Genomic DNA, 69,910 nt, shown 5'->3' with positions numbered 1-69,910 from the left:
TGGGGAGAAGTGGCTTCTTTGCTGCCCTTCTTGACACCAGGCCAACGTCCAAAAGTCTTTGCCTCACTGTGCGTGCAGATGCACTCACACCTGCCTGCTGCCATTCCTGAGCAAGCTCTGCACTGGTGGTGCCCCGATCCCGCAGCTGAATCAACTTTAGGAGACGGTCCTGGCGCTTGCTGGACTTTCTTGGGCGCCCTGACGCCTTCTTCACAACAATGAAACCTCTCTCCTTGAAGTTCTTGATGATCCGATAAATGGTTGATTTAGGTGCAATCTTACTAGCAGCAATATCCTTGCCTGTGAAGCCCTTTTTGTGCAAAGCAATGATGACGGCATGTGTTTCCTTGCAGGTAACCATGGTTAAAAGAGGAAGAACAATGATTTCAAGCACCACCCTCCTTTTAAAGCTTCCGGTCTATTATTCTAACTCAATCAGCATGACAGAGTGATCTCCAGCCTTGTCCTCATCAACACTCTCACCTGTGTTAACGAGAGAATTACTGACATGATGTCAGCTGGTCCTTTTGTGGCAGGGCTGAAATGCAGTGGAAATGTTTTTTGGGGATTAAGTTCATTTTCATGGCAAAGAGGGACTTTGCAATTAATTGCAATTCATCTGATCACACTTCATGACATTCTGGAGTATATGCAAATAGCCATCACCAAAACTGAGGCAGCAGACTTTGTGAAAATTAGTATTTGTGTCATTCTCAAAACATTTGACCACGACTGTATACTTCTCAACTGTACTGTGATGTTTCACAAACGTTCTGAACCCTTCTATTCTCATTGTTTCTACAGATTGTGAATTGAAAATAAACATTTTTGCTAAAAGTATTATTGTATTATTGATCGATTGACTATGACTTTTCAGATCACCCAGTAGTGCTATCTGCAGGGTTAGCTCCAGGTAAATATTGCAATCCTTCAGCCATTCCTGGACCTGTGACCAAAAACAAGCTACAAATGGACAGTACCAAAACAAATGATCTAATGATTCTGTCTCTTCGCAGCAAGATCTGCAGAGCTGGGAAGATTGTATCCCCCATATAAATAACATTCTATTGTTTGCAAGAATTTTGAATAATAATTTAATTTGAAAAATTCTAAGTTTTGCATCTGGCGTCATTTTGCGTATCAGTTCATAAACCATTTGCAATGGAATCGATACGTCAAAAATCTCTTCCCAACTATTTTGCAATCTAAATGGGACAGCTGTCAATCGTTTGGTCCTTAAATGAAACTGGTACACCTTTTTATTTATCACAATTTTCTTTGACCAATTATGGTCTTTAATGCAGGGCCGACAGACAAGTTCCTTACTTTTTCCCCCTTCCACTTTCCTCTTCCATTTTTGAGATAATGCTGCAATTATTTGGTTGTAATTTTGGGTAGAGCAGACATTTCCATATGTTTTTGTTAGCTGCATGTGCGACATACCTCCACCAGTTCTACCTATGATATAATTTACGAAGATAATACATTTTTTAAACATGATTTCAAAAAATAATATTTTTTATATCAATTATTATGTTTGAGTTTAACCACAATATGTATTGCATTATTTGTTCTGTCGTTTCTGGGGGATTAAATTGAAATTGCAACCAACTTTCTATGGCTTGTTTTAGAAATATTGATATTTGGGAGATAATTTCCTTTTCAAATAACTGAAAGTGAGAGGTTGTAATCTGAATAAAGGGAAAAAGGCCATTCTTGAACATTGGGTGAGACAATCTTACAGTGCTAGAGAACCAGTTCGGATTTAAGTATAACTTTTGTATGACTGAAGCTTTTAGTGGTAGGTCTAATGCTTTAATATTTAATCATTTCTGTCCTCCGAATTCATTACATAAATAGGCCCGTTTAATTTTGTCAGGCTTGCCATTCCAAATAAAATTGAATATTATTTTCTCATTTAATTTAAAAAACTGTTCGCTAGGCGTAGGCAAGACCATATGCAAATAGGTAAACTGGGATAATACTAAAGAGTTAATCAGGGTGATTTTTCCACAAATAGACAGGTATTTACCTTTCCATGGTAGCAAGATATTATCTACTTTTGCTAACTTTCTATTAAAATGTATTGGAGTGAGATCATTTATTTCATTTGGGATATGTATTCCGAGTATATCCACATCACCATCAGACCATTTTATTGGTAAACTACACGGTAATGTAAAAATTCTATTTTTTAGTGATCCAATACGTAATACAGTACATTTATCATAATTTGGTTGTAATCCAGAGAGGTTAGAAAATGTATCTAGATCCTCTATGAGGCTGTGGAGGGATTCAAGTTGTGGATTTAAAAGAACATGAATCATCAGCGTACAATGACACCTTTGTTTTTAAGCCCTGGATTTCTAATCCCTTGATATTATTGTTGGATCTGATTTTAATAGCTAACATTTCGATGGCCATAATAAATAGATATGCCAATAGTGGACAACCTTGTTTTACTCCTTTTGACAGTTTAAAACTTTCGGAGAAATAGCCATTATGCACTATTTTACACCCGGGAGTAACTATACATGATTTTAATCCATTTTATAAGAGATTCTCCAAAATTGAAATTTTATCAAAAGCATTTTACCAGTCGCACTTTATCAAAAGTCAGCTATGAACAGCAAGCCCAGATTTTTCATAGTGTTGTTTCCAGTACTTGCCTTATCTTATCTCCAATGTATCGTCCATATAAAAAACCTGTCTGATTAGAATGAAAAATGTCCCACAATTCCTTTTTAATTCTATGCGCTATACATTTTGCTAGAATTTATGCATCACAACACTGAAGTGTAAGGGGCCTCCAATTTTTTTAATGGACAGGATCTTTATATTTCCCACTTGTATCCTGTTTCAGTAATAATGAAATCAGACCTTCTTCTTGAGTGTCTGATAATCTACCATTCGATGTTAATGGGGGCCTGTTCGGCCCTCCTTTTCCTATAGTCCACGATCAGCTCCTTTATCTTGGTCACGTTGAGGGAGAGGTTGTTATCCTGGCACCACATGGCCAGGTCTCTGACCTCCTCCCTATAGGCTGTCTCATCGTTGTCGGTGAACAGGCCTACAACTGTTGTGTCGTCAGCAAACTTAATGATGGTGTTGGAGTCGTGCTTGGCCACGCAGTCGTGGGTGATCAGGGAGTACAGGAGGGGACTAAGCACGCACCCCTGAGGGGCCCCAGTGTTGAGGATCAGCGTGGCAGATGTGTTGTTGCCTACCCTTACCACCTGGGGGTGGCCTGTCAGGAAGTTCAGGATCCAGTTGCAGAGGGAGGTGTTTAGTCCCAGGGTCCTTAGCTTAGTGATGACCTTTGTGGGCACTATGGTGTTGAACGCTGAGCTGTCGTCAATGAACAGCATAGGTGTTCCTTTTGTCCAGGTGGGAAAGGGCAGTGTGGAGTGCGATTGAGATTGCATCATTTGTGGATCTGTTGGGACGGTATGCGAATTGGAGTGGGTCTAGGGTTTCTGGGATGATGGTGTTGATGTGCGCCATGACCAGCCTTTCAAAGCACTTCATGGCTACCGACGTGAGTGCTACGGTCGGTAGTCATTTAGGCAGGTTACCTTCGCTTTCTTGGGCACAGGGACTATGGTGGTCTGCTTGAAACATGTAGGTATTACAGACTCGGTCAGGGAGAGGTTGAAAATGTCAGTGAAGACACTTGCCAGTTGAAACATCTGAAGAATGGATGCTGTTTAGTCATACTCAGTGTATGATAGCAGGCCAGAGATGTCCATTCTGCAAATAAGGAGGGCTTTAGTTTATAAGGTACTCTCTCTGAGTCTCTGGGAGAGAGAGAGAGAGAGAGAGAGAGAGAGAGAGAGAGAGAGAGATAGAGAGAGAGAGAGCCTTGCTAAATATTGTAATGGAAATGTAACAAATTCTGGGGACAGTTCCCACTACCCTAAAAATGGCAATTTTGCCGCTGGACTCGCATGAACGTGTTAAAGCAAATTACGTAAGGAAGACAAGGAACAAATTCACATTTTGCAATGTGATGTCACCCCCTACCGACAAACTCCTGCGTAGCATGTGAAATGTGGCGACGTCCATGCCGGTGATAGGAAGGGAAAAATTAAGAAACATTTACATTTTAGTAGACACTCTTATCCAGAGAAACTAGGGTTAAGTTGCTTGCTCAGGGGCACAACGACAGACTTTTAAACTAGTATTTTGAAACAGAAACCTTTCGGTTACTGGACCAACGCTCTTAACTACTAGGCTACCTTTATTAGTTTGGCTACGAAGTGGTTTTCAGAGTATGCAGCGATGGAGGCTATGGAGAGAAGGTTGGAGAAGCTACAGCTGCGCTGGAATGCGATCAATATGGATGATAGTTCTGATGATATGGGTCGGGAGGATGAGGATCAAGGATCTGAATGGTCTGTAGTGGAAAGTAATAGGAAAAAGAGAGACCATGCTACTGAAAGCAGTGGTGCTTCTAGTGCAGAGAGCGTTGAGAGGGTGAAAGTAGGGAACCAGAGTAATGATGTCTCGGAGTAGAAAGTTGTGATGGTGTTTGATGTGACCACAGGGCCGCATCTACACCCTATCCCATTAACCAATGACATAAAGAAAGAGATATGTGAAGTCAAGCTAGCCCGGTTCATTGGAAAGGGTAGACTGCTATTATCATGTGGTAGCCATGTTCAGCAAGGGAAAATTCTTAAAATGGAAACTCTCAATAGGAAGAAGATCAAAGGTCCCTGGAGCTTATGCTAAGTTGAGGTTGGCAGGGTTTTGGGAGAGGGGGAGGGTTTGTTAGAAGTTAGTAGGGATTTATTTTTTTAGTAGTTGTGCAGAATTAGCCAAACCGTGATTGATCGCACGCTCCAGCACAGTAGGTGGCGGCCTGCACCAGCGGACCGCCATTATACCATAGAAGAAGACGACTCTCGTCCTCCGGCGGATACTTAAAAATGTAACACCAAAATATGTAGACTGCTGCAAAATCAACTGCTCATTGTTTAATGTTTTTAAATGCCGTTATTTTGTAGGGTCAGTCTGTTAAACTTTCAGGGAAGACATGCATAAAGAACACGTTTCATCAAAGTATGTCAACATCACTCCATCCAGGGACGAATGCGTGTACACAAGCTGTTACTGGTAATTGTCAGCAATGCATGCATGCTCAGAATGACGCTAGGTGGCTAGCTAAATACATATAATGGTAGCGGACTAAACTCCACTCTATGGTGAAGTTGACCATAAACTTCATTCACCATGGAGTGGAGTTTAGTCCGCTAATATAATGGGTGCATGAATTACATTTCAAAATCTTGCTTTTTCAGTGAGGAAAATGTATGGAAACTATGTGAACACATCAAGACTCAAACGCAAATACCTTTGGACGAGGTGTATGCAGTCTTTATATCAAATGAAAGAAAAATGGTGAGTTGTAGGTCGTTAAAAAGTGATTGTGAAGTTATGTGAATCTTTGTTAACCCTTCACTCTGTTATAAATTATTAATTTCCATTCCTCTCAGATCCCTATATGGAAACAGAAGTCCGGTCGTGGAGATGAACCTGTTGTTTGGGTAGGCAGTGTCCCTTGGCTTTCAGACAGACAGAGGATGGAGGAATCCAGAACGAGGAAATATGAAGCCACACCCTTGCCTTTTCTTTAGCATTATGTGAAAATATATATATATATATTTTTTAGATTAATCAAAAGTATTACAACGGGTCGCTATATAACATTTATCATTCTGTTTGTAGGATTATCACGTTGTTCTACTTCATCAGAATCAGCAGGGACAGAGCTTTATTTATGACCTGGATACTGTCCTGCCTTTCTCCTGTCCTTTCAATGTTTACACTACAGAAGCCTTCCATACAGATCAGGTCCTTAAACCAGCTTTCTGGAGGTAAGCCAGTATTCATATTCAGTTATTTTTATTTATTTTATTCTAAGCAAGTATGTGTGTCAAGGTGATCGGTTCTCCTCATTGATAAACACTGTTGGACGCTTGTCTATTCAACGCTTTCCAGGAAGTTGCGAGTTATTCCTGCAGATACCTACCTGAAGAAGTTTGCCTCAGACCGGTCACACATGAAAGATGCAGATGGGACATGGCGCATGCCTCCACCGCTGTATCCTTGTATTGAAACAACAGGTACATCTCAGTCCTATTACATATTTATTGCTTGCAACACTCAATATTTGAATGGAAATCACACACAATTTGTCTGTGTGAGAAGGATATCAGGATTTTCTAACAGAAGAATGGGTTTCTTTCTATCGTTCCAGACTCTAAAATGAACTTGGATGACTTCATTAGTATGGATTCCAAAGTGGGATTTGGACATGTATACAGTCTCTCTGAATTTGTGAAACACTTTGCAGAAAAATTATGATTGCTGGTTTGAAGTTAATATACTTCATACAGAGATTGGTGGTTGCCTGCTGGGTATTTCTGCTTTTCTCAGCTCTAGACTACTACAGGGTCATAAGCCAGGAAACAACAATCCTCAATGTTACGCTTCTTATCCTGGTGGCAGAATATTTCTAAGCCATAGGAATAACCAGGAATATGTCTAAGCCATAAATACAGATGCCACTAAAACTAAATTATTACACATTGTATAGTTAAATTGCCTATGAAGCAAACAACTGTACAGGGATGACAGTTGTACAATGTATCTTAAGGTCATTTAAAGCAGTTAATGTATTTGTGTGGACATGTTTACCTTTATTTTGTGAGATAAGCACAAGTTACAAGAGAAAAACATGGGAGCTTTAGTTTCTGGCATTTATTGATAGTTACTGAACTTGTCAGAGGGGAAGGAGAAACTGGAATACAAAGAAAAAATAAATGCTGTTATGTTGAAAATACAGGAGTCTAAATTATTTCAGTAATATCCAAATACGAAAAATCAAGTCACACCAACACGAGTCACTTTTTTTTAAGCAATGGCCGCCAAGTAGTCTTTCACTTCTGCGGGTGAGAGTCGCCTGAAGCCCGCTTCATTGCAGATCCCCACTTCAATATTGTCTTCGGTCATCTGACCCTCGAAGCTTTCCTGTGAATAAAAGTTATAGCATTCAGGATTCTGCTAATAACCCAAATGTCAAAAGATCACAAGAGAGTCTGTGGTCTGTTAAGACGTATCTGACGACAGGAATTGGTACAATTGGCCCAGCGTCGTCTGGGTTTGGCCGGTGTAGGCCGTCATTGTAAATAACAATTTGTTCTTAACTGACTTGCCTAGTTAAATAAAGGTAAAATAAAAGAAAAGGAGAGCATAGAAGAGGACATTTCATGTATAGCCCTTTCCACATAGAAGCCCAGCAGGATAGGCTTACAATTGATTAACTCACCTTCAATGTCAAGATAGCTGTGTGGATGGCGTCTTCCAGTTCCAGGTCCTCGTTGTATCTGAGTGAGGAGACACACAAATGACTTTACCCCACATTTATCAAAGGGTTACTAAGCACTGCAGTTGAACCATAACTGCCACACGACATGCTGATGCTGGGAATATGGTGCCAATTGGGAGGACGGGAGAATTGATCGAAATACCTTTTCTCAAGGAATGTTTTCCCATTGACGTAGTTCTTCCCCATAGCAGTTGCTTTCCAGGCAAAATATGCTCCCTGGGTAGAGAAATCAAAACATGATTATCATCATGATCTCGCAACAAATACAGAAGACAAACATGTTCAGATAGCAAATGGTGGTAACCAGCCCTTACAGACGGATCAGACTGGAAAAGGTATGGTCGATCCTCATCCCAACCGGCGATCAGCAAGGACACTCCGAAAGGACGGACACCCCTGCAATAGAAGACAAAACATTTCAAAATATACATTTTAAAACATTTAAGCCTACATGAAGCAAATTGACTCCATCATGAATGCATTCATTGTTCAAATCTAATTAACTACATTCATTGAATTACATAACTATTTCCCCCCCCCCCAGTCATTTCATTGCATCCTATGATTCTTACTTGATAGTCTGAAAAGGAACATTGAAGAACGATCTGGCTATGTACTTTTATAATCTCCACCCGGCACAGCCAGAAGAGGACTGGCCACCTCTCGAAGCCTGATTCCTCTCTAGGTTTCTTACTAGGTTCCTGCCTTTCTAGAGTTTTCCATAGCCACTCTGCTTCTACATCTGCATTGCTTGCTCTTTGTGGTTTTAGGCTGGGTATCTGTATAAGCACTTTGTGACATCTGTTTACAGTGCATTCGGAGAGTATTCAGACCCCTTGACTTTTTCCACATATTGTTACATTACAGCCTTATTCTAAAATTGTTCTACACACAATACCCCATAGTGAAAAAGCAAAAAAAAGTTTAGAAATGTTTGCAAATTTAAGAAGAATAAAAAACGTTAATATCACATTTACATAAGTATTCAGACCCTTTACACTACTCAGTACTTTGTTGAAGCACCTTTGGCAGCGATTACAGCATCGAGTCTTCCTGGGTATGACGCTACAAGCTTGGCACACCTGTATTTGGAGAGTTTCTCCCATTCTTCTCTGCAGATCCTCTTAAGCTCTGTCAGGTTGGATGGGGAGCGTTGCTGCACAGCTATTTTCAGGCCTCTCTAGAGATGTTCGATCGGCTTCAAGTCCGGGCACTGGCTGGGCCACTCAAGGACATTCAGAGACTTGTCCCGAAGCCACTCCTGCGTTGTCTTGGCTGTGTGCTTAGGGTCGTTGTCCTGTTGGAAGGGGAACCTTAGTCTGAGGTCCTGAGCACTCTGGATCAAGTTTTCATCAAGGATCTCTCTGAAACTTTGCTCCGTTCATCTTTCCCTCGGTCATGACTTGTCTCCCAGTCCCTGCCTCATGGCTTGGTTTTTGCTCTGACATGCAATGTCAACTGTGGGACCTTATATAGACAGGTGTGTGCCTTTCTAAATCATGTCCAATCAATTTAATTTACCACAGGTGGACTGCAATCAAGTTGTAGAAACATCTCAAGGATGATCAATGGAAACAGGATGCACCTGAGCTCAATTTCGAGTATCAGAGCAAAGGGTCTGAATACTTATGTAAATAAAAAAAAGCCTGTTTTCGCATTGTCATTATGGGGTATTGTGTGTAGATTGATGAGGGATTTTTTAAAATCCATTTTAGAATAAGGCTGTAACGTAACAAAATGTGGAAAAATTCAAGGGGTCTGAATACTTTCCGAATGCACTGTATGTAAAAAGGGTTTTAAAAAATAAACAGTTGACTTTTGGACTTCTCCACATTTATATTCTGGTTATTTAAACTAAGCGAGAACTGGTAATCACTGTCATGGTAAGCAAAAAATAAATCCTCAATAGGTAGCTACAGTATCATACTCCATACCCTGACTGTGTGTACTCCTGCATGACGGAGGCCACTCTCTGAACAAGCTGAGCTGTGGGTATGGGCTCCTGGTACACCAGGAAATACTGCTGGGCCAACTTCCTGGCTCTCCGGAGCAGCACCCTGTCAACACAACAAAGAGCATCTCGTCTCGTTACACTCAAGGTCTGTAACTTTAGTTTACTTGTTTATTGACTTTGTTTAAATCATGTATGCTAAGAAATCATAGACCGTAGCAATATTCTATAAACAACTACATCATGTTTCTATGAAGCAGTCAATATACTAGAGTGCATAGGGAGTGGAATATGTATAATACTATATGCTGAAGTTGATTTTCAGTAAGAATGAGTTCCCCATTCCCTCATTACCTGTAGTCAGGTCCCATGCCACTGTACACCATACCAATGTGTTTGGTTATAGGCTCAACTTTGTGAACACTGGTCTCGTCGTACAGGATGGACTTCTGTTTCTTCTCCGTTGCCAAGACAACTCCATTTGAGGCTGTAGGAAGGGGAGGAAAATGAAGTGACAACGCTTGGAATCAGCTCTCCTTACTTGAGGTGATAATGAAAGTCAATGTTTAGTTGTGTATAAGTCTGTTGAGATGTTGAATTGGATGGGCACTGATTAATTAAATAAATAAAAACACCGAATAAATAGACAAGGTGGATGTAAACTACCTGCATCAAAATGTTTTAATTTAACTACTCACCTTTAATTCCTACAGCGGGTGCACCTGCGGCCACTGCTGCCAGGGCATATTCAATTTGGACCAGCTTCCCAGAGGGGCTGTTAGGAACAAGGAAGATATGTAACTAGGTAACGTTAGTTATAGCACTAACCTACACCTGTTAATAGAAATGTTGTAAGTTAATCAGTTACATCTAGCTAACTGTGTAGCCTGTAGCCAAAACTAGAGGGTGGGGGGGGGTGTAAAACAAATTGCTAGCCACTGCAGTAGCTACAAATATTTAGACATTAGCCTAAATCACAGAACTATCAATTGGCTTACGCTAGCTAGCTCGCTTCAACAGCTACCGGTAGGAAGCTAGCTAGTTAGCATCGGCGTGACACTGCATCTCTTGCAGAGTTGCCTCAAGTGTATTTAATGGCCATTGAGCAAGAACAAGATCACAATTATAGCAGAATATGGCCTCACGGTAAGGTGTTAATTGACTACGTTTTGTTTTGCGATGCAGAAATTTATTTTTCTTTTACTTTACCTGAAGGTAGTGAGGGAGAAACTGTATCCTCGTTCAGCCATTGTTAAACTGTCTTGAGGAAGGTTTTGCTGGACGGACCAGATAGCGGAAATGAACTACATGAAGTTCCGGTTCTGCCCATTTCTCTGTGAAACCGAAGGTCATATGCATATGAAACATGCACATAACTTTAACAGGACCCTCGGAATTCATGAATACGTTTTTTTACAAGTATTATCACAATACAATTGATAATAGAAAGGCATTGTTTTGTTATTCTTTGTAGGGGTGTGGTCAGAGTGGATGTTAACAACCGGTCCCGCGTCAGAAGTAATTTGCATAAGTGCAAATGGCTTAAAATACATACATGTAATTCTATTACTTTCATCTTAAACACTTTTGTATTCAAAATACACATTTAACACTGGTTTGCTGGCGCTTGCTCCGGCGACTATTGTATGAAAAATGTATGCACTCACTAACTGTAAGTCGCTCTGGATAAGAGTGTCTACTAAATGACTAAAATGTCAATGTATTGTATTTCAGATGGAACACGGACATGGCATTGTGGAGATGCACTACAGTCACTCTCAGACAGGAGGAATTTAGTTATTTGAGCATCTTTATTATGAAGATAAAACCAACAATACATGAAGCTAGCAAGATGAACAGAACTTTACATACAGCTGAGAAAATGTGCGTTTCTTTGAGCAAAGAAGGCCACAGAGTTAACAAATGGAGTATTGTATTGGCATTGTGTGTGGATATCTTAAACATGGGGTTCCCCCCCCCCACCCCCAACCGTGATTGCGCTTTTCTTTTTACACAGATTTCTAGAATCATTCAATATTTAAATATGTATTTGCCTGTAAGAACTATAGCAAATGTGAAATAGTGAAAGTTTAAAGTACACACAAAACAGTCAAGTTTGCACATTTCTCTTAAGTTTACAGTAGGTTTCAGTTTATTATTGTCACGTATAGTATTTATGAGCAAAAGGAGAGTCCTGTTGAAACTTCATATAAATGATCACTGCAAAAGCCTAAATTCTGATCATACATAAAATAGTTGGCATTGGATAGATATGTGCTTAATAGGAACGGATGGCAGGAGGGATAGCAGCACAGTCCTCTGCATCCAGTGAGTTATCAATAACCGGTCTGTATTTCAGAGTTACCTGTAACAAAAGCACAAAAATGTAGAAATGAGTGAGTGATGGCAAATGTACATTGGCATGTACCTAGACTGCTATTATTGTGCCATTAAGCATGAACGTATGTTACAATTAGGCTTGGGCATTATACCGTGTACCGGGGTATTTGGAAATACCAACAGTATGCTACGCCACTGCTTATAACTAACTATAAGTTAAGTATAACTACAGTGGCATGTATTCACGGATGCCAAGGGAAGCCAGGCTATAATGGTTTCCGAGCTGGTCATGGGTGCACCTCAGCCACGCTCAAGGTCCTAAACGATATTATGACTGCCTCGCCTGGTTCACCAACTACTTCTCAGATAGAGTTCAATGTGTCAAATCGGAGGGCCTGTTGTCTGGACCTCTGGCAGTCTCTATGGGGGTGCCACTGGGTTCAATTCTCGGGCCGACTCTATTCTCTGTGTATATCAATGATGTCGCTCTTGCTGCTGGTGACTCTCAGATCCACCTCTACGCAGACGACACCATTTTGTATACATCTGGCCCTTCATTGGACACTGTGCTAACAAACCTCCAAACGAGCTTCAATGCCATACAACACTCCTTCCATAGCCTCCAACTGCTCTTAAACGTTAGTAAAACTAAATGCATGCTCTTCAATTGAACGCTGCTTGAACCCGCCCACCCGACTAGAATCACTACTCTCGGCGGGTCTGACTTAGAATATGTGGACAACTACAAATACCTAGGTGTCCGGTTAGACCGTAAACTCTTCTTCAAGACTCACATTAAGCATCTCCAATCCAAAGTTAAATCTAGAATCGGCTTCCTATTTTGCACTATGGCCTATTTATTGCCTTACCTCCATAACTTACTACATTTGCACACACTGTATATAGATTTTCTATTGTGTTATTGACTGTACGTTTTGTTTACCCCATATGTAACTCTGTGTTGTTGTTGTTTTTAAAATCGCACTGCTTTGCTTTATCTTGGCCAGGTCGCAGTTGTAAATGAGAACTTGTTCTCAACTGGCTTACCTGGTTAAATAAAGGTGAAATAAATATAAATAAACCCCCCCCAAAAAAAAATGTATCAAGAAAAAAAATACTAAATAAAATAATGTATCGTTCGTCTCTGTGTTTCGTAATGTTCCTTCAATTGGCAAAGGGCTGAATGTATCTCACCGACCCGGTCTCTGTACGTGAAGCCCATCTATGGTCAATAAGAGTATTCTACTGTTGCCGCCCGTAGCATTGAATGCTAGCGAAGCCAGCGAGCATTTGGCCTCCCTTGATATACATTTTTTTTAATACAATAATAACCAAATCAGCGTTGAGCTAAACTGAGAGAGCTCAGCTGTGAATGGTCCTGGTGCACAAAAAAGTGTCAAGGGAAGCCAGTTTGGATTTGGCTTCAGACCAAATCACATCAGACGCCAAACGTCACTGACAGAAAAAAAACTTGAATTGTTGCGTTGTTGTCCTCAGGTGGGCTAAAATTGGCCCTGGATGGAGATAGGGATTTGGACCTGTGGTTTTCCTTAATTATCCGTACTGGCCAACGATTATAACGGCGATTCTGATCCAACCCTAAATTCATACATTGTGCCTCTGGCCTGAGAGGATGGAAGTTCAATATGTAGCTAGATGTAGTAGGCTAATGTTAACTAGCTGGCTAGTGATTGCCCATGAAAGGAAGTTGGGCTAGCGAGCCAGCATTTTAGCCAGGTAGCCGAGGACAACAAAAACTAAAAGGGTGTACTGTATGACAGAGTCATAGACCGTTTAGGCAACATGAAAGAGGATGATGATGTCATTGGCATTTCTCTACAAGTAGGGTGAGTCAACATGTTTTTTCTACTTACGCAAACACACAGAAATCAGCATCATGGACAGCCATATGATATATAGCTTACGTTGATTGGACTAAATTGTTTTTGGAATCTTTTAGTTGTCACTATTAGATTAAGCAGAGGTGATTTGATGATGTTGAAATGTTGAAGTTGAAATGGTGCTGGAGTAGTGGAGGCAGCTCCTGTTTTCTTTGCGACTTGCGGTAACTCTCTGTGGTTCTAAATCAATAGTTGTTTAGTAGTTGGAAAATGTCGGAAACATTAACTTGATTGACCGTGCTGTAGGTCATTTATCTGTTTGTTACATGTAATGTGCTTTGTGGACTCCACCGGACAGAGGTTGCTCTCCGGTTTTGCGATGAAACAAAGGTGTGGTTGAATTTATTCTGCCACTGTGTCTTCTTTTTGTCTTGGACTTAGGCCTATATATCACGGTGGCAAGGCATACGAACTAACAGGTTATAGAGCAAACAACGCAATTATCACAACACAGGTTGTAATATGGCCCCCTGGCTTGGCTTCCCCAGTTATACCAACCCTAGTTACAATTAATCCTGTCATTTATATTTAGAAAAATAAAATACATCTGAAGTTAACACAATTAGACATGGACTTGGTTTTGTGAGCGTACTTACCTTCCCTGTCTTATGATCCACAGTGGACAGGGTGTGTTTCCTCCAGTGCTCTTCCATGGGCTTCCTCACCTGTCCCGCCAGAGGCTTGGCGTAGTCAAGCTCATCCATACGGTCCTGCAATGTTACATAGGCCTCTTTCAGAATGACATCAGTCTACATATTGTTACAACTACTGCTGGAGAGAGCTCCTATAGTTGTTTTATGGTGGATGTTTACAGCATTAAAAGCATTGTCTGTCAATATCCCAAAAAAAATGTCCACATCAAGACCCCTACTGTGAAACAAAATGAAACCACTGAATGCATAGAAGAAGTAATCTCACTTTGCCAGAAAACAAATTCTCATTGCGGACCAGGCTAATATAGGAGTGGTTTGTTCTTACCTTGAAGTCCTCTCTGGAGTGGGCTCCCCTGCTCTCCTGGCGCTGCTCGGCGGAGTTGATGGTCTGCACAGCGTTCAGCATAAGGTTCTGCAGCTCTAGGGTCTCTACCAGGTCAGTGTTCCACACAATACCTGAGGGGAAGAGAGAGTGAATACCTGAGGGGGAATACCTGAGGGGAATACCTGAGGGGAATACCTGAGGGGAATACCTGAGGGGAAGAGAGAGTGAATACCTGAGGGGAATACCTGAGGGGAATACCTGAGGGGAATACCTGAGGGGAGGACACAGAGTGAACGACAGAACTTGAACACTGCTACAGAACATCTTTACGTGTATGTTTGATGTTTTTACAACCAAGCCCAACAATGGGACAACAAAGGTCTGCCTCTGCTAGAAGGGGCAATTGAAAGACAATTCCTATCACATCAGCAGAGGGAATGAGATGCTGACCTCTGTCGAAGGTCTTGATGTCGTCCAGGGTCTGGTAGATGGCGTCCATCTTGTCACATCCCTCCTTCAGGACCTTGCCGGTACGGAACACAGCGGCGTGGTTCTGCATGGTCTGACAGCAGAGAGAGAGGGGAACACAGGCTTAGAGAAGATGTGATGGTACTGTACAAGTCCTCATTAAAGCCCGTTACCAGTAAATTTGACAAACATCCAAGGTCAATTCCCTAATATGGATGTTAGACATCCGTTCCATTTGTATTTTTAGGATCCATACCTTCTGCATGTTCACTCTGATCTCAGAGGTCCTCATGCTACCGTCAGCAAACCTCAGCTTGTCCAGGTTGGCAACAGACTCCTCTCCTGCGTTGGGCTTCAGGGGGGAGAGCTTCTCTCCTGCAGAACCATCACATTGTCAGGATTGTAAAAACGTATTTAACTATTTAAAATCTGTTATTCGTCCAGGTTAGTGCCATTGCGATACTAAGTCTTGCCCTGGCCTTTACACTGAAAAGTTGTGGGACAATGCATTAATGCATGTGCTTTTTGTCTTGATGAGGGTTGAAAAACAGAGAGTATTGAGTTGTTACCTGGAGTGCAGATGTCAGCGATTGTGTGAGCACAGGCGCGTCCAAACACCACCAGGTCCAACAGGGAGTTGGCTCCCAGACGGTTGGCACCATGGACACTGGCACAGGCAGCCTCGCCACAGGCAAACAGCCCTGGCACCACCTTGTCACCATCCTCAGGCGTGTGGGTGATGACCTGTGGAGAACAGGACAGTATATCATTATTATATAATATAGGTTTAATGTAATCAAACTAGTGGAGGTCCAGTTCTCATTGCATCTGTCTACTTATTTAAGGGTTCTTCAACAGGACTTAAAAAAATAAATAATATGCAGACAGTTTTTAAAAACATTTTTAGTCATTTTGCAGATGCTCTTATCCAGAGTGACTTACAGTTAAGTGAGTGCATACATTTTCATACTGGCCCCCCGTGGGAATCGAACCCACAACCCTGGCGTTGCAAGTGCCATGCTCTACCAACTGAGCTACACGGGGGGCTTTTCTATGGGTCCTACTAGTTACCTGTCCCCTGTAGTTGGTGGGGACTCCTCCCATGTTGTAGTGGACGGTGGGCAGGACAGGGATGGGCTCTTTGGTGACATCCACGCCGGCGAAGATCATGGCGGTCTCAGAGATGCCGGGCAGACGGGTGGCCAGCTGCTGTGGGGGGAGATGGTGCAGCTGCAGGTACGCATGGTCCTTCTCTGGGCCACATCCCCTAGGGACACAGATACAGGGCTGTTAGCATGACCGGTACACATGGGGTTTCTCTCACAGATACAGGGCTGTTAGCATGACCGGTACACATGGGGTTTCTCTGGGTCACACAGATACAGGGCTGTTAGCATGACCGGTACACATGGGGTTTCTCTGGGTCACACAGATACAGGGCTGTTAGCATGACCGGTACACATGGGGTTTCTCTGGGTCACACAGATACAGGGCTGTTAGCATGACCGGTACACATGGGGTTTCTCTGGGTCTCACAGATACAGGGCTGTTAGCATGACCGGTACACATGGGGTTTCTCTGGGTCACACAGATACAGGGCTGTTAGCATGACCGTAGTCTTTCACAACTGAAACTCATAGCAAGGTGGGGTCATCCCCATTGGAATTTGGAAGTTGTGGGTAGATTCCAAATTAATTCAATTTCCCATCATTCAAATTCAAGTGCATTTCTTGAGGTCGATTTTAGTTTACCAAAGCATTCTAGATTGAATATCTATTTGAAGCCATTTTACACGTTGTTTTAAAACCGTGTATGCCAATATCAAATCACTGGTCTGACAACCATGGAGCATGCAGCATCCCACATACAGTGCCTTCAGAAAGTATTCATACCCCTTGACTTATTCCACATTTTTTTGATACAGCCTGAATTCAAGATGGATTTTTTATTTATTTTTATCTGACCCATCTACACACAATACCCCATTATGACAACGTGAACACGTGTTTTTTGCGAATTTATTGAAATGAAATACAGAAATCTAATTTACATACTGTAAGTATTAACACCCTATACATGTTAGAATCATCTTTGGCAGCAATTACAGCTGTGAGTCTTTCTGGGTAAGTACAATATTTGCACATTCTTTTTTTTCTTTTTTTTCAAGCTCTGTCAAATTGGTTGTTGATCATTGCTAAACAGCCATTTTCAAGTCTTGCCATAGATTTTCAAGCTGATTTAAGTCAGAACAGTAATTAGGCCACTCAGGAGCATTCAATGTCGTCTTGGTAAGCAGCTTCAGTGTATATTTGGCCTTGTGTTTTAGGTTATTGTCCTGCTGAAAGGTGAATTTGTCTACCAGTATCCTGTTGGAAAGCAGACAACCAGGTTTTCCTCTAGGATTTTGCCTGTGCTTAGCTCTATTCCGTTTATTTTTATCATTTAAAAAAACGCCCTAGTCCTTGCCGATGACAAGCATACCCATAACATGATGCAGCCACCACCATGCTTCAAAATATGAAGAGTGGTACTCAGTGATGTGTTGTGTTGGATTTGCCCCAAACATAATGCTTTGTATTCAGGACATAACGTTCATTTCTTTGACACATTTTTGTGCAGTTTTACTTTAGTGCCTTATTGCAAACAGGATGCATGCTTTGGAATATATTTATTCTGTACAGTCTTCCTTCTTTTAACTCTGTCATTTAGGTTAGTGTTGTGGAGTAAATACAATGTTGTTTATCCATCCTCAGTTCTTTCCTATCACAGCTATTCAACTGTAACTGTTTTAAAGTCACCATTGGCCTCATGGTGAAATCCCTGAGCGGTTTCCTTCCTCTCTGGCAACTGAGTTAGGAAGGATGCCTTTATCTTTGTAGTGACTGGGTGTATTGATACACCATCCAAAGTGTAATTAATAACTGCACCATGCTCAAAGATAAATTAAATAGTACATTTTAGTCATTTAGCAGACGCTCTTATCCAGAGCGACTTACAGTTAGTGAGTGCATACATTTTTTTTTTTTTTTTCATACTGGCCCCCCGTGGGAATCGAACCCACAACCCTGGTGTTGCAAGCGCCATGCTCTACCAACTGAGCTACACGGGACCTGTCTGCTTTTTCATTTTTTTTACCCATCTACCAATAGGTGCCCTTCTTTGCGTGGCATTGGAAAATCTCCCTGGTCTTTGTGGAATCTGTGTGTGAAATTCACTGCTCGGCTAAGGGACCTCATAGATAATTGTATGTGTGGGTTACAGAGATGAGGTAGTCATTCAAAAATTATTGAACACAGAGTGAGTCAATGCAACTTATTATGAGACTTGTTAAGCACATTTTTACTCCTGAACTTATTTAAGCTTGCCATAACAAAGGGGTTGAATACTTTCTGAAGGCACTGTATGTTTCAGTTATCTAGCATCAGTCCAATGATTCTGTGGGTGGTCATGGCGGTGATCTTACCTGCCCTCTCGGATCTCGATTGTAATGGAGCGGGACACCACGTCTCTGGAGGCCAGGTCCTTGGCGTTAGGAGCGTACCGCTCCATGAAGCGCTCACCCTCGCTGTTGATGAGGATTCCTCCCTCACCACGGCAACCCTCTGTGATCAGACAGCCGGCTCCATAGATGCCTAGAGGGATAATGTTAGGTCACAAGTTATATGAAACCAGCACTGAGGGAGGGCACTTCACACCCAATGATAATTATAGTATGATTATGTATCCACAGTATGTAAAGGGTTAGTCTGCCAGCCCTCTGACTTACATGACCATTTGACTTATCCGACATCAACGATACTAGCTATGTCATGAAACACACATAATTATTCAGCAATTACCTTCCGACTAAGCAGAGAAACATTTTCAAGATGACACTTCTGATAGGTCTATTCTGAGTGCTAATCCATTTTTTCTCCAATAAATGATTATTTAATGTTCTTTCCGTCTCGTAAATCCATTCCCTAGCAGACAGGTCTCTATTGCCAATCTGATATAGGACACCGACCTGTGGGGTGAAACTGGACAAACTCCAGGTCTTGGCAGGGCAGGCCAGCACGGGTCACCATGGCATTACCGTCTCCTGTGCTGGTGTGGGCTGAGGTGCAGCTGAAGTAGGTACGGCCATAACCACTAGATTGAGCAGAGAGGCAGGATTAAGACTCAGGGCACAATAGGAGCACTTTAAATTGTCATCAAGGAGGCACCTTCTGTTCAGGTGCGGATTTAAAAAAAAAAAGTTACCAGATTATTTGGAACAAGCCTTCTAACTATACTTATTCGCTACAGAAACACCCGACACAGAGAACCAGATACATACCCTGTGGCGATGACTGTCCTTGGACCTGAATACATACCCTGTGGCGATGACTGTTCTTGGACCTGAATACATACCCTGTGGCGATGACTGTTCTTGGACCTGAATACATACCCTGTGGCGATGACTGTTCTTGGACCTGAATACATACCCTGTGGCGATGACCGTGTTCTTGGACCTGAAGCGGTGGATGGATCCATCCTCCATACACAGAGCAATCACTCCCTTGCACTCTCCATCCTCCATCAGCAGGTCCAGGGCAAAGTACTCCACAAAGTAGCTGGTGTCGTACCTCAGAGACTAAATAAGTGAGAAGCATAGAAGAGTGATAGATGACTGACTGGCATAAACAGGTCAGAATTTGACTTTTGGGATTCTAAAAGCAGTGTGTCAGTAAAAAGGGATTCAGAGGACTGCAAGTGGTGAATTATGGGATTTTGAGTACAGAGAGTGTGACGTACCCGTCCGTAGAGTGTGTGCAGGAGGGAGTGGCCGGTTCTGTCAGCTACGCAGCAGCACCTGTGGGCCTGGCCTCCTTTGCCAAACTTCAGACTCTGGCCTCCAAAAGCCCTCTGGTAGATCTTACCATCCTCGGTACGGCTGAAGGGCATGCCAAAGTTCTCCAGCTGGGGACGCAAAACAGTCAAATCACTGCTTCACAACAGTTATTTTCATAACAGGAAGCTAGACAAATTAAGTTAGCTAAGAAATAATACATGAATGCTTTAATTTGATCAGCCTATCAGTGTTTGTTTTGATGTTGTTCCAATCCTTTGTGATTAGGGTGATTTCAACTGAATCCCCCAAAAATTAGAGGCTACATAATTACACTAATACACTTGCATTTTAGCTAATTATATAATTACACAGAATGTATTAAATCAAATTGTTTAAGTCTACATAAAGGCAGCTACACAACATTGCAGAGCAGATTAAGGGCATTGAAAGGCCACTTCCACTTGTTTTGGTACATCAGAAGGGATGAAAGAGGACAGGACAGCATGCCACATTCCCCTGATGGACCCTTCTTCCATCTCCACTGTTAGCATGCCACATTCCCCTGATGGACCCTTCTTCCATCTCCACATTCCCCTGATGGACCCTTCTTCCATCTCCACTGTTAGCATGCCACATTCCCCTGATGGACCCTTCTTCCATCTCCACTGTTAGCATGCCACATTCCCCTGATGGACCCTTCTTCAATCTCCACTGTTAGCATGCCACATTCCCCTGATGGACCCTTCTTCCATCTCCACATTCCCCTGATGGACCCTTCTTCCATCTCCACTGATGGACCATGCTTTTATCTCCACTGTTAGCATGCCACATTCCCCTGATAGTCCCTTCTTCCAGCTCCCCTTTCAAGAGGCTGTTGGTTACCTTTCCATACATGACAATATTTGCCACAGAAGAACTGTCAGAGGCATAGTTTCATTTAAGTTCCCGTCTTGCTTTATCCCTCTGACAGATCTAAAGCACTGGAAAAACTGTATGTGTGTGTGTCTCACCTCCACCACGGCATGTGGAGCCTGCTCTGTCATGTAGTGGATGGCGTCCTGGTCTCCCAGCCAATCAGATCCCTTCACCGTGTCGTAGAAGTGCCACCTCCAATCATCTCCCTCCATGTTCCCAAGGGCTGCGTTGATCCCACCCTAAATGCAAAAACAACTGTTTAGGACCACTGGGAGAAAGATAAATAATCTTACAGAATTAATGGGCATATTGTCAGTACAGAGAGTTGGTCAAGGGCCGTTTCAAAGTGCATGATCAGCGTGAACTTTGGACGGCTTTATGTAGAGACTGCATGGAGGTAGGCTTAATACAAGTGTAACACATTAAGGTGGCTGATAACGCCACTGCAGTGGGATATGATTGAGTCATTGTGATTTTAAATGGCATTGCTGCCTTCTGTGGATAATGCAAACAGAGTGAAAGTGGCCTCATTATAATGAACAGTTAAAAACGCAACACTTCACTTAAAAAGGGGACCATCTGGGATATTCCCTCCTTTGACATGGTCACTTTCCATTGATTCTTGTAGATATAACTTCACCTACCTGTGCAGCCACCGTGTGTGACCTGGTGGGGAACAGCTTTGTGACACAAGCTGTGTTGAAGCCAGCCTCAGACAGGCCGAAAGCAGCACGCAGACCTGCTCCGCCGGCACCCACAACCACCGCATCAAACTCATGGTCTACCACGGGGTACTGTGTGGAAATCTGTAAGCAAGGACCCACAAAACAGTCACAAAACATATAGCTACATTTCAGTATTTTCTCTAGTTAGAGTTTTGTTTATACAAATTGCCTCTACAAGCACTGAGACAAATAACAATCGCCTCTACAAGCACTGAGACAAATAACAATCTAAAAGTCAATATAGTTTGTGCAAAAAAATATTGAATCCATTCATACAGTACTGTCAATGGTGAACATGGGAGTATGCAGACTTACGCCATCTGACACTTTAGAGTTGTTCTTCCCATAGATTGAGAAGTGGAGCTTCCTGGAGCTCTGGGATACTGCCGGAAGCTAAATTGGGGGAAAAAAACTTGGTAAATATAGGCCTAACTCATAGGCTATGCTTGGCTATTGATGAAAGTACTAAATTGCTTAAATAAACACTCGGCTAATCCACACAATGGAATGGGTTTTTTCCAAGTCAATGTATGCCTTTACTATGGGTTTCTAAAGTTAGTCTAGTTTGCTCACTGTTTTCAAATGCAGCAGAAACCCAAACAGCTGATTGTGACATAACTAAGGTGAGAACACTGCCTCAACAAAGTTGCCTAGTTGTGTTACAAAATCATTACACGTGTACAATAGGGCTTCTTAAAAGCATTTCAACCAATATTTCTGAGAGGAAAGATACACATTTGTAGGTGTGTAAACACAGACTAATTTCTAGGAGTGTTCAGACTAATTTACATTATAATGTCGTGACAAATAGATTGATTTCAAAATCATATAGCTAGGTAAATGTCTCTGGCATCGTAGAGTATTCTCACGTCCTCCCATCTAAACAAACAGCTTCCTTGCTTTTCGTCCGCAACCAAACATCCTCAAAACACACTCAGTCCCAATGCAGCGCTGGCTAACTCTAGCTAGCTAAAAAATGTGCCATAGTCTCAACATCCCCTCTTAAAACACAGCATGCATTCAAAAGAAAAACAGTCGAGAGACATTATTTGTGATAAAATATAAATCAGTGTTTTTACTGACAACACAAACGAACTCAGCCAACAGTTCGTTTTGCATGGCCCGGTTACCCGGTGATTGGAGATTTCTCCTTAGGCCCAATGCAATTGTCCCCAAAAAACTAAATACACCGTATCACCGGGGCACCGGGCCATGAAAAACGAATTGGCCCACTGGGAACTAGGCTAATGCTTGGTTAGCCACATTGCTAACAGATTCTTAAGTAACTTGCCTTGCTTGACCTTCAATGCACTGATGTTTATGGCTACAGCAAGATTCAACCCACCCGAAATACTCAAGCAATACAAAGTATATTAATCAAGTTATTCGTCAGAATCGAATTGCCATGGAAATGTAAAATGACAACATTGAAACTGCGACAGAAACGAAGCTAGCGCCCTCTTCGTATTGTATAGAAAATGATAGCTACAGTAGCTAACGTTGACTACGTTACGAAACCACAGCAATGGTGAACCATCATTGACCTACTGATGTTACCAAACAAGGTACTGCGAATATCAGCTCATATGGACACATTCGCGAAGCCAACATATAAAGTAGTTCATAGTGATATTCTAAAGCAACAGTTTGTTTCCAAATACTTACCGCCTTGGCTGACAGCACCTTTTTGGCGAGGACACGGGAGGCAGTACACACCGCGGCCATGATGGGTACTCGCTTTGTCTGGCAAGATCAACGTTATCAAACCGCTCTGACATATCTTGTGTCCCGGTGTATGCCGGTGCCGGAGTATACCATCTCAAGAGTGGGATTCATTTGGTCAAAGGAAAAATGAATAGTCCTCATTGATGAAATACAGTATTCATTATATAGTCAAGTAATTTCTATGTAACTGTTATCATAAGTTACAACTCATATAATTCGCTTTCCGATATCTAAATTAACTAAATTTTAACTCCCCTTTTAGAATTCTAGGTGGGAAATTATGCATTGTTTATTCAGGAAGAGAGACGAATGACGTTCGATTGAAGATACATTCTTGAACATAAAAGGTATCTTCAAGGTTACTTAATCCATGCTTTCCTTTTGGTAACAATGTTTTACTAAATTGGTTTGAATGGAATTGAATGCATAATGTATTGAGCCAGATTAGCCTTTCCAAAATGAAGCTAGCTGTCAAGATGATGAGGCAAAACCTTATTTTGTGTTTGTATGAACAATCTCCTTGGTATGACAGTTATAGCTTGGTGGTCAACCACATCTGTCAACTGTGTAGTTTATCTTCAGTAAAGATATCCCCCCTCAATTCTGAATGATGGGGTCATTTTTGCACAAATTACCCCATTTGTATGTCAATAAATTGTTTCATGATTGTGTTCTTATAACGTTACCAGAGCAGTTAACTCTTATTATGTTGAGCAGCCCATGCCCCTTAGAGTCAGAGATGATAACACTCATTGAATTTACTGTACGCTACCTCTGCAGGCCAGATGAACAACCTGACGCTAAGGACCAGGCCCAAATCTCCCGGACCAGGCCCAAATCCCGGTCATTCGCATGAAGAGGAGACGCAGATCCGGCTGCCTTGTGAGAATTCGTAGGCGAGTGGGTAACCCGCCTGTACCATCCGTTCTATTGGCCAATGTGCAATCACTGGAGAATAAACTCGAAGAGCTCTGTTCGAGACTATCCTACCAACGGGACTTTAAAAACTGTAATATCACAGTGTCATGGCTGAACGACGACATGGATAATATACAGTTGGCTGGGTTTTCCGTGCATCAGCAAGACAGAACAGCTACCTCCGGTAAGACGAGGGGTGGTGTTCTGTGCCTATTTGTCAATAACAGCTGGTGCGCGATCTCTAATATTAAGGATGTCTCAGGCAGAGTACCTCGTAGCTGTCTATTTACCACCACAAACCAAAGCTGGCACTAAGACCGCACTCAATGAGCTGTATAAGGCCATGAGCAAACAAGAAAATGCTCATCTAGAAGCGGCGCTGCTAGTGGCCTAGGACTTTAATGCAGGGAAACTTAAATCCATTTGACCTCATTTCTACCAGCATGTCACATGTGCAACCAGAGGGGAAAAAAAGTCTAGACCACCTTTACTCCACACACAGAGACGCATACAAAGCTCTCCCTCGCCCTCCATTTGGCAAATCTGACCATAATTATATCCTCCTGATTCCTGCTTACAAGCAAAAACTAAAGCAGGAAGTACCAGTGACTCGCTCAATACGGAAGTGGTCAGATGACGCGGATGCTACGCTACAGGGCTGTTTTGCTAGCACAGACTGGAATATGTTCTGGGATTCATCCAATGGCATTGAGGAATATACCACCTCAGTCACCGGCTTCATCAATAAGTGCATCAACGACGTCGTCCCCACAGTGACCGTACGTACATATCCCAACCAGAAGCCATGGATTACAGGCAACATCCGCACCGAGCGAAAGGCTAGAGCTGCCGCTTTCAAGGAGCGGGACACTAATCCGGATGCTTATAAGAAGTCCCGCTATGCCCTCAGACGAACCATCAAACAGGCAAAGCTTCAGATTTCTTATAAGCATCCGGATTAGTGTCCCGCTCATTGAAAGCGGCAGCTCTAGCCTACTACACTGGCTCTGACGCTCGTCGGATGTAGCAGCGCTTGAAAACTATTACGGACTACAAAGGGAAACCCAGCCGCGAGCTGCCCAGTGAAGCGAGCCTACCAGACGAGCTAAATGCCTTTTATAATCTCTTCGAGGCAAGCAACACTAAGGCATGCATGAGAGCACCAGCTGTTCCGGACGACTGTGTGATCACGCTCTCCGTAGCCAAATGTGAGCAAGACCTATAAACAGGTCAACATTCACAAAGCCGCGGGGCCAGACAGATTACCAGGACGTGTACTAAAGCATGCGCGGACAAACTGGCAAGTGTCTTCACTGACATTTTCAACCTCTCCCTGACCGAGTCTGTAATACCTACACTACCGGTCAAAAGTTTTAGAACACCTACTCATTCAAGGGTTTTTCTTTATTTTTACTATTTGCTACTTTGTAGAATAATAGTGAAGACATCAAAACTATGAAATAACACATATGGAATCATGTAGTAACCAATAAAATGTTAAACAAATCAAAATATATGTTATACTTCAAATAGCCACCCTTTGCCTTGATGACAGCTTTGCACACTCTTGGCATTCTCACAACCAGCTTCATGAGGTAATCACCTGGAATGCATTTCAATTAACAGGTGTGCCTTGTTAAAAGTTAATTTGAGCCAATCAGTTGTGTTGTGACAAGGTAGGGGGGTATACAGAAGATAACCCTATTTGGTAAAAGACCAAGTCCATATTATGGCAAGAACAGCTCAAATAAGCAAAGAGAAACGACAGTCAATCCAGAAAATGTCAAGAACTTTGAACGTTTCTTCAAGTGCAGTCGCAAAAACCATCAAGCACTATGATGAAACTGGCTCTCATGAGGACCGCCACAGCAATGGAAGACCCAGAGTTACCTCTGCTGCGGAGGATAAGTTAATTAGAGTTCCCAGGCTCAGAAATTGCAGCCCAAATAAATGCTTCACAGAGTTCAAGTAACAGACACATCTCAACATCAACTGTTCAGAGGAGACTGTGTGAATCAGTCCTTCATTACATTTTAGTCATTTAGCAGACGCTCTTATCCAGAGCAATTAGGGTTAAAAGCCTTGTTCAAGGGCACATCAACATATGTTTCACCTAGTCGGTGCGGGGATTCGAACCAGCGACCTTTTGATTACTGGCCCAACGCTCCTAACCATTAAGCTACCTGCCGCCCCATGGTCAAATTGCTGCAAAGAAACCACTACTAAAGGACACCAATAAGAACAAGAGACTTGCTTGGGCCAAGAAACACGAGCAATGGACATTAGACCGGTGGAAATGTGTCCTTTGGTCTGGAGTCCAAATTTGAGATTTTTGGTTCCAACCGCCTTGTCTTTGTGAGACGCGGTGTGGGTGAACGGATGATCTCTGCATGTGTATTTCCCACCATAAAGCATGGAGGAGGAGGTGTTATAGTGTGGGGGTGCTTTGCTGGTGACACTGTCTGTGATTTATTTAGAATTCAAGCCACACTTAACCAGCATTGCTATCACAGCATTCTGCAGCAATACGCCATCCCATCTGGTTTGGGCTTAGTGGGACAATCATTTGTTTTTCAAAAGGACAATGACCCAACACACTTCCAGGCTGTGTAAGGGCTATTTTACCAAGAAGGAGGGTGATGGAGTGCAGCATCAGATGACCTGGCCTCCACAATCCCCCAACCTCAACCATATTGAGATGGTTTGGGAGGAGTCGGACCTCAGAGTGAAGGAAAAGCAGCCAACCAGTGCTCAGCATATGTGGGAACTCCTTCAAGACTGTTGGAAAAGCATTCCAGGTGAAGCTGGTTGAGAGAATGCCAAGAGTGTGCAAAGCTGTCATCAAGGCAAATGGTGGCTATTTGAAGAATCTCAAATATAAAATATATTTTGATTCGTTTAACACTTTTTTGGTTACTACATGATTCCATATGTGTTATTTCATAATTTTGATGTCTTCACTATTATTCTACAATGTAAAAAAAATAAAGAAAAACCCTTGAATGAGTAGGTGTTCTAAAACTTTTGACCGGTAGTGTACGTGTTTCAAACAGACCATCATAGACCCTGTGCACAAGAAAGCAAAGGTGACCTGCCTAAATGATTACCGCCCCGTAGCACTCATGTCGGTAGCCATGAAGTGCTTTGAAAGGCTGGTCATGGCTCACATCAACACCATCATGCCGGAGACCCACTCCAATTCGCATACCGCCCCAACAGATCCACAGATCACGCAATCTCAATCGCACTCCACACTGCCCTTTCCCACCTGGACAAAAGGAACACCTATGTGAGAATGCTGTTCATTGACTACAGCTCAGCGTTTAACACGATAGTGCACACAAAGATCATCACTAAGCTAAGGACCCTGGGACTAAACACCTTCCTCTGCAACTGGATCCTGGACTTCCTGACAGGCTGCCCCCATGTGGTAAGGGTAGGCAACAACACATCTGCCACGCTGATCCTCAACACTGGGGCCCCTCAGTGGTGCATGCTTAGTCCCCTTCTGTACTCCCTGTTCACCCACGACTGCGTGGCCAAGCACGACTCCAACACCATCATTAAGTTTGCTGACGACACAACAGTGGTAGGCCTGATCACCGACAACGATGAGACAGCCAATAGGAAGGAGGTCAGAGACTTGGCAGTGTGGTGCCAACCTCTCCCTCAATGTGAGCAAGACAAAGGAGCTGATTGTGGACTATAGGAAAAGGAGGGCCGAACAGACCCCCATTAATATCGACAGGGCTGTAGCGGAGTGGGTCGAGAGTTTCAAGTTCCTTGGTGTCCACATCACCAATGAATTATCATGGTCCAAACACACCAAAACAGTCGTGAAGAGGGCACGACAACACCTTTTCCCCCTCAGGTGACTGAAAAGATTTGGCATGGGTCCCCAGATCCTCAAAAAGTTATACAGCTGCACCATCGAGAGCATTCTGACCAGTTGCATCACCGCCTGGTATGGCAACTGCTCGGCATCTGACCGTCAGGCGCTACAGAGGGTAGTGCGTACGGCCCAGTACATCACAGGGGCCAAGCTTCCTGCCATCCAGGACCTATATACTAGGCGGTGTCAGAGGAAGGCCCAAAAAATGGACTGTTCTCTCTGCTTCCGCATGGCAAGCGGTACCGGAGCGCCAACTCTAGGTCAAAAAGGCTCCTTAACAGCTTCTACCCCCAAGCCATAAGACTGCTGAACAATTAATCAAATGGCTACCCAAACAATTTTTTTGCGCTGCTGCTACTCTCTGTTTATTATCTATGCATAGTCACTTTACCCCTACCTACATGTACATATTACCTCAATTACCTGGACTAACCTGTACCCCCGCACATTGACTCGGTACCCCCAGTATATAGCTTCTTTATTGTTATTTTGTTCTTATTTTTTCTTTACTTTAGTTCATTTAGTAAATATTTTCTTAACTCTTCTTTTCTTAAAACTACATTGTTGGGGCCTCCCGAGTGGCGCAGCGGTCTAAGGCACTGCATTGCACTGCTAGAGGCGTCACTACAGACCCGGGTTCGATCCCGGGCTGTTTCACAACCGGCTGTGATCAGGAGTGTCATAGGGCGCTGCGCAATTGGCCCAGCGTCGTCCGGGTTAGGGGAGGGTTTGGCCAGGGGGGGCTTTACTTGGATCATCGCGCTCTAGCGACTCCTTATGGCGGGCTGGGCACCTGCAGGCTGACCTCGGTCAATAGTTGAACGGTGTTTCCTCCGACACATTGGTGCGGCTGGCTTCCGGGTTAAGCAGGCAGGTGTTAAGAAGCGCGGTTTGGCGAGTCATGTTTCGGAGGACGCGCGACTCGACCTTCGCCTCCCGAGCTCGTTGGGAAGTTGCAGCGATGAGACAAGATCGAAATTGAGGAGAAAAAGGGTGTAAAATAAAACAAATAACAAAATGCATTGTTGGTTTTAGGGCTTGTAAGTAAGCATTTCACGGTAAGGTTTACACCTGTTGTATTCAGTTCATGGAACATCAGGCCGGGGTGGGGGGGTCATTTAGTTAGTCATTCTACTCCATATTTATGAATTCATTAATTCCTCATACTGTACATTGTATTGTCTTGCCATTACATAAGGTTTCATTGTTCATGTTATATTTTTTCAGATTTCTGAAGCGTACCCAGATTACCACCTGTCTGACACGAACAGTGAGGGAAAAAAGTATTTGGTCCCCTGCTGATTTTGTACGTTTGCCCACTGACAAAGAAATGATCAGTATATAATTTTAATGGTAGGTTTATTTGAACAGTGAGAGACAGAATAACAACAACAAAAAATCCAGAAAAACGCATGTCAAAAATGTTATAAATTGATTTGCATTTTAATGAGGGAAATAAGTATTTGACCCCTCTGCAAAACATGACTTAGTACTTGGTGGCAAAACCCTTGTTGGCAATCACAGAGGTCAGACGTTTCTTGTAGTTGGCCACCAGGTTTGCACACATCTCAGGAGGGATTTTGTTCCACTCCTCTTTGCAGATCTTCTCCATGTCATTAAGGTTTCGAGGCTGACGTTTGGCAACTCGAACCTTCAGCTCCCTCCACAGATTTTCTATGGGATTAAGGTCTGGAGACTGGCTAGGCCACTCCAGAACCTTAATGTGCTTATTCTTGAGCCACTCCTTTGTTGCCTTGGCCATGTGTTTTGGATCATTGTCATGCTGGAAAACCCATCCACGACCCATTTTCAATGCCCTGGCTGAGGGAAGGAGGTTCTCAACCAAGATTTGACAGTACATGGCCCCGTCCATCGTCACTTTGATGCGGTGAAGTTGTCCTGTCCCCTTAGCAGAAAAACACCCCCAAAGCATAATGTTTCCACCTCCATGTTTGATGGTGGGGATGGTGTTCTTGGGGTCATAGGCAGCATTCCTCCTCCTCCAAACACGGCGAGTTGAGTTGATGCCAAAGAGCTCGATTTTGGTCTCATCTGACCACAACACTTTCACCCAGTTCTCCTCTGAATCATTCAGATGTTCATTGGCAAACTTCAGACGGCCCTGTACATGTGCTTTCTTGAGCAGGGGGACCTTGCGGGCGCTGCATGATTTCCATCCTTCACGGCGTAGTGTGTTACCAATTGTTTTCTTGGTGACTATGGTCCCAGCTGCCTTGAGATCATTGACAAGATCCTCCTGTGTAGTTCTGGGCTGATTCCTCACCGTTCTCATGATCATTGCAACTCCACGAGGTGAGATCTTGCATGGAGCCCCAGGCCGAGGAAGATTGACAGTTATTTTGTGTTTCTTCCATTTGCGAATAATCGCACCAACTGTTGTCACCTTCTCACCAAACTGCTTGGCGATGGTCTTGTAGCCCATTCCAGCCTTGTGTAGGTCTACAATCTTGTCCCTGACATCCTTGGAGAGCTCTTTGGTCTTGGCCATGGTGGAGAGTTTGGAATCTGATTGATTGATTGCTTCTGTGAACAGGTGTCTTTTATACAGGTAACAAGCTGAGATTAGGAGCACTCCCTTTAAGAGTGTGCTCCTAATCTCAGCTCGTTACCTGTATAAAAGACACCTGGGAGCCAGAAATCTTTCTGATTGAGAGGGGGTCAAATACTTATTTCCCTCATTAAAATGCAAATCAATTTATACAATTTTTGACATGCGTTTTTCTGGATTTGTTAGTTGTTATTCTGTCTGTCACTGTTCAAATAAACCTACCATTAAAATGATAGACCGATCATTTCTTTGTCAGTGGGCAAACGTACAAAATCAGCAGGGGATCAAATACTTTTTTCCCTCACTGTACATCAAGTAGACTACGAAAATTGTGATTTTCTCTATGGCCACTCTGGACATGGCCATGATCGCACTCTCTTTGAGTCACACACACTTTAGTGGCTTTCAAATATACCTGAGGGTTTCCAGTCCCCAGTTCCCTTTAACATTGTTTCAACTTTGTCACAAAATGTGCCTCTCATTTTACAGATGCCTTCTCAATGAAGACTGGAATTCTTCGCCGATTATCTCCCATAGAAGTGAAGGTGTGTTCCATTGGGAATGACTGGCATCACACATTTGCCAAAAAAAAAAGGCTAAAATAGCCAGTAGGACCTAAAACTATTCTGTCTGAATAGATTATTTTATGATACAGTCATTGTTTTAATTGTAACAAAGTGTATATTTTTGTACTGAATCTATGTTAATACCTCATGCTCAGCAATTCATAAATACATCAATAATGACAGTCAAACTCAAGAACATTGCGTCAGTGTTTGCAAAAAAAAATAAGTGCTGTGTCTGTTGGTCTTTAAAACATGCTTTCTGCCCATCGAAAAACAAGACAAATGGGAAACTTCTGTTCTTTTAATAAAATTGTTGAAAACAAATCAATTCATGAATAATACTTTTAAAAAAGGTAATCTCACAATTGAATGGTAAGCCATTATACTTGGACTGAAAGAAGAACATCTACAGTGAATAGTACTGCTCCCAGTGACGGCCCATTCCAGTCAAAAAGATAGGGAGGACTCAGGTACTGCATTTGATCACACAAATGTACTCTATAATTCAGAATTGGCAACAATTAAAAAATTTGACATATTGAGCGAGTCAACTTTTGCATGGTCATAAATATGCTATAGACATGAAACCACCAGCATCCAAGTGGTAAAAAAATATTATTTTTTTAAATTATAAAAAGTTAAAAAATGTAAAACACTAAAAATTCTAACATGAAAATAGTGATCCCAGATCACCAAAAATATTTAGACAATTCACATATTTATTTTCACCATAACACTGAAAACATGCAATAAAACAAAATGGGGTTGTTGTGTCAATAACAATTGGACCATCTTCCTGACAATTTTGTTACTGAACGCTTTCCCAAAACAAAGTTACTATTCCAGTACCTATAATATCCCTTATTCATGACTTTGGGTTTCCAAACGTCTTTTTCAAAGGTTCATCGTCAGGGCAGTTTGTGAATTATTTCCCTTCTCTGCCATAGTTTCTGGTGAAGAACGAGGGGGATTCGTGACCATCTTTATCAAGAGTTCATCATCGGAGTTCTCCTCTTCCCCTGGCAAATAAACAAACAAACAACTATAGGTGCTACATAATAGGTAGAGAATGGCCGACTTCAATGTTATCTATCAAACAGTGCAGCTGTAGACTGTGTCAAAGATATTCCAAATGGGAAGGGAAATATACAATAAGAGGAATTCTTACCTGCACTTCTTTCACCTGTGTTTCCCACGTTGGCTCTATCGTTATCTTCCAAGACTTCTTTAGTGTCACATTTCTCCAGAATAACCATAAGGTTCTTCATTGGTGGATTTCTCACCATCTTCTTAATCAAGGGCTCATCGTCTGAGCTGTCATCCAAAGAACCTGATAAAGCAATACAAATCCAACTATTGCATACAGTGAGGGAAAAAAGTATTTGATCCCCTGCCGATTTTGTACGTTTGCCCACTGACAAAGAAATGATCAGTCTATAATTTTAACGGTAGGTTTATTTGAACAGTGAGAGACAGAATAACAACAACAAAAAATCCAGAAAAACGCATGTCAAAAATGTTGTAAATTGATTTGCATTTTAATGAGGGAAATAAGTATTTGACCCCTCTGCAAAACATGACTTAGTACTTGGTGGCAAAACCCTTGTTGGCAATCACAGATCAGACGTTTCTTGTAGTTGGCCACCAGGTTTGCACACATCTCAGGAGGGATTTTGTCCCACTCCTCTTTGCAGATCTTCTCCAAGTCATTAAGGTTTTGAGGCTGATGTTTGGCAACTCGAACCTTCAGCTCCCTCCACATATTTTCTATGGGATTAAGGTCTGGAGACTGGCTAGGCCACTCCAGGACCTTAATGTGCTTCTTCTTGAGCCACTCCTTTGTTGCCTTGGCCGTGTGTTTTGGGTCATTGTCATGCTGGAATACCCATCCACAACCCATTTTCAATGCCCTGGCTGAGGGAAGGAGGTTCTCACCCAAGATTTGACGGTACATGGCTCCGTCCATCGTCCCTTTGATGCGGTGAAGTTGTCCTGTCCCCTTAGCAGAAAAACACCCCCAAAGCATAATGTTTCCACCTCCATGTTTGACGGTGGGGATGGTGTTCTTGGGGTCATAGGCAGCATTCCTCCTCCTCGGAACACGGCGAGTTGAGTTGATGCCAAAGAGCTCCATTTTGGTCTCATCTGACCACAACACTTTCACCCAGTTCTCCTCTGAATCATTCAGATGTTCTTTGGCAAACTTCAGACGGTAATGTATATGTGCTTTCTTGAGCAGGGGGACCTTGCGGGCGCTGCAGGATTTCAGTCCTTCACGGCGTAGTGTGTTACCAACTGTTTTCTTGGTGACTATGGTCCCAGCTGCCTTGAGATCATTGACAAGATCCTCCCGTGTAGTTCTGGGCTGATTCCTCACCGTTCTCATGATCATTGCAACTCCACGAGGTGAGATCTTGCATGGAGCCCCAGGCCGAGGGAGATTGACAGTCCTTTTGTGTTTCTTCCATTTGCGAATAATCGCACCAACTGTTGTCACCTTCTCACCAAGCTGCTTGGCGATGGTCTTGTAGCCCATTCCAGCCTTGTGTAGGTCTATAATCTTGTCCCTGACATCCTTGGAGAGCTCTTTGGTCTTGGCCATGGTGGAGAATTTGGAATCTGATTGATTGATTGCTTCTGTGGACAGGTGTCTTTTATAAAGGTAACAAACTGAGATTAGGAGCACTCCCTTTAACCCTCCCGTTGTCCTAGGGTCAAAATGACCCGCCACTGTGTTGAACCAACTTTATTAAATTTTTATATTTTTGGGATCATTTGTGAGAAGGAGGCAGTGAGACTTTAAAGAAAGTATCACTGCCTCCTTCTCACAAATGATCCAAAAAATATAAAAATTAAATAAAGTTGTATAAAAGACACCTGGGAGCCAGAAATCTTTCTGATTGAGAGGGGGTCAAATACTTATTTCCCTCATTAAAATGCAAATCAATTTATAACATTTTTGACATGCGTTTTTCTGGATTTTTTTGTTGTTATTCTGTCTCTCACTGTTCAAATAAACCTACCATTAAAATTATAGACTGATCATTTCTTGTCAGTGGGCAAACCTACAAAATCAGCAGGGGATCAAATACTTTTTTCCCTCACTGTAACAAGACACAACCTATTATATTCTAGGGTGTATTTTGGATTGTGTTGAAATCTATGCTTCGACAAGTGCTGAAAAAGTATTCTCACCTTCACTTGTGCTTTGAACAACTTTGGTGCTCCGTCTGATGACTGCTTTGTTCACAATGTCTGCTCTGGTCTTCTTTCTGGCTACCACAGTCTTTCCTGATACACTCCTCTTCTTTGCTGGTGTCGTGGTCTTCTTTACAGCTTTATGAGGCTTCTTAACTAGATTTATCAAGGGCTCGTCATCAGAATCAGAGCCCACCTCTTCCTCTGACAATTCAAACAGGATGAAGGAAAAATATGAGAGAAATTCAACGACCCATCTATAACATGATCTGTCAGCATACTGCGCAATAACTTTAAAAAAGTTGCTCTGCAGGATTAGTTACCTCTGCTTATTTCCCCTTTAATTTGACTACAGTTGTTGTTGTTGGATTCCTTAGCGACACACCTCTTCGGTATTGTCCTGTCGGTCTCTTTGGATGGAGACCTCTTGGTCAGATGTATTAATGGCTCATCATCAGAGCTGTCATCCGAGGTCTCTGATCATGCAATCAGAAAACAAAACTATCGAATTATTATCTCCTAAATATTATGGTCATAAGTGAAAGCATGGCGCCGAGAGGCGATAAGTATTCTCACCTATCCTCCTGTTGTGTTTTTTCAAAACTCTACTGGGTTTTTTAATGCCAGGCGTTGTTCTGGCTGTAGTGGTGGGGGTCTTTGTTCGCTTTTGTGCCTTGAGTTTATCGACCATCTTAATCAGGGGCACATCATCTGAGCTGTCACCGGATGATGAGTCTAGTTACATAGAAGACAATATGAACAGGAAAGCAACAGTTTAGTCCCGCTAAATCCATTTAGCTAATTCCCGTGTATATATATTCTAAATAGAAGAATTGAGGAAGTAGTCTCACCTGTGCTTATGTTATTAGCGTTCTTGGAGTTATTTCTACACTTCTTCACATCGTTCACCTCTCTTGCTGTGTTGAATGGTCTCTTTTTGAATGGCAACGATGTCTGTTTAGGGATCTTTTTAACCATCTTTATCAAGGGCTCATCGTCTGAGCTATCATAGGAGTCCTCATTCTGAGTTGAACCTACAATTACGACATAGACAAAACAAATTGATACCTCCTTCCGTTCAGAATAGTAGTGTGTATGGTACAGTATTCAGGGCATTGCCTAGATTTTGAGGAGCTAGAGAGGGGTTCTCACCTGTGATTTTGTTGTTTGTCTTCTTGATGCCATTACCTGTTCCTCTTTTGATATTAGTAGTCCCTGGTCTCTCTGCTTCTACAGTGGCTTTTTTAGGTCTGGGAATTTTATTCACCAACTTCGTCAAGGGCTCATCATCTGAGGTGTCATCCAACCCTAATCTCATAAACAGTGAATATGATGACCAACAATATATAATTAGAAATATATATACAGTACCAGTCAAAAGTTTGGACACACCTACTCATTCAAGGGTTTTTCTTTATTTTTACTATTTTTTACATTGTAGAATAATAGTGAAGACATCAAAACTATGAAATAACACATATGGAATCATGTAGTAACCAAAAAAGTGTTAAACAAATCAAAATATATTTTATATTTGAGATTCTTCAAATAGCCACCCTTTGCTTTGCACACTCTTGGCATTCTCTCAACCAGCTTCACCTGGAATGCTTTTCCAACTGTCTTGAAGGAGTTCCCACATTTGCTGAGCACTTGTTAGCTGCTTTTCCTTCACTCTGCAGTCCGACTCATTCCAAATCATCTCAATTTGGTTGAGGTCGGGGGATTATGGAGGCCAGGTCATCTGATGCAGCACTCCATCACCCTCCTCCTTGGTAAAATAGCCCTTACACAGCCTGGAGGTGTGAAAAACAAATGATAGTCCCACTAAGCCCAAACAGATGGGATGGCGTATCGCTGCAGAACGCTGTGGTAGCCATGCTGGTTAAGTGTGCCTTGAATTCTAAATAAATCACAGACAGTGTCACCAGCAAAGCACCCCCACACCATACCACCTCCTCCTCCATGCTTCACGGTGGGAAATACACATGCAGAGATCATCCGTTCACCCACACCGTGTCTCACAAAGACACAGCGGTTGGAAACAAAAATCTCCAATTTGGACTCCAGACCAAAGGACACATTTTCACCGGTCTAATGTCCATTGCTCGTGTTTCTTGGCCCAAGCAGGTCTCTTCTTCTTATTGGTGTCCTTTAGTAGTTGTTTCTTTGCAGCAATTTGACCATGAAAGCCAGATTCACACAGTTCCCTCTGAACAGTTGATGTTGAGATGTGTCTGTTACTTGAACTCTGTGAAGCAATTATTTGGTCTGCAATTTCTGAGCCTGGGAATTCTAATGAATTTATCCTCTGCAGCAGATGTAACTCTGGGTCTTCTATTCCTGTGGCGGTCCTCATGAGAGCCAGTTTCATCATAGCGCTTGATGGTTTTTGCAACTGCACTTCAAGAAACTTTCAAAGTTCTTGAAAGTTTCCGTATTGACTGACCTTCATGTCTTAAAGTAATGATGGACTGTCGTTTCCCTTTGCTTATTTGAGCTGTTCTTGCCATAATATGGACTTGGTCTTTTACCAAATAGGGTTATCTTCTGTATACCCCCCCTACCTTGTCACAATACAACTGATTGGCTCAAACGCATTAAGGAAAGAAATTCCACAAATTAACTTTTAATTGAAATGCATTCCAGGTGACTACCTCATGAAGCTGGTTGAGAGAATGCCAAGAGTGTGCAAAGCTGTCATCAAGGCAAAGAGTGGCTATTTGAAGAATCTCAAATATAAAATATATTTTCATTTGTTTAACACTGTTTTGGTTACTACATGCTTCCATATGTGTTATTTCATAGTTTTGATGTCTTCACTATTATTCTACAGTGTAGAAAATAGTAAAAAAATAAAGAAAAACCCTTGAATGAGTAGGTGTGTCCAAACTTTTGACTGGTACTGTATATATATATATATATAATAGGTGTTTAAAGATTTTAATTTCACTCTAGTGTTCGCTCACCAGAATCTTTTCTTTTGCTATTCTTTGACTGAGGATCAGGTTCTTGGTTCTGGTCTTTTTCACTCTGGGTCCCATTGGGCTCAATGGGCTGCGGCTTCTTCTTTACTAATGCAATTAGGGGTTCATCATCGGAGCTGTCATCCAAGGACTCTAACGGTACTGCCAGAAAACATGTTAAAAGAATACAACTGCTACCTATAAGTCATTGCATATGTTCGAGGGGCATATTCACCTGTGCGTGTCTCCACCATGTTTTGACTTCCACTTCTTTTGCTCAATCTGAAGCTCAAGTTAAAAGGCGCGAGGATGTACACAAAATGGAATACTCAAATAACACACTGTTGTATTTGCCTTGTAATATTATGTAAATGTAGCTAGCGATTTACTCAAAAGGAAAAAAAGGTCGATCCGTCGATTGCCTTTTCAAGATATACAAGACTGCAATATGTCAATTTCCTTTTGTTTACACTTGCTAGAAGCACTAAGCTCTGCGCTAGAACAGAGAGGGAAAGGCAAAGCGAGAGGTTTTACTCCGGCCAAAATCTTTCCACGAAATAAACCCACAACGTGAGGAATTATTTTATGGAGGTCGATGAGAGTGTCGAATTTGGTCAACAAAAAATGTAATTGCTCATTTGCTACGTGAGGCTTATTTGATCGAATAGAAGTTTCAAAATGGTTAGGTTGAATGCTCTGATATAAGTAGACGCACGTGGCATTTTGGCAACGACTTTATGTTTATATTTTTTATTTGATTTAATTTATTAATTTATTTTAAATCCCAGCCCCCGTCCCCGCAGGAGGCCTTTTGCCTTTTGGTAGGCCTTCATTGTAAATAAGAATTTGTTCTTAACTGACTTGCCTAGTTAAATAAAGGTTAAATAAAACACATTAAAAAAAATATAATTTGAGTTGTGCCTGTTGTCATAGAGATAGGTAGAGGACTCATCATAGCTATAATAATATAATAATAATATGCCATTTAGCAGACGCTTTTATCCAAAGCGACTTACAGTCATGCGTGCATACATTTTTGTGTATGGGTGGTCCCGGGGATCGAACCCACTACCTTGGCGTTACAAGCGCCGTGCTCTACCAGCTGAGCTACAGAGGACCACGTAACTCGTATTAGCATGGACATTGCCATTGTAGCCAACTGGGTGGGGATTCCAATAAATTGTGAGCAATCAGCCAATGAAGAAGAAGAAAATTGACTACTAAAAATGGAGATAGCCTCAATGGCGCTGCCCATGCTGTCACAGACGCTATAATGGCACAATTACAAATATGAGCCATCTATCTATCTCTATGGCATGTTGTTCTGCCCTCTCATTGGCTAGCATGGTCCCACCTGAAGTCGCCTCCTCCCGCCTGCCTTCCATCTTTGAGGACATGTATTTCCATTATTAGAGTGGTCACTTGACTATCTTGTCAATATAATAGACAATCTTTGGCTTGAATGCGCGACGTCCCTATTTGATGACGTCATGGCCCAGCGTTTGGGTGTATTAATTCCGCCGATTCTGTTGCAAAACGTTTCTTACACGGAAGCAAACGGAACTAAACATGGAAGGGACCTACCTGAATTTGTCCAAGTCGTTTTGTTTGCTTCAGTTTGGTTCTTAAACGCTAAACTGTGTCCATAATGAATACACGCCAGTACCCATTAGTCAGATTCCGTTGCAAAAACGTTTGGTCTGTTGCAAAACGTTTTGTAACGGAAATTAGAGTTTCTAGTTGATAAATTCAGGTAGATCCCTCCCCGTTTGGTTCTGTTTTCTCCGTTTGGTTCCGAGAGTAAGTGATTAACGGTTTCACAACGCAAACCGTTTACTCCAATTAGAAAACGTTTTGCAATGAAAACGAGTTTCTGTTGGACAGATTCAGGTAGGTCCCTCCCCATTTCGTTCCCGTTTGCTGTTTTTTTTGTAAATGACGAAACGTTTTGCAACGGACTCCGACTAATGAATACACCCCTGTGGTGTGCAGTGCACTACGCAGCTAGTGACAAATCAGTGCAGTCCCATTAAGTCTCAATTAAGTGAGTCAGTCATAATGTAGTTAGTTTGGTTCATTTATTAAGGTACACATGTTTAATAAATGACAGATGTTTGAACGCAGTGTCAGAATCTAGACAGAGGAACATGATAAGTGTGGTCGCCTACTAAAGCCTCAGTAACCTGGAAAGAGAATTGTCAAAATGTTTCCAACTTCACTTGCTAAAAACAATGCAAGTACAACTAATACCCAATTGAAGGCTACATTAACTAGCCAGTCACTCTGATTAAAGCCAAATGACCCATCCTTATTTGGTTTTTATTTTATTTATTATTATTATTATTATTTGGCCCAGTTTTTTATGAAAACGTAAATTATATAATGAATTAATTAATAATTACAAAACAAGAAAAGTGCTAATGCAGAAGTACTCATTTACATAATATATCTCAACTAAGATCATATTATTACTTTGACAGTTAAGTGCTCACTATCGCCACACACACAGGAACTTTAAAAGGGCGACAGGTAGCCTAGCGGTTAGTGCGTTGGGCCAGTAACCGAAAGGCCGCTGGTTTGAATACCCAAGTCGACAAGGTAAAAAATCTGTTGATGTGCCCGTGAGCAAGGCACTTAATCCTAATTCGTTCCAGCGGCGCCGTACTACTATGGCTGACTCTGTAAAACAACACATTTCACTGCACCTATCTGGTGTATCTGACAATAAAACATATATTCTTATTATATATTTTAAAGCCATTAATAGATGTTGACAAACAAATGGTGAAGATCCATATAGAACGGAAATACTGTTTGTCCATTTGTCCATTGTTTAGGACCATACGTGTGCTACCGATCCTGAATTTCTTATTATAGTGATCTCCAACTAAACCAACAAGATATATCGTATTTCACTCATAATAACAGAAAAACTTAACCATAACATTGCCGCATTTCAAACAACATTAGCCATCTCTGCTCACACGAGGTACAGTACACACACAAGGAGAAAACACCGCTTAAAGAGGAGCAACTTGAGTGAGGAACGGATGCTTTGCTCCGTACAACTTAGATGTCTTTATGCTGGTGTCGTGTGACTGCTCGAAGGGAAGGAGTTACAAAGCTGCTATTTTACTCGCTTCTCGGACGCCACTCAAATAGGCTCCTGTTACCGTCTGAGGAAAGTGCCTGTTGGTTGCCTAGAGACAGAAAGACAGGAGAAAGACTCATGTTAAAATCAGGGGCCGTATCTGTCAAGCATCTCAGAGTAAGAGTGATGATCTAGGATCAGGTCCCTCCTGTCCATGTTATCTTATTCATTGTGATCTAAAAGCCAAAACCGATCCTAAAATCAGCAGTCCTACTCTTAAAAAGTGTCTCATGGATGTTTCTCTTTCGTGTGAAGGCCTGTGGTAATACATTGGTGTGTGTCACAGGAGGTTGGTGGCACCTTAATTCGGGAGGACGGGCTCGTGGTAATGGCAGGAGCGGAATCAGTGGAATGGTATCAAATACATCAAACACATGGTTTCCATGGTTTCCAGGTGTTTGATGCCATTCCATTTTCTCCGTTCCGGCCATTATTATGAGCCGTCCTCCCCTCAGCAGCCTCCACTGGTGTAAGAGGATAAAAGGGGTCAGAGGTCTTACCTCCCCAGCGAAGAACACTTTTCCTTGCACATCTTCAGCAACGATGTCATAGGCCTCCCCACTGCCTCCTGTCTTTACGAAGCTGTATGACATCTGAGACCACATGTCTCTGCTCCACCGTGTCACAAAGTACTTCACCGGCTCTGGGACCTCCTACAATGAAAAATACGTGAAAATACAGATACAACATTATTTATTTATTTGTCATTTATTTTGAATACCTTAAATGTCATTTGTAGTAGGCCTAAGTCCTATTGTAATGTGTGATTTTCTCTTCAAAGTACACAGTTGTTCTACCTGCTCCTTGAAGAGTTCACGCAGGACCATCATGCACTGATCAGCAACATCTTTGTCCTCCATGTCCCTGATAGAGGGCACAGCTTCACCGGTGATGACGGACATCAGGACACTCCGCTTTCCCTGCGGAACGGGCCAAGACAGGAACACATCTTTTTCTCTGGTAAGAAACCTTTTATTTACGTATTCAGCGTAGATTCCTGTCCATAATTCAACAGGTTCACTTCAATGAACATGCTGAAAAAAAACCCTCAGCTGTCTCTTAATGTCTACATAATAATGTCTACAACAAGTATTTGACAGCATTTCTCTCCTTTGAAATAACAGATGATTACATAGTAGTTAGTAAGCATAAAGTACAAAGATGATTGCTGGTATCTCACCTGTGGATCCATGTCATAGAACACACCAAACATCCCTCTCTTGTCAGGACTGGGTGGAATGTGGCCAAAGTAGTCTGCTCCTTGAATCTTGCTGTCCCAGAAGCGAAACGGGAACTGCAGAGCAACCTGAGAATAGGAATGTGTGTTAAGACAGTTTCTGGTGACAGGGTGAACCAGTTTAATTAAGACACAGTTTCTGGTGACAGGGTGAACCAGTTTCATTAAGACACAGTTTCTGGTGACAGGGTGAACCAGTTTAATTAAGACACAGTTTCTGGTGACAGGGTGAACCAGTTTAATTAAGACACAGTTTCTGGTGACAGGGTGAATCAGTTTCATTAAGACACCGTTTCTGGTGACAGGGTGAACCAGTTTCATTAAGACACCGTTTCTGGTGACAGGGTGAACCAGTTTCATTAAGACACCGTTTCTGGTGACAGGGTGAACCAGTTTCATTAAGAGACAGTTTCTGGTGACAGGGTGAACCAGTTTCATTAAGACACCGTTTCTGGTGACAGGGTGAACCAGTTTCATTAAGAGAGTTTCTGGTGACAGGGTGAACCAGTTTCATTAAGAGACAGTTTCTGGTGACAGGGTGAACCAGTTTCATTAAGACACCGTTTCTGGTGACAGGGTGAACCAGTTTCATTAAGAGAGTTTCTGGTGACAGGGTGAACCAGTTTCATTAAGACACCGTTTCTGGTGAAAGGGTGAACCAGTTTCATTTACATCACCCAGACTGTGTTGCAGCTCTAAACCCTTACCTTTTCAATGAGACCTGCTCCAAGACTGTGGATGGCTTTCAGCTTTCTTTCAGGAAGAGGAGGGTTGAATTGAATTATATTCTTCTGGAGTAATGTCAATGGGACTGTCACCAGAACCTAAAAAAAGACCAAATAAATGTTCCCAAAACAAGAGTGGAGTGTCAGGGAAGACAACTGTACTATAACAGCTAATAGTAAGAGTGGAGTGTCAGGGAAGACAACTGTACTATAACAGCTAATAGTAAGAGTGGAGTGTCAGGGAAGACAACTGTACTATAACAGCTAATAGTAAGAGTGGAGTGTCAGGGAAGACAACTGTACTATAACAGCTAATAGTAAGAGTGGAGTGTCAGGGAAGACAACTGTACTATAACAGCTAATAGTAAGAGTGGAGTGTCAGGGAAGACAACTGTACTATAACATGCATAATAGGAAGTTCATTGCTCTGTAAATAAACAAATGAGTCCTTACTTTCTGTGCTGTCCACTGAGTCCCATTGGATGAGGTAACTTTGACTATATCCCCTGAGTAATCGATAGCTTGAACCTACAATGAAACAGGTGCACTGTGATTGTGAGGCATTGCTCGAAATGCTTGGGTACCAAAAAAATTGAGAAACCTCTCGCTTTTATCTAACTATACACTACAACCAAGATGAGAGGATGAATGACAATGAAAGGAACATAGGGTGCCCCCCAATAATATCTCCTTTCTCCTCCTTTCTCCTCTTACACATTTAAAAAGCATTGAATTGCTGAAGGCATTGGCTAGTAGGAGTTTCCAGCATATTTCTCATACCAGTCATTTCCTTTCAAATCAGTGAAGGAAAGTGAACAAGTGCACTCTGGGAGGATGGAGAGATAATTGGGACACAGAACTTGATGGCTCACCGGGCTCTTGATGCGGATGTCGAGGCCCTCGGCCAGTTTGTTAAGCACAGAGGAATAGCCCTCTGTCAGCAGTGTATGGTCACCAGAGAACTGAGCAAAGAACTCATTATGGTCCCAGGATCGAGCCGACACCTGCGAACACACACACACACACACACACACACACACACACACACACACACACACGTGTAAGGACTATGTTTAGGGGTTAAAGCAACAACAACAAAATCCCATGACTGAAACTTAAGTCGATCTCAGATCGATCGTCTGGGGCCAACTTAACCTCCCCTTTCATGTAAGAAAGTCATGACCATCAAGCTTTTAGGGAAAGAGTTTGACCAATTCCAGTGCCCTTCCAGTGCCCGGGATAATTTTTTAGGTAGAAGGACTGAGAAGCTCAGTTCTGGTGACTTTTTAAAAGGACATTCTACAAGCCGACTTGGTAAATAGGTAAACTATTCTACTATGGGGTTGTCTGATTTTGTTTTAATAACAACATTACATGGCAAAAAAATAGAACCATCCTCCCGAGTGATAAAGTAGAGGCTTTGAATGACTTTACCAGCAGCTACAGTAGGTTAGAGACTGCTGTCTGAGTCTTTACCAGCAGCTACAGTAGGTTAGAGACTGCTGTCTGAGTCTTTACCAGCAGCTACAGTAGGTTAGAGCCTGCTGTCTGAGTCTTTACCAGCAGCTACAGGAGGTTAGAGACTGCTGTCTGAGTCTTTACCAGCAGCTACAGTAGGTTAGAGACTGCTGTCTGAGTCTTTACCAGCAGCTACAGTAGGTTAGAGACTGCTGTCTGAGTCTTTACCAGCAGCTACAGTAGGTTAGAGCCTGCTGTCTGAGTCTTTACCAGCAGCTACAGTAGGTTAGAGACTGCTGTCTGAGTCTTTACCAGCAGCTACAGTAGGTTAGAGACTGCTGTCTGAGTCTTTACCAGCAGCTACAGTAGGTTAGAGACTGCTGTCTGAGTCTTTACCAGCAGCTACAGTAGGTTAGAGCCTGCTGTCTGAGTCTTTACCAGCAGCTACAGTAGGTTAGAGACTGCTGTCTGAGTCTTTACCAGCAGCTACAGTAGGTTAGAGCCTGCTGTCTGAGTCTTTACCAGCAGCTACAGTAGGTTAGAGACTGCTGTCTGAGACTTTACCAGCAGCTACAGTAGGTTAGAGAGTGCTGTCTGAGTCTTTACCAGCAGCTACAGTAGGTTAGAGACTGCTGTCTGAGTCTTTACCAGCAGCTACAGTAGGTTAGAGACTGCTGTCTGAGTCTTTACCAGCAGCTACAGTAGGTTAGAGACTGCTGTCTGAGTCTTTACCAGCAGCTACAGTAGGTTAGAGACTGCTGTCTGAGTCTTTACCAGCAGCTACAGTAGGTTAGAGACTGCTGTCTGAGTCTTTACCAGCAGCTACAGTAGGTTAGAGACTGCTGTCTGAGACTTTACCAGCAGCTACAGTAGGTTAGAGACTGCTGTCTGAGTTGAGCGCTGCAGGAGGTGCGCGTTATAGACCGTTTAATTCCCTTCGTCTGAACATCGGAGTGTCATCAACAATCATGCATGTCAGTTCAGTGCACACAGTGTAACAGAGAAAATTAAATATTTGAGAATATTTCATAGAACAGACATGATGTCATTTCCAAACCAGATTTTATTGCACATCTTCACTGATCTAAAAAAACGACCTCTCCAGAATCCATACGATGGAAAACCGTTGCTGTGAAGGAGAACTTTAACCCCTGACTATGTTGTCATAACTCTCCTAGGGTCACTTCATCAACTGTTACATGAGCCAGGGTAGGAATGATCTCAGACCTGCTCCAGTGTGCTCCCACAGGCATACTCCAGGTTGCTGAGATGAAACTGAAGCACTTTCTCCTCCAACTGGCTGAACTGGACCCCAGACTCCTGAAGGAATGTCTTGTAGACCTCCTGAATTTTCTCTGGAAGTTAAAATTGTAAAATGATAGAAACTAGAAACTGCCCAAATGTCTATCACTACTTTGTACTTCATATATAAGCAAACCAATGAGAGGAGTGACTAGGGTTGCAAAATTCCGATAACTGTCCCAAAATTCCCAGGTCGTCCAGAAATCCTGGTTGGAATATTTCTGGAATCAGGAGGAAATAAGTATAAATTCTGCGATTCCTCTAAAAGCCGGGTGTACACTATATGATTTTGGCTCCTATGTAGCTGTCCCAGACAAGCTTTTGAGCTCAGAGACCAAATCCCCAGGTCGTTGCCTACCATGGGCAGCCGTCACCGACACTCTTTTAATGTGAGCGGGTCAGAGGCACAATCTGAGGGCTACCGATCTCGTCTTCCGAGCTGTCCCGATATTTTCAAACATGTTTGATTTTATCGGCACAAAATCTGCAATGCTCCTGTAAGTGTGAGATGCGCAACGACACGTTTTGAGAACGGTGATGAGCAATAGCCAATGAGAGCTCGCCAGAGAAGAAGCCAGTGAGATGATGACGTTGTTTCCCATCACCCAGAATGTGTAGACTAGAGCAGGAGCAATGACTACTGCTAGTATGCGTTTGTACTTGCCTTTAACCAAAGCCCTAAAGTATCAAATCGTTACACAAGCAATGTTATTCAATTCTAAATGTTGGCTAGTTATTTCAACTCTGTTTGGCAAGCGTGAATGTCTGACTGAAAACGTTTGAGGCTGCTTTGAGCCACAGCTTGTTGTAGCTACGTTAAATCCAAATCACATCATCGTTTGGCGAGACAGCGTGGTATGGGGAATCCTCAAGACCAAGTGATGAATCTTGTAGCGTGTGACCACCGTCTGTGCCACATCGTTTAGTGTGCCCACCACTACGTTGGCAAGACAACAAACTACAGGAAAGACGGTTGTTTAATGTGAGAGGTTCAGCGATGTTAGGATTTTGAAAGTCGTGTAGTGTACACCCGGCTTTACTGGGATTTCTGTCAAACCTGGGAATTTTGGGAAAAATTACCAGTATTCGCAACCCTAGGAGTGACCATAAATGTGTTGTACCTCCCAGAGGGGTGTCCTGGTTCTGAGACTTGTCCTTCCTCCACTCTGACACCACATCCAGGATGGCGTTAAAGTGAAAGTCCATGCGCTTATCGATGGCCGGGTCTGTGGCACTCCCTCCCTCCTGAAACAGGTCACATCTCTCCCCCAGCTTGTGCATATTAATGCTGAGCTACATACAAGAGAAGCAACTGAGTATGTGAATAGTTATAGGACAAGTAAATTAGATAAAAAATACAAAGTTCTTGGGTTCAACTTTGGGTGAATGATTAGAAATGTTGACATTGAAAAATCCTGTTTTCAAGGTACGGTTTTGTGAGTGAATGACTGAGTGCCAGTAGTTTGTGTCAGTGTTGTTACAAAGAATCTCTCACCTTGTTACAAAGAATCTCTCACCTTGTTACAAAGAATTGATACTAAGAAATCCTTAGGCGCTGACAATTTAGACCCATACTTACTTAAGTGTGCCGCACCTATCATTGCTGGTTCAGTGACACACATTTTTAATCTAACATTAAGCACAGGAAATATCCCTAAGGTGTGGAAAGCAGCTTTTGTTCTGCCATTACATAAGGGAGGTGACGGTAGTGATTTGGATAACTATCGACCCATCTCTAGGCTCCCTTGTCTGGCAAAGATCCTAGAATCTATAGTCAACAAACAGTTACAATCTTTTCTTTCTGTTAACAGTATTTTTAGCCCCAATCAATCTGGTTTTAGATCTAAACACAGTACCACATCGGCCACTATGCTTGTTGTAAATTATATTGCAAATGCCTTAGATGATAGAAAGCACTGTGCTGCATTTGTAGATTTGTCAAAAGCTTTTGACACTGTAGACCATGCTATCCTTTTGAGTAAGCTGTCATCTATAGGACTGGGCACTGATGCACCATGTCGATGGTTTTATGACTATTTTAAAGATAGAACTCAGGCCGTCATGGTCGAAGGGGTCAAGTCTGACCCCTTACAGTTACTTAAAGGGGTCCCTCAGGGTTCAATAATCGGCCCACTATTGTTCTCACTTTATATAAACAACATTGGTGATGATGTCAGATATTGCAAATTCCATTTATATGCAGATGACACAGTGATGTACTCTATTGCTCCAACAGCGGACCAAGCTTTGATGCAGTTGGAGTCTGATTTTAGGATACTAAAGGGGTCTCTTTTACAGCTTAAACTTGTTTTAAACGCTAAGAAAACAAATGTCATGTTTTTTTCTAGGTCTAAACTCTCAATTAGAAACACTTTTGTAATCACTAGTTTGGATGGTACTCAAATTAAACAGGTCTCTGCATATAAATACTTAGGGGTATGGTTAGATGATAGGCTTTCTTTTAAAAAACATGTTACTGAATTGGGAAAAAAGCTCAAATTCAAGATAGGGTTCCTTTACAGAAACAGGGCTTGTCTGTCCTCCGTAAATAGAAAACAAATTGTGCAGGCTACTTTTATGTCCGTTTTAGATTATGGTGATATTATCTATATGTATGCATCGGCAAACACATTAAAACCACTGGATGCTATTTACCATTGTGCACTCAGGTTTATCACAGGTGATAGTTACAAAACTCATCACTGTATCCTATATCAACATGTGGGTTGGGCCTCTCTATCTGTGAGGCGAGAGCAACATGCTCTCTTGTTTATTTATAAAGCACTTCTTTTAAAACTACCTCCATATATGTCATCATTAATTTCCACTAGATATACTAATCTCTCATCTTGTTACAAAGAATCTCTCACCTTGTTACAAATAATCTCTCACCTTGTTACAAATAATCTCTCACCTTGTTACAAATAATCTCTCACCTTGTTACAAAGAATCTCTCACCTTGTTACAAAGAATCTCTCACCTTGTTACAAAGAATATCTCACCTGCTCACTCATCAGTGCAATTGGGTTGTTCACACAGCCGTTCACAATCTGAGCCCCTCGACCCACTGTGACGCCGCCCAGCGATGTATCATCCCACACCCGCCCTCCAATCCGCTCACTCGCCTCAAGCATCACCACCTGTGATTGGATCAAACGCTTGAGGTTAAAGTTCATGAAGAGGGCACAGCCACAGAACTCATCAGCAGTTATTCATTCAATATGTTGTGAACAATATTATGTATTCCGCATTTTGGACCTAGAACATCTTATGGGTTACAATAGGAGTAGGTTCCATATCTGAATTAACCCGAAAATCAGACACCCAGCTAGCACATCTGGTTCCTTGGAAATTGTGGGAACGTACGTTATTGGTTCCCATTGGTTCTGAGAATGAAGTCATATGTTTCCTGACCGGTAAAACTGAACGTTTCTTAAACGTTCTGAGAATGGAAGTGAACATTTCACCTGTTCTGGGAACATACATTTTCAGGTTGCAGGGAGGTTCTGAGAATCTTTTACTATGGTTCCCTGAAAGTTTTCCTGGGAGATTTTATTAACATTCTGAGAACAAAAATTATAGGTTATTTGAAGGTAATTAAATAACGTTCTGAGAACATGTTCAATAAGACTTTTAATAACACTTCTAGCTTAGTTTGGGTTAACTGCTTTGAGCTCAAGCACAGATAGGTCATAATGGAAATTAATCATGCAAACAATTATTTTTTATTGTTGTACGGAGTCAGTGAGATTCAAACCTATGATCTTCTGTTCTCTATCCATGGAATTAGTCCTCTGCGCCACCAGGATGGAGCTAGCATGCCATGTTTTTTTAACTCATACAAAGCTGTTCATTTTAATCTATTCAAACAGACCCCATTTCAATGGAAACAAGCACTCATTAAGATCAGGTGTGCCCAATTAATGGAGAACACACTTAACAAGACAGAGGATAGAGAGAGTTTTGTTGACGCTGAGAACAGAATGTATATGTTTTTAAATAACATTCTCAGAACTTTGTTTGAACATTACTAATGTTATCTTGTGGTTTTTATGGAAAGTTTTCATAATGTTCTGAGAACATGACTTTAAATAGCACCATGAGGAAACCTGTAGAAAACGTTATGCTAAAGTACTGAAATTCCCACAGAAGAACGTTGTTTCTTAACGTTCTCTGAACAATTTGAGAATTGTCTTTTAAATAGAATCATGAGGAAACGTTATGCTGAAGTACTGAAATTCCCACCTAAGAAACATATGGCTCTCAGAATGTTACGTGCTAGCTGGGTATCCTGCACCATTCCCAGAACATTGTAGGAAGGTTTTATGCAAAATAACCATAGGACAACCACGCTCTCACCAAGCTCTAAGAAACATACGGTTCTCAGAACGTTATGTGCTAGCTGGGATGTTTCTCAGAACGTTATGTGCTAGCTGGGATGTTTCTCAGAACGTTATGTGCTAGCTGGGATGGTTCTCAGAACGTTATGTGCTAGCTGGGTATGGTCAAGACTGAAAACAAAACGGAACACTTAAAGTAGTTCTACATTTTAATCTGAAAATATTACCTGCATGCCAAAGTTCTGCAGCTGTCGCGCAGCAGCCAGCCCCGATGCCCCGGCTCCTATCACAATCACGTTCTTCTGCAAAGACCAAACAATTCAGCATGAGCTGCAGAACATAACTGGACAAAGTTGATGTTAAAAGACTAGACACAGATAGACACACTCACGTTGTGGTAGCGCTCGGGAAGCAGGGGCTGTTTGACTGACAGAACCCCAGTGTTGATCAGACCCTTCCTGGTCATGAAGTGAAGCACCCTGTCCATCTCCTGTACGCAGCGCACACGCACCAGCCCCCGCACAATGATGTGAGGAGCACAGTTCTGGGGCGTCAGCACCTCCTAGACATGAGAGGAAGGGACGTATTTAAATCATTATCACCAAGCCCTGTTGTGTTTAATTGATCGAAAATTCATGTAATTTCTCCTAGGTCATATAACTACATTGTTTTTCTCACTATTCTATTTGGCAATTCTATTAGTCTCTCATCGAATATAGGTATGTGACTAGATGGCTGGGTATGTGAAACACCATGTGGAAAAGGAAGTACTCTACACACACCAGGTGGATGAGTGGATGACCCAGCCTACCTACCGAGGAAGAGGAGACGGCGTGCCTGATGAAGAGCTCCTGTCTACCAGTATCTGACTCAGGTTTCTCCCTGCCTATCTGATGAAGAGCTCCTGTCTACCAGTATCTGACTCAGGTTTCTCCCTGCCTATCTGATGAAGAGCTCCTGTCTACCAGTATCTGACTCAGGTTTCTCCCTGCCTATCTGATGAAGAGCTCCTGTCTACCAGTATCTGACTCAGGTTTCTCCCTGCCTATCTGTCATCGATGCTCCCTCCACTCAAGCTACTGACTGCCTTTCCCAACTGCCTTAAGACATCTGAAGCTGTGGAAGACCATCAACCAGGAACTGACAGATCACTACATTTATTTTTGTTTTCAAAGCATCTTTGAGATTCTTGTTTGTAATGAAAAATCAATTATTATTATTACTACTACGATGCTTCCAAAGTGTCTAATTTAAACAGTGTAGGACTTATCTGTCTGGCTACCTTACAGTCCCTGTGCCAGGAGGCCAGGATAAGGTTGCGCAGGGCCAGGTACATGGTGGGGTCACGGGAAAATTCTGGAAACTCATAGAGCTCATCCAGCTCCATCATATCCGGTCGGACACACAAGGCCTTCCCACACTCGTTGGGCTGGTAAAAGGGCTGGAAGTATGGACACAGCCCTGGAACTGAACACAAAGTATGAGTTATAGGATACGTATTTACTGACCATGAGTGACTATTGACGTTCAACAGACTAGCTAAGATAATAGAAACAAAAGTATCCTAGACTGGATATTAACTACTTGGCGATGTACTGGTTCCTTAGCTCTGGTTCCTTATCTCTGGTTCCTTAGCTCTGGTTCCTTAGCTCTGGTTCCTTAGCTCTGGTTCCTTAGCTCTGGTTCCTTAGCTCTGGTTCCTTAGCTCTGGGTCTTCTCTATCATACACCCTTCTCAGTGAAGTAGAGCACCAGGGTTGAGATGTGGATTCTCTCCCCACCCTGGATGGACTTACTCTGTGGCGGGACGGCTCTGCAGTGCTCTGCCCTCAACTCAGCATGAGAGTGGTTGCTGGTGGATCCTGAGGGGCTCATGCCCACACAGTCAGGATAGTAGGCTGTGAGGAAAGGGCTGGCCGGGCTGTCCTTAAACAACGGGGGCAGGATCAGCATGGAATGCCACCAGCTGTCGATCACCTCCGCCACTCTCTGTGGAACACAACAAGGTTCTGAATAAGGACAAGGCTGCAGTGATACTTTAAATTGTTGACTGAAGATGCAAGGAACTCGGAGGGTAACTTTTAAAGACAGTCACTCACCAAATCTTCTGGCAGAGAGCACTGGTCTGGCCCTTCAGTCTGTAGATGTAAACACGTGATATTATGGCACAAACATGAAATGTCTATCAAGTTATTTTTGATTATGTTGTTGTCTCTTCCTCCTACTACTTCCTGTTTACCTTGACATTGTTGAACTTCATGCCACAGCGATACGTGGCTGCTAGTGAGGCAGTGAGCTGGATCTCCTTGGTTAGCTGACGCCATTTCCCACAGTCTGGCTTGGTGCATTGGACCTGGAAACCAATCACATTGGAGTGAATGTGTTTGAATTACTCATTTGATGGAGAGTGGCTGCATTGACCTGAATACTATTCCAGTTAGCTAGACATTTTTGGTTGAAAGGCAGCTGTGTTGCTCTCACCCAGTATGGAAGCTGTTGGTCTGCCATGAAAGCTTTGAGACTGGGCTCACTCTTCCCATTGCCAGTCCAAACCCTCTTCCAGGATGCATACGTCTCATAGCCATCTTTGTGACTGATAAAAACCAAGGAAAGATATAGTCATTACATTCAGATCAACAGAGAACAGGTGTCTATGATGACGTGTTTGACAAAATGAAAATGTTATTTATTAAATTCGACTGTTAACCTTCTATAGTAGTGATCAAAACACTCGTTGCAAAAGTGCTCCCCGCAGGACAAATGGTACCACCGGGAAGTGTAGCCATTTTTGGCGCACCTGAAAAAAAGACAGAGAGCAGTTAGAAACCTGTCCGCAAGCACTCACCTCACTGAATGTGATGTCATACTCGTTCTCCGTTGTGTTCCAACAGGTGGCATCACTCATACGGGGACGCTTGTCCCTCAACTGATCAGTGCAGGCAGAATCGTCACACTATCTGATGCAAGGCAGTGGCCGTGTCCAAATTCCCATACGTTCTAAATAGTAGGCATTTTTGGGTATACGAAAATATAACGTTTTATAGTATATGACATTTCGAAAAGTTAGTATGCTTTTAAATGCCAGGATATCCTACTCATTTTGGCTTTTCATCTAGTACAATTCACTGCACACTATTGAGGAAGAAAATCGTATTTTCAGAACCATGTGTGTTTGACAACAGCTGATAAATCAGAGAAGGTGACGCGCTGTACCAAAATGAACGAACGGCGGGAATCAAAGCAATTGACCATCAGATGACGCATTCTCAGTATGGATGAGTAGTATGTTGATATTTGTTGCTTAGTGCATTCATTTGTACTAAACAGTACCTTCTAAATAGTATGTAGTACGATTAGTACACAGTATGTAGTTTAGTTGTCACGCTCTGGCTCCGGGACTTTGCATGTTGAGCCAGGGTGTGTTCGTTTCGTGGTGTTCTGTTTGGTTGGGTTGTTCTATGTGGTTGTATTTCTTTGTTTGAATGAGTGACTCCCAATCAGAGGTAACGAGTGTCAGCTGTCGGCTCGTTGTCTCTGATTGGGAGCCATATTTATACTGTCTGTTTTCACCTTGGGGTTGTGGGTTTTTGTTCCGTGTTCAGTCAGTGTTACTGTGGACTTCACGATCGTGTTTTGTTTTGTTCAGTACTTTAATATAATAAAGTCATGTTCGTTTCACACGCTGCGCCTTGGTCTACTCCTTCTCGTCAAGACGATCGTGACAGAAAAACCCACCATACAACGACCAAGCAGCGTGTCCAGGAGCAGGCAGCCTGGTCATGGGAGGAAGCGCCAGGCAAGGAGATGGAGAGGCTGGCGATGGCCCAGGTGGGCAAAGTGTGGTCCTGGGAGGACATGCTCGGGGGCAAGGGACCTTGGGGTAGGATCAAGGCCCTGGCGAGAGAGGAGCAGCGGCGTCAGCAGTGCCATCGTCGGACGGACGAGAGGCACCCCCAAGAATTTTTTAGGGGGGGGCACACGGCATGGGCGACTGGGCAGCAGGAGGCTGCCACAGGGCGAAATAGGAGAAGAGGAGAGAAGGCCACCGGGTTACGGGAGCCATTGGCGAGAGGAGGGAAGGAAGTCGTAGAGGCACGGCGAGAGGGACTGAGGTGGATTGCCAGTCCGGTCCGGCCCGTTCCTGATCCCCGTTTAAAGCCAGTGGTGTGTGTTCCCAGTACGGTCCGGCCTGTTCCTGCTCCACGCACCAAGTCTACGGTGTGCGTCGACAGCCCTGCCCGGCCTGTTCCTGCTCCACGCACCAAGTCTACGGTGTGCGTCGACAGCCCTGCCCGGCCTGTTCCTGCTCCACGCACCAAGTCTACGGTGTGCGTCGACAGCCCTGCCCGGCCTGTTCCTGCTCCACGCACCAAGTCTACGGTGTGCGTCGACAGCCCTGCCCGGCCTGTTCCTGCTCCACGCACCAAGTCTACGGTGTGCGTCGTCAGCCCGGCCCGGCCTGTTCCTGCTCCACGCACCAAGTCTACGGTGTGCGTCGACAGCCCTGCCCGGCCTGTTCCTGCTCCACGCACCAAGTCTACGGTGTGCGTCGACAGCCCTGCCCGGCCTGTTCCTGCTCCACGCACCAAGCCTACGGGGTGCGTCGTCAGCCCGGCCCGGCCTGTCCCTGCTCCACGCACCAAACCTACGGTGTGCGTCGCCAGCCCTGCCCGGCCTGTTCCTGCTCCACGCACTAAGCCTACGGTGTGCGTCGCCAGCCCAGCCCGGCCTGTTCCTGCTCCACGCACCAAGCCTACGGGGTGCGTCGTCGGCCTGGTCCAGCTCGTTCCTGCTACTCGCACCAAGCCAAGGGTGCGAGTCGTCAGCCTGATCCAGCCCATTCCTGCTACTCGCACCAAGCCAAGGATGCGAGTCGTCAGCCTGGTGAGGTCCGTTCCGGCTCCACGCACCAAGCCAAGGGTGCGTATCGTCAGCCAGGTCCGGTCCGTTCCTGCCTCACGCGCCAAGCCAGGGGTGCGCGTCGTCAGTCCGGTGCCTGATCAGGTCAGCTACTCCACTACGGAGTTTGAGCAATCCGCTCCGTCTATGTCCGGTCCAGATCCAGCCAGCGGGGTCAGACCGGACCGGGGGCGCTACGGGGGGATTGTGGAAGGGTGGTGGTCAAGCCCGGAGCCGCCTCCGAGGAGAAATGCCCACCCAGCCCTCCCGTTTGGGGTTTTGAGGCGCGGTCGCAGTCCGCGCCTTTAGGGGGGGGTACTGTCACGCTCTGGCTCCGGGACTTTGCATGTTGAGCCAGGGTGTGTTCGTTTCGTGGTGTTCTGTTTGGTTGGGTTGTTCTATGTGGTTGTATTTCTTTGTTTGAATGAGTGACTCCCAATCAGAGGTAACGAGTGTCAGCTGTTGGCTCGTTGTCTCTGATTGGGAGCCATATTTATACTGTCTGTTTTCACCTTGGGGTTGTGGGTTTTTGTTCCGTGTTCAGTCAGTGTTACTGTGGACTTCACGATCGTGTTTTGTTTTGTTCAGTACTTTAATATAATAAAGTCATGTTCGTTTCACACGCTGCGCCTTGGTCTACTCCTTCTCGTCAAGACGATCGTGACAGAAAAACCCACCATACAACGACCAAGCAGCGTGTCCAGGAGCAGGCAGCCTGGTCATGGGAGGAAGCGCCAGGCAAGGAGATGGAGAGGCTGGCGATGGCCCAGGTGGGCAAAGTGTGGTCCTGGGAGGACATGCTCGGGGGCAAGGGACCTTGGGGTAGGATCAAGGCCCTGGCGAGAGAGGAGCAGCGGCGTCAGCAGTGCCATCGTCGGACGGACGAGAGGCACCCCCAAGAATTTTTTAGGGGGGGGCACACGGCATGGGCGACTGGGCAGCAGGAGGCTGCCACAGGGCGAAATAGGAGAAGAGGAGAGAAGGCCACCGGGTTACGGGAGCCATTGGCGAGAGGAGGGAAGGAAGTCGTAGAGGCACGGCGAGAGGGACTGAGGTGGATTGCCAGTCCGGTCCGGCCCGTTCCTGATCCCCGTTTAAAGCCAGTGGTGTGTGTTCCCAGTACGGTCCGGCCTGTTCCTGCTCCACGCACCAAGTCTACGGTGTGCGTCGACAGCCCTGCCCGGCCTGTTCCTGCTCCACGCACCAAGTCTACGGTGTGCGTCGACAGCCCTGCCCGGCCTGTTCCTGCTCCACGCACCAAGTCTACGGTGTGCGTCGACAGCCCTGCCCGGCCTGTTCCTGCTCCACGCACCAAGTCTACGGTGTGCGTCGTCAGCCCGGCCCGGCCTGTTCCTGCTCCACGCACCAAGTCTACGGTGTGCGTCGACAGCCCTGCCCGGCCTGTTCCTGCTCCACGCACCAAGTCTACGGTGTGCGTCGACAGCCCTGCCCGGCCTGTTCCTGCTCCACGCACCAAGCCTACGGGGTGCGTCGTCAGCCCGGCCCGGCCTGTCCCTGCTCCACGCACCAAACCTACGGTGTGCGTCGCCAGCCCTGCCCGGCCTGTTCCTGCTCCACGCACTAAGCCTACGGTGTGCGTCGCCAGCCCAGCCCGGCCTGTTCCTGCTCCACGCACCAAGCCTACGGGGTGCGTCGTCGGCCTGGTCCAGCTCGTTCCTGCTACTCGCACCAAGCCAAGGGTGCGAGTCGTCAGCCTGATCCAGCCCATTCCTGCTACTCGCACCAAGCCAAGGATGCGAGTCGTCAGCCTGGTGAGGTCCGTTCCGGCTCCACGCACCAAGCCAAGGGTGCGTATCGTCAGCCAGGTCCGGTCCGTTCCTGCCTCACGCGCCAAGCCAGGGGTGCGCGTCGTCAGTCCGGTGCCTGATCAGGTCAGCTACTCCACTACGGAGTTTGAGCAATCCGCTCCGTCTATGTCCGGTCCAGATCCAGCCAGCGGGGTCAGACCGGACCGGGGGCGCTACGGGGGGATTGTGGAAGGGTGGTGGTCAAGCCCGGAGCCGGAGCCGCCTCCGAGGAGAAATGCCCACCCAGCCCTCCCCTGTTTGGGGTTTTGAGGCGCGGTCGCAGTCCGCGCCTTTAGGGGGGGGTACTGTCACGCTCTGGCTCCGGGACTTTGCATGTTGAGCCAGGGTGTGTTCGTTTCGTGGTGTTCTGTTTGGTTGGGTTGTTCTATGTGGTTGTATTTCTTTGTTTGAATGAGTGACTCCCAATCAGAGGTAACGAGTTTCAGCTGTTGGCTCGTTATCTCTGATTGGGAGCCATATTTATACTGTCTGTTTTCACCTTGGGGTTGTGGGTTTTTGTTCCGTGTTCAGTCAGTGTTACTGTGGACTTCACGATCGTGTTTTGTTTTGTTCAGTACTTTAATATAATAAAGTCATGTTCGTTTCACACGCTGCGCCTTGGTCTACTCCTTCTCGTCAAGACGATCGTGACATTAGTAAGTAGTAGGCGAGACAGATTTCGGACACAGCCGCCAATGACTCTATCTGAAAACCACCAGTGAAGTAAAAACAGGAGATGATACCACAGAACAATGAGACAGATATTTCATCCGGTTGCCGTTTCAACTCACTATCAAATATAGTAGTGAGAGGAAGCCCAATGACCAGCAGTGGGAGAAGATGGAACGAGATGGATTTTGGCCATCATTCTGATAATTTACTCATCGATTAAACATTTGATCTCAATACAGTTTTCTGTTTCCCAAAACTACAATCTATTACAAACAGAGTGAACTAAGTTTTGTAGACTTTACCCTTCGCCAGTCTTTTAAAAACTGCACTGTTTAGAAGGAGTGTAAAGGCAACTGCACTGTTTAGAAGGAGTGTAAAGGCAACTGCACTGTTTAGAAGGAGTGTAAAGGCAACTGCACTGTTTAGAAGGAGTGTAAAGGCAACTGCACTGTTTAGAAGGAGTGTAAAGGCAACTGCACTGTTTAGAAGGAGTGTAAAGGCAACTGCACTGTTTAGAAGGAGTGTAAAGGCAACTGCACTGTTTAGAAGGAGTGTAAAGGCAACTGCATTGTTTAGAAGGAGTGTAAAGGCAACTGCACTGTTTAGAAGGAGTGTAAAGGCAACTGCACTGTTTAGAAGGAGTGTAAAGGCAACTGCACTGTTTAGAAGGAGTGTAAAGGCAACTGCACTGTTTAGAAGGAGTGTAAAGGCAACTGCACTGTTTAGAAGGAGTGTAAAGGCAACTGCACTGTTTAGAAGGAGTGTAAAGGCAACTGCACTGTTTAGAAGGAGTGTAAAGGCAACTGCACTGTTTAGAAGGAGTGTAAAGGCAACTGCATTGTTTAGAAGGAGTGTAAAGGCAACTGCACTGTTTAGAAGGAGTGTAAAGGCAACTGCACTGTTTAGAAGGAGTGTAAAGGCAACTGCACTGTTTAGAAGGAGTGTAAAGGCAAACTGCACTGTTTAGAAGGAGTGTAAAGGCAACTGTCCTGTTTAGAAGGAGTGTAAAGGCAAACTGCACTGTTTAGAAGGAGTGTAAAGGCAGCTGCACTGTTTAGAAGGAGTGCAAAGGCAACTGCACTGTTTAGAAGGAGTGTAAAGGCAACTGCACTGTTTAGAAGGTGTGTAAAGGCAACTGCATTGTTTAGAAGGAGTGTAAAGGCAACTGCATTGTTTAGAAGGAGTGTAAAGGCAACTGCACTGTTTAGAAGGAGTGTAAAGGCAACTGCACTGCTTAGAAGGAGTGTAAAGGCAACTGAGTTATTGTACACCTGCACTTCACAAATATGCAAATGTAGGCTAGAACGCGCCAATAGGATATTATAATATATAATAATAATAATATAATATGCCATTTAGCAGACGCTTTTATCCAAAGCGACTTACAGTCATGCGTGCATACATTTTTGTGTATGGGTGGTCCCGGGGATCGAACCCACTACCTTGGCGTTACAAGCGCCGTGCTCTACCAGCTGAGCTACAGAGGACCACTAGCTAGCTCGTGCTTGGCTCTGCCCACCTCCTTGCTTGTTCTGCCAGCTATGGCTAATTTGTTCCCATTTGAAACGACAGGCTGTGGTCCATCTTGGTTTAGTTATAAAAAATATTTGATGATACCTTTCAGAGGCACTAGCAAAGCACACCGGGTATGTGGCCGAGCATCCAGCCTTCTCACATCTTCTGTACTTCTTCTCAGATTGGTCCTCTTCTTCCTCTGTGTCGATGGCTTTTCTTTTGGTCTGGAATCCAATGACAGACAGACTTCAATATCAAGGAAAATATGCTCATTACTGAAAGCAGAGAGATTGGTAAAAGGCAGGGGGCTCTTAATGGGCTGACTGGGTGGACTGTGGCAATGGGTAAAGTGAGTGAGAATGACTGAAGAAAGGTGGTCTCACTACACCACACAGTCCCAAACTAGCCAGAGCCGACGGATCAAGTATTGTGCCTAGCTGAGGTACAATACTTGATCTGCCGGCTCTGGCTAGTCCCAAACTAACCGTATGAAGTCTGTTTTGTCTAATATTATGGTGCATATATACCTGTCCAGGTGGAGGATTATTGCAGCGCTTCGTTCTGACGTTGACCTGTCTACCAGAGGAGCGAAGGGATGACTGACCATCCCCAGATGATGACTCCATTGCTGTCCTCTTCTTGGCACGCCGAGCACCTGAAGCATTTACTGTATAATCTGTAAATTGACCACATATCATATCACTGAATGTGACCATGTCACAGCCTAGATAAAAATGTCATAACACATGGCCTCTCATGTATTAGTACTTAAGTAATAATAGATTGCCAACATGAAGCTTACGTGCTGCCCCATCAACCATTACTCAGCTGCCCAAAACGAACAGCAATTTGGATATGCAAATATGCCACTAGCTAGCTGTAAGCTGGCTAACGTTAGCTCAAAAGCTGAGCTGTCAGACAATGCCGTCAGTGTATGGAAATAGCGCACTAACCTGCATCTGTCAGCATAGCTGACTGTGCTCTATCTCTCCGATTCAGGGTTTATTCCTTTGTTTGAGACGATTTGAAGAACTATTTGTTATCAATCTGTCTTTGTTGTTGTTATTCTGAGGAGGAAATGAAGGCGAAGCCAAAGATAGAAACCGTGGCAAAGCTGACACCAAAACCTACTTCCGGTGTGTCACAACGGGTAAAGTATGCGTTTCGCCTTAGTACTGTTTGGTATCTTCTGCTTCCCGTAGTAGGGGCGATAACTATAGTAACGTATCGGTGGGTCAGACGCATTGAGGTATGGTCGGACGCCAACACATCAACATAAGCAGGTGTTTTTGTGAGGCATCGAAGTAGTTATTTTCTTCCATGTATTTGCAATGTGTTTAATGGCAACTAGCTGAAAACCAGTTGTACAAAGTGGTGGAAAAAGTACCCTGTTGTCATACTTGAGTAAAAGTAAAGATACCTTAATAGAAAATGACTCGAGTAAAAGTGAAAGTCACCCAGTAAAATACTACTTGAGTAAATTATCAAAAGTAAATGTAATTGCTCAAATATACTTAAGTATCAAAGTAAAAGTACAAGTATAAATCATTTAAAACTCCTTATTAAGCAAACCAGATGGCACAATTTTCTTGTTTTTTAAATTTATTTAAGGATAGCCAGGGGCACATTCCAACACTTAGACATAATTTACAAATGAAGCATGTGTGTTTAGTGAGTGCCAGATAAGAGGCAGTAGGGATGACCAGGGATGTTCTATTGATTAGTGTGTGATTTAGACCGTTTTCCTGTCCTGCTAAGCGTTCAAAATGTACTTTTGGGTGTCAGGGAAATGAATGGAGTAAAAAGTACATAATTTTATTTAGGAATGTAGTGAAGTAAAAGTAAAAGTTGTCAAAAATATAAATCGTAAAGTACAGATACCCCAAAAAACGACTTAAGTAATACTTTCAAGTATTTTTACTTAAGTACTTTACACCACTGGTTGTACACGCCGAACTCTGTAAAGCGGTATTTTGCACAAATGCTTTTGCAATGCTCTCATCGGAGGCTTCAACGACTAAGGAGAAGACCTCTGATGAAGTCACAGACTGTCAAAGAATCACTCTCTCAGATGGGTAGTGCTGCCGTGGTCATACAAGCATTTATGGTCATCCAAAAGTGGTACCGATTTATTTTGAGTTTGCAGGGTTCCTGATGAGGGTGCCAAATGCTGAAGTGATGAACCAAATCTGACACTCTATTGTATCCTTGTACAGCTCTGTGACGTCCAAACACAGTGTTGACGGTAGTGGAGCTCTGTGACATCCAAACACAGTGTTGACGGTATGGAGCTCTGTGACATCCAAACACAGTGTTGACGGGATGGAGCTCTGTGACGTCCAAACACAGTGTTGACGGTATGGAGCTCTGTGACGTCCAAACACAGTGTTGACGGTAGTGGAGCTCTGTGACATCCAAACACAGTGTTGACGGTAGTGGAGCTCTGTGACATCCAAACACAGTGTTGACGGTAGTGGAGCTCTGTGACATCCAAACACAGTGTTGACGGTAGTGGAGCTCTGTGACATCCAAACACAGTGTTGACGGGATGGAGCTCTGTGACGTCCAAACACAGTGTTGACGGTATGGAGCTCTGTGACGTCCAAACACAGTGTTGACGGTAGTGGAGCTCTGTGACATCCAAACACAGTGTTGACGGTAGTGGAGCTCTGTGACATCCAAACACAGTGTTGACGGTAGTGGAGCTCTGTGACATCCAAACACAGTGTTGACGGTATGGAGAGTCTTTCACAGACACAACAGATTCTCTAAACATTCAATGAGTGAGCCATTGATGTGGTGTTGTGGTTGTGTTCATTTACCTGTCTGGAACGGTGGGCTATATGAATGTGTACCTGCTCACACATGTTTTCTTCAGGGCTCCACCCTACCAGCCTTGGGTACAGTGCAGCTGTTGGAGCAGAGTGAGCTGGCTGAGACTCTGGTCCTGTCCATGGCCCTCCTGGAGAACCAGCCTACTGTCAAGCTCCAGGTCTTGCAGACTCTTCAGATGCTCTCCAGCTCCTCTGGTAAATAACAATAACAGCAGCCACCGCAATTCAAACATTAATTGCCAAAAAGGACAGGTGAATTGGTTTCTGGATGCGTCCCAAATGGCACCTTCTTCCTTTTATAGCACACTAACTTTGACCGCTCTGGTCAAAAGTAGTGTACTATAAAGGGAATAGGGTAGCCTCTGTCATGTACAGTGAGGGAAAAAAGTATTTGATCCCCTGCTGATTTTGTACGTTTGCCCACTGACAAAGAAATGATCAGTCTATAATTTTAATGGTAGGTTTATTCGAACAGTGAGAGACAGAATAACAACAACAAAATCCAGAAAAACGCATGTCAAAAATGTTATAAATTGATTTGCATTTTAATGAGGGAAATAAGTATTTGACCCCCTCTCAATCAGAAAGATTTCTGGCTCCCAGGTGTCTTTAATACAGGTAACGAGGTGAGATTAGGAGCACACTCTTAAAGGGAGTGCTCCTAATCTCAGTTTGTTACCTGTATGAAAGACACCTGTCCACAGAACCAATCAATCAATCAGATTCCAAACTCTCCACCATGGCCAAGACCAAAGAGCTCTCCAAGGATGTCAGGATTGGTTCTGTGGACAGGTGTCTTTGTAGACCTACACAAGGCTGGAATGGGCTACAAGACCATCGCCAAGCAGCTTGGTGAGAAGGTGACAACAGTTGGTGCGATTATTCGCAAAAGGAAGAAACACAAAATAACTGTCAATCTCCCTCGGCCTGGGGCTCCATGCAAGAACTCACCTCGTGGAGTTGCAATGATCATGAGAACGGTGAGGAATCAGCCCAGAACTACACGGGAGGATCTTGTCAATGATCTCAAGGCAGCTGGGACCATAGTCACCAAGAAAACAATTGGTAACACACTATGCCGTGAAGGACTGAAATCCTGCAGCGCCCGCAAGGTCCCCCTGCTCAAAAAAGCACATATACAGGCCTGTCTGAAGTTTGCCAATGAACATCTGAATGATTCAGAGGAGAACTGGGTGAAAGTGTTGTGGTCAGATGAGACCAAAATCGAGCTCTTTGGCATCAACTCAACTCGCCGTGTTTGGAGGAGGAGGAATGCTGCCTATGACCCCAAGAACACCATCCCCACCGTCAAACATGGAGGTGGAAACATTATGCTTTGGGGGTGTTTTTCTGCAAAGGGGACAGGACAATTTCACCGCATCAAAGGGACGATCGACAGGGCCATGTACCATCAAATCTTGGGTGAGAACCTCCTTCCCTCAGCCAGGGCATTAAAAATGGGTCGTGGATGGGTATTCCAGCATGACAATGACCCAAAACACATGGCCAAGGCAACAAAGGAGTGGCTCAAGAAGAAGCAGATTAAGGTCCTGGAGTGGCCTAGCCAGTCTCCAGACCTTAATCCCATAGAAAATCTGTGGAGGGAGCTGAAGGTTCGAGTTGCCAAACGTCAGCCTCGAAACCTTAATGACTTGGAGAAGATCTGCAAAGAGGAGTGGGGCAAAATCCCTCCTGAGATGTGTGCAAACCTGGTGGCCAACTACAAGAAACGTCTGACCTCTGTGATTGCCAACAAGGGTTTTGCCACCAAGTACTAAGTCATGTTTTGCAGAGGGGTCAAATACTTATTTCCCTCATTAAAATGCAAATCAATTTATAACATTTTTGACATGTGTAGTTCTGGATTTTTTTGTAGTTATTCTGTCTCTCACTGTTCAAATAAACCTACCATTAAAATTATAGACTGATCATGTCTTTGTCAGTGGGCAAACGTACAAAATCAGCAGGGGATCAAATACTTTTTTCCCTCACTGTATGTCATATGTCTTTAATCCATAAGATAATGTAGCTAGTGAAACAAGGTTGTCCACTATCGGCATATCTATTTATTGTGGCCATCGAGATGTTAGCTATTAAAATCAGATCCAATAATAATATCAGAGGATTAGAAATACAGGGCTTAAAAACAAAGGTGTCATTGTACGCAGATGATTCATGTTTTCTTTTAGATCCACAACTAGAATCCCTCCACAGCCTCATAGAGGATCTAGATACATTTTCTAACCTCTCTGGATTAAAACCAAATTATGACAAATGTACTATATTACGTATTGGATCACTAAAAAATACAATTTTTACATTACCATGTAGTTTACCAATAAAATGGTCTGATGGTGATGTGGATATACTCGGAATACATATCCCAAAGGAAATAAATGATCTCACTTCAATAAATTTTAATAGAAAGTTAGCAAAAATAGATAAGATCTTACTACCATGAAAAGGAAAATACCTGTCAATTTGTGGAAAAATCACCCTGATTAACTCTTTAGTATTATCCCAGTTTGCCTATTTGCTTATGGTCTTGCCTACGCCTAGCAAACAGTTTTTTAAATTATATGAGAAAAAAATATTCAATTTTATTTGGAACGGCAAGCCAGACAAAATTAAAAGAGCATATTTATATAATGAATATGAATTCGGAGGACAGAAATTATTAAATATTAAAGCATTAGACCTATCACTAAAATCTTCAATCATCCAAAAGTTATACTTAAATCCGAACTGGTTCTCAAGCAAATTAGTAAGATTGTCTCATCCACTGTTCAAGAAAGGCCTTTTTCCCTTTATTCAGATTACAACCTCTCACTTTCAGTTATTTGAAAAGGAAATAATCTCCCAAATGTCACTATTTCTAAAACAAGCCATAGAAAGTTGGTTGCAATTTCAATTTAATCCTCCAGAAACGACAGAACAAATAATGCAACAAATATTGTGGTTAAATTCAAATATACTAATTGACAAAAAACCTTTATTTTTTGACAGAATGTTTAAAAAAGGTATAATCTTCGTAAATGATATCATCGGTAGGACTGGTGGAGTTATGTCGCACATGCAGCTAACAAAAACATATGGAAATGTCTGCTCTACCCAAAATTACAACCAAATAATTGCAGCCTTACCGCAAAAGTGGAAGAGGAAAGTTGAAGGGGGAGAAAGTAAGGAACTTGTCTGTCGGCCTTGCATTAAAGAACATAATTGGTTAAGGAAAACTGTGATAAATAAAAAAGTATATCAGTTTCACTTAAGGACCAAAGGATTGACAGCCGTCCCATATAGATTGCAAAATAGTTGGGAAGAGATCTTTGACGTACCGATCCCATGGCATAGTGTTTATGAACTGACACGCAAAACGACACCGGATTCAAAAATTTGAATCTTTCAATTTAAATTATTATATAAAATTCTTGCTACCAATAGAATGTTATTTATATGGGGGATACAATCTTCCCAGCTCTGCAGATTTTGCTGTGAAGAGATATAATCATTAGATCATTTGTTTTGGTTCTGTCCATTTGTAGCTTGTTTTTGGACACAGGTCCAGGAATGGCTAAAGGATTGCAATATTTACCTGGAACTAACCTTGCAGATAGCATTACTGGGTGATCTGAAAAGTCATAGTCAATCAATCAATAATATAATAATACTTTTAGCAAAAATGTTTATTTTTAATTCACAATCTGTAGAAGCAATGAGAATAGAAAGGTTCAGAACTTTTGTAAAACATCACAGTACGGTTGAAATATATATGGCAAATAGAAATCCTATATGGATGGTGTTAAGAGATAGATGGGAGGTATTGAATAGAGTTGAAGGATGGGACTAATAACAAATAACAACAAATAATAACAAAGATAGCTAATAATGTAAGCATACTGTGTCCATAATAAGTATATAGGTTGTATGTGGGGAGCTTTTGGGAAAGAGCACAGTTAGAAAGATATGGCATTTAGAAGCAAACCGGATGGACATCATGAAAATGATCGGAGAGGTTGAGAGTAGAAGAAGTTCAGGAGCAAAAAAATAAATAAATATATATATATATATATATATATAGATATAGAATTATTGTAAAATTAACTCTGTCCATAAGGTGTAGATAGTAAGTATAGACCGGAAGTAGAGGCCTGGGCGTTGTTGTTCACTAATTTACTCCAAGTAGGGAAAGGATGGTGGGGTTGAAAAGTAATAAAGGGGAATATATATATAAAAAATAAAAAAAACATGGGGGATTGGAAGTGATGCAGACAATTACATTGATAGAAGATACAATCTATCTGCAATATTAAGCTGATCCATCCCCCCCCCCAAAAAAGAAAAAGATAATGTAGCTAGTAGCTCTTGAAGGAAGGACCAATCATAGCAGTCACTTACAGTTGACCTCTGTCAATGTAGAGCTAATTTTCTATTAATTCCATTTTCTATTAATTCCACCTACAATCATATTTATGTTTTGTTTTACAGATGTGAAATGGAGCCTAATGTTAAAGGCACAGAGGGCACAGCAGATCTGCTTCTGTATGAATGAGTAACAGAGCTCCATACTGTCTATACTTCCATTAGGTAAACGGTCGATTAGCTACATTATGTTACGTTAGTGTGCCATTGATAGACTGAAAAACATTCCAAAGTACAAACAAATTATTAATACTTTCTGACTATTGCGTTTTTGATGCGTTATAAACTTCATAGATAATGTTTGTGTCTGCTAGCTGTTCAAAGAAGGCTGTGTTGTCCTGACCCTGCTGCACCTAGTGAAGCCCTCTGCTGCTCCCCTGAGGGCCAGTCATGACCACGCAACTGGACCCCCGTCCAGCAGGAGGAGCTGCAGCTGCAGGCTCTGGCCGCTCTGGCCACCGTGGCTCCACTGATGCTAGACGACTACATGACCTGTCAGGGAAACACTTCTGCTGCTGCTGGAGTGGTGTGTTGAGCGAGGTGAGGACAGGGGACAAATCTGGAAGTTGGGAAACAGTCAAGCTGTATTAGTGGTTTGTATGAGTGAAGTTGCAGATAGACTACTCCAAATGAATGGCCACCATTTAATTCCTTTTGGAAGGGAGGGGACTAGCTAGGACATTTGTTTGGCCACTTTTGATTACTACGAATTTCATTGAACGTCTCCATGGTCACTTCTCATGTTGTGGCAAATTTTTCCTTATATTGATCAAAGAACCAAAGTATTTCCAGAGTTTTTGTAGAATTAAGATAGACTTTATTACAATAGACAAAGCCGAGGTGGTTTGCAAAGCATCTCCTTTTCCACCTCCCAGCTCTCAGTTTACATAGTCATTTTACATACATTTTAGCTTAACCCCTCCCACTTTAGTTCCCCCACCACTGTCTCCAGTTTCCCCCTCTTGACCGCTCCGCCCACTTCCTTAGTCTATGATAGTGGCGAAATCTGACATCCCCTCCTTCTATGTATGCACAAATAACAGCCCTGTCATGTAAAAACAATCATGTTCAGTTTTAACTCTGTTCAACCCTGGCTCACCCTGGCTTGACCTGGAGATTGATTGTTGGACATGGCAGGTCCACAATCAATCTCTCAAACATACCCAAGCCCAACCCCTCTCTCCCCTCCCGTCATGCTGTAATTAAACAAGAAGACGCCCAAGGAGAGACAAAGGGTTTAGCCTGAACTCTGTACAACCCCGGCTCGTTCCTTGGATATGCCTAAGGAGACAGGGTCACAGTCTGGTTTCAGTCACTGATAAGATAAGACAACTGTAGAATCTGACCCGAACACAGGTCAGATGCCCATTTCACACACACACACAAACCCAGTGAGAGGAACCAATTCAGTTCTTGCCCAGCAACAGCGATGTACCAATAAAATAAAATAAACATCACTCATCACCTTATTGTTTCTGCCAAACAGATGCCTACTTTGGACAGGGACATAGTTTCCATGGCAGTGGAGGGAGGACAGTAAGAAGTCTCAGTTGTGTTACTGTGTGAGGCTGCTGAAATCCATGGCGTCCCTAGGCAACGAAGCAATCAACCAGGAGCTCTCTGATCATGGAGCCATCAGCCAGCTGCTTGGTAATGACAGACGGAACCTCCCCTTTTGGAGAACCTCCCCTTTTGGAATATTACAGCTGTGTTGAATATTTATGAAAATGTAGAACAACTACAGAATAAAAAATCCCTTAATACACCAGTAACACTGTAATTGACAATATTGACAATTCTGATTTTTATTCCAAATGCAAGCTTCACAAAGTCTCATAAAAGGCAGTTATCTGAACATCTGTATTGTCCATAATATGGAGCACAACTTTCCCAGGGATCATTATGCAGATGGAGGGGAGTCCTGAAGAGGAGGATGTTATTACCTTGGAGATCAAGGCTGACATCCAGCTGATCCTGTCAGCACTTTGCGAGACCGATCTACACAAAAAGGTATAGAACTAAGATCAGGAGCATTTTGATTTAATGTTGATATTTTTCAATTTAATGGCTAGATCCCAAGAGGCCTATTCTGTTGTTTTTTACTTATCTTTTTTTTTCCTCTTAAAACTGCATTGTTGGTTAAGAGCTTGTAAGTAAGCATTTAACTGTTGTATTCGGTGCATGTGGCAAATAAAATTTGATTTGATTTAGATGTTGGTTAATCAAATCTTCCCATTCTTGCTCAATTTGGCAATTTGGCATGCCTTCTTAAACAGCCAAAGTGTCACGGTTTCGGCCGAGGCTGCCTCTCTCCCTTGTTCGGGCAGGCTTCGGCGTTCGTTGTCTCCGGAATACTAGCTGCCACCGTTGTATGTTTCATGTTCGTTTGCTTTTGTCTGTTTGTTGTCACACCTGTTCTTGTTTAGCCTAATTAGTGTTCTATAAGTTTCTCGTTGTGTGTGTCTAGTGTTGTGTGTTATTGATTTTTGTCATTCGTGTATAGGGCGTGATTCCTGTATTTCGCTCGGTTGAGCTTCCCTCCACTGTTGGAGTATTTACGCACCTGTTTGTGCGCTTTTGTTTTGTTCGCCTTCGTGCGTATTTCGCCTTCGGGCAAGAGTTGACCTATTGCCGTGTTTGGCGATCACTAAAGTCTGTTGGACTATCCGTCTGTGTCCTGCGTTTGATTCCACCACTGCACCCACCTACAGCACGCGCTGACAGAATAACACACCTTTTAAATGGAATCAGCAGGAGCCGCAGCAGCCCAGGCGACGCTGGAGGACAGGGTCCGGGAACAAGGTGACCAGATCCTGCAGATGGGGACCGCACTGCAGGAGGTGATCACCACCATCCGAGGCTGGGGGACGCCTCCACCGCCACCCGCCCTGCCAGCACCATCGGCCAGTCAGCCTATTCCCGCACCGGAACCCCGAGGAGTCCGACTCTCGCTCCTGAGGGCTTACGATGGAACCGCGGCTGGGTGCCAGGGTTTCCTTCTCCAGGTGGAGCTGTACCTGGCCACCGTGCACCCGGCGCCCTCGGGACATGAGAGCGTGTCCGCCCTGATCTCCTGCCTGTCCGGGAAGGCGTTGGAATGGGCCAACGCGGAGTGGAGGAGGATCGACGCGGACACCATAACCTACGAGGAGTTCTCCCGCCGCTTCAGGGCGGTGTTTGACCATCCCCCGGAGGGGAAAGTGGCGGGGGAGCGTCTGGTCTTCCTCCGGCAGGGGAGGAGGAGTGCTCAGGAGTTCGCCCTCGAATTCCGTACTCTAGCGGCAGATGCAGGGTGGAATGATCGGGCTCTCGTCGATCACTACAGATGTAGTCTACGAGAGGACGTCCGTCGGGAGCTGGCCTGTAGGGACACCAGCCTCACGTTCGACCAGTTGGTCGACATGTCCATCAGGCTGGATAACCTGCTAGCTACCCGCGGACGTCCCGAGGGGGGTCCGTCCATTTCACCCTCCAGCGCCTCCGAGCCGTGCCCCATGGAGCTCGGGGGCGCTGGCGCTAGAGAGAGGAGGGGTTGGCTTACTAGGGGGTCCATCCCCTGCACCAACTGTGGTCGGGGAGGACACACCGCGGCTAGGTGCTGGGGATGGCCTCCTAGGGGAGAGGACGACAGGTCCCGCACTGGGGATTCCTTCCAGGTGAGTAGGCGCCCCACTCACCCAGAGCTCTCTGTTGCACATTTCTGTATACCTGTGCGTTTTCCACAGGTAGCACCTCATTCCCAGCATAAGGCGCTGGTAGATTCAGGCGCGGCTGGGAATTTTATTGATAAGAAGTTTTGTTTAGCTTTAGGGATTCCCCTTCTTCCTGTTGATGTCCCTTTCCCCGTTCATGCCCTAGATAGTCGTCCGTTGGGTGCGGGCTTGATCAGGGAGGTCACTGCGCCACTTAGGATGTGTGCGCAGGGGGGTCATCAGGAGATGATTCAGCTATTTCTGATTGACTCTCCTGCGTATCCGGTGGTGCTGGGCATGCCCTGGTTGAGTACCCATAACCCATCTATTTCGTGGCAGGAGAGGGCTCTGATGGAGTGGTCTGCCCAGTGTGTGGGTAGATGTTTAGGCGTTTCCGTAGGGGCTACCTCGGTGGAGAGTCCAAACCAGGTGCCCGCATTGCACGTTCCCCCTGAGTATGGGGATTTGGCTATTGCGTTTAGTAAGTCGAGGGCGACGCAGTTGCCGCCCCATAGGCAGGGAGATTGTGCGATAGACCTCCAGG

At 43.6% G+C, this 69,910-nt stretch overlaps 5 protein-coding genes across 7 annotated transcripts; 1 reads left to right on the top strand and 4 right to left on the bottom strand.

Moving 5' to 3' along the window:
• Window positions 1–4,923: 4,923 nt before the first annotated feature.
• LOC311109866 (protein N-terminal glutamine amidohydrolase-like) lies at window positions 4,924–6,369 on the top strand (the record flags this gene model as incomplete). The annotated part of the gene is made up of 6 exons (XM_084152880.1): window positions 4,924–5,118; window positions 5,304–5,403; window positions 5,499–5,549; window positions 5,731–5,879; window positions 6,004–6,128; window positions 6,263–6,369. The coding sequence occupies exons 1-6, from the start codon at window positions 5,039–5,041 to the stop codon at window positions 6,367–6,369; spliced, it is 612 nt and encodes a 203-aa protein (XP_084009006.1). The 5' UTR covers window positions 4,924–5,038.
• Window positions 6,370–6,745: 376 nt separating this feature from the next.
• Window positions 6,746–10,639, bottom strand: LOC311109877 (proteasome subunit alpha type-2). The gene is made up of 8 exons (XM_084152891.1): window positions 10,554–10,639; window positions 10,043–10,119; window positions 9,699–9,831; window positions 9,328–9,450; window positions 7,708–7,789; window positions 7,536–7,609; window positions 7,334–7,391; window positions 6,746–7,035 (listed from the first exon to the last, which is right to left on the bottom strand). Exons 1-8 carry the CDS (start codon window positions 10,592–10,594, stop codon window positions 6,919–6,921), a joined length of 705 nt encoding a protein of 234 aa, XP_084009017.1. The 5' UTR covers window positions 10,595–10,639; the 3' UTR covers window positions 6,746–6,918.
• Window positions 10,640–11,133: 494 nt separating this feature from the next.
• On the bottom strand, window positions 11,134–23,508 carry LOC311109113 (succinate dehydrogenase [ubiquinone] flavoprotein subunit, mitochondrial-like). Its single transcript, XM_084151923.1, has 15 exons — window positions 23,150–23,508; window positions 21,800–21,877; window positions 21,404–21,565; window positions 20,855–20,998; window positions 19,808–19,972; window positions 19,498–19,646; window positions 19,038–19,162; window positions 18,495–18,663; window positions 16,103–16,298; window positions 15,601–15,775; window positions 15,288–15,406; window positions 15,014–15,125; window positions 14,564–14,694; window positions 14,182–14,295; window positions 11,134–11,709 (listed from the first exon to the last, which is right to left on the bottom strand). Exons 1-15 carry the CDS (start codon window positions 23,207–23,209, stop codon window positions 11,623–11,625), a joined length of 1,986 nt encoding a protein of 661 aa, XP_084008049.1. The 5' UTR covers window positions 23,210–23,508; the 3' UTR covers window positions 11,134–11,622.
• A 7,933-nt stretch (window positions 23,509–31,441) lies between these two features.
• On the bottom strand, window positions 31,442–37,818 carry LOC311114072 (uncharacterized protein). 3 transcript variants are annotated; one of them, XM_084157152.1, is made up of 9 exons: window positions 37,551–37,818; window positions 37,319–37,477; window positions 35,505–35,660; window positions 35,204–35,386; window positions 34,929–35,087; window positions 34,676–34,828; window positions 34,350–34,556; window positions 32,323–32,484; window positions 31,442–32,173 (listed from the first exon to the last, which is right to left on the bottom strand). In XM_084157152.1, the coding sequence occupies exons 1-9, from the start codon at window positions 37,567–37,569 to the stop codon at window positions 32,049–32,051; spliced, it is 1,323 nt and encodes a 440-aa protein (XP_084013278.1). In that variant the 5' UTR covers window positions 37,570–37,818; the 3' UTR covers window positions 31,442–32,048. The 3 variants fall into 3 exon arrangements, with proteins under 3 accessions (XP_084013278.1, XP_084013279.1, XP_084013280.1); XM_084157153.1 differs by having other exon boundaries at window positions 37,319–37,468; window positions 37,551–37,658; XM_084157154.1 differs by having other exon boundaries at window positions 37,319–37,423; window positions 37,551–37,658.
• A 1,556-nt stretch (window positions 37,819–39,374) lies between these two features.
• On the bottom strand, window positions 39,375–59,541 carry kdm1b (lysine demethylase 1B). The gene is made up of 21 exons (XM_084156163.1): window positions 59,375–59,541; window positions 58,949–59,097; window positions 58,524–58,645; window positions 52,235–52,324; window positions 52,009–52,120; window positions 51,767–51,880; window positions 51,627–51,665; window positions 51,324–51,516; window positions 50,811–50,995; window positions 49,920–50,090; window positions 49,756–49,830; window positions 48,191–48,328; window positions 46,310–46,481; window positions 45,114–45,241; window positions 43,301–43,432; window positions 42,882–42,956; window positions 42,411–42,527; window positions 41,647–41,772; window positions 41,264–41,386; window positions 40,967–41,119; window positions 39,375–40,515 (listed from the first exon to the last, which is right to left on the bottom strand). Exons 1-21 carry the CDS (start codon window positions 59,388–59,390, stop codon window positions 40,432–40,434), a joined length of 2,514 nt encoding a protein of 837 aa, XP_084012289.1. The 5' UTR covers window positions 59,391–59,541; the 3' UTR covers window positions 39,375–40,431.
• Window positions 59,542–69,910: the final 10,369 nt, after the last annotated feature.

This window comes from Coregonus lavaretus (genome assembly GCF_964263955.1).
Source record: "Coregonus lavaretus genome assembly, chromosome: 3".
Taxonomy (NCBI): domain Eukaryota; kingdom Metazoa; phylum Chordata; class Actinopteri; order Salmoniformes; family Salmonidae; genus Coregonus; species Coregonus lavaretus.
This window is presented reverse-complemented; position numbering and strand designations above follow the sequence as displayed.

Excerpts from the sequence above, each read along its gene's own strand:
- LOC311109877 (XM_084152891.1), bottom strand. The coding sequence starts at position 10,594 with ATGGCTGAACGAGGATACAGTTTCTCCCTCACTACCTTCAG. Across the intron at positions 9,451-9,698 it reads GGCATGGGACCTGACTACAG|GGTGCTGCTCCGGAGAGCCA; the intron begins GTAATGAGGGAA and ends TTGTGTTGACAG. Across the intron at positions 7,790-9,327 it reads CAGGAGTACACACAGTCAGG|GGGTGTCCGTCCTTTCGGAG; the intron begins GTATGGAGTATG and ends CTTCTATTGCAG.
- LOC311109113 (XM_084151923.1), bottom strand. The coding sequence starts at position 23,209 with ATGGCCGCGGTGTGTACTGCCTCCCGTGTCCTCGCCAAAAAGGTGCTG. Across the intron at positions 14,695-15,013 it reads CATCAAGACCTTCGACAGAG|GTATTGTGTGGAACACTGAC; the intron begins GTCAGCATCTCA and ends TCTTCCCCTCAG. Across the intron at positions 11,710-14,181 it reads TGGATCATAAGACAGGGAAG|GTAACTCTGAAATACAGACC; the intron begins GTAAGTACGCTC and ends CTTTTGTTACAG.
- LOC311114072 (XM_084157152.1), bottom strand. Across the intron at positions 35,088-35,203 it reads CGCTAATAACATAAGCACAG|ACTCATCATCCGGTGACAGC; the intron begins GTGAGACTACTT and ends CTATGTAACTAG. Across the intron at positions 34,829-34,928 it reads AAAACACAACAGGAGGATAG|AGACCTCGGATGACAGCTCT; the intron begins GTGAGAATACTT and ends TTGCATGATCAG.
- kdm1b (XM_084156163.1), bottom strand. Across the intron at positions 46,482-48,190 it reads TTGCACTGATGAGTGAGCAG|CTCAGCATTAATATGCACAA; the intron begins GTGAGATATTCT and ends TCTTGTATGTAG. Across the intron at positions 41,773-42,410 it reads GAGCAGGTCTCATTGAAAAG|GTTGCTCTGCAGTTCCCGTT; the intron begins GTAAGGGTTTAG and ends TCCTATTCTCAG.